Source organism: Choloepus didactylus, chromosome 5 (assembly GCF_015220235.1).
Source record: "Choloepus didactylus isolate mChoDid1 chromosome 5, mChoDid1.pri, whole genome shotgun sequence".
NCBI classification, from domain to species: domain Eukaryota; kingdom Metazoa; phylum Chordata; class Mammalia; order Pilosa; family Megalonychidae; genus Choloepus; species Choloepus didactylus.
In genome coordinates, this window is record NC_051311.1 from 124,152,527 (window position 1) to 124,224,615 (window position 72,089).

The window sequence follows — 72,089 nt, forward strand, 5'->3', positions numbered from 1 at the left end:
ATTTGAAGCACTTCCGTCACACTGGGTTGTCTGGGGCAGCTCTGGGCTATGGGGCTGGCGATGGGCAGGAGTGTTTCCTGTCCACCAGGATGGTGGCTGTGAGCGGACACCCCCCTTTTCTTGGGAAGTTGTGTTGTTTAGTGAATTTTCTCAGCCACTGGATTATTGCCTTTTGTCTCAGAGCTCTCTTAGTTCTGCTCTTGACTTGACGTGCCCAAATTTCAATTCTTTGAAGCTTTCTGTATTGAGCTTCTTAGAGTAATTGTTTTAGAAAAAGCAAAAAGGATTTAAAAAAAAAAAAAAAAAAAAAAAAAAAAACGGCCCTCCTCAGAGATCTAATGGGTTATTGAAATGCTAATAGACAAAGCAACCAGGGCCATTAAGGAAAAGTGCCCAGGGCAGAGAGATCAGCCTTGCTTCGGGATTTGCATATGCGCCTCAAGGCCTGATCTCCGCCTTTCCCCTTTCTGTGTTCACCAGAACTCCAAAAATCCTCTGCTTTTATTTTGGAGTTTTTCGTGTTGTTTTTTTTCTATGCCTGTCTCCTCTCTGCTGGGCTGGCTGCTCTCAGAGTCTCTGGTGTCTGGCCTCAGTCTATCTATGGTTGGAGTTTGAATCAGTAGAATGAGTTTCCGGTAAGAGCAGCCACTGCAATTCTCCCTTCTCCTTCCTGGAGCTGACAGCCCCTCCTTCCCCGGGACTGAGCCTGGCAGGGAGGGGCGCGGGTCCCCTGGCCGCAAAAACTTACAGATTTCGCTGATCTCAGCAGTTCCACGTTTTCATGAGTGTTGTATGAAGTATGCCCAAAGACAGATTGCTCTGTGGTGTCCAGTCCACGCAGTTCCTGGCTTTTTACCTACTTTCCTGGAGGAGTAACTAAAACATACAGCTCACCAGTCTACCATCTTGCCCCGCCTCTGAATAATCATTTTTTATATGTACCAAGGACCTAGAACAGTGCTTGGCACTTGCCCTCAATAATATTTGTGGATAAATAGATGAGTGACTAAGTACTTTTATTCTCATAGAACTTCAAAATACATGATACTCTCTGACATCTTGCTTTATTTGACTCCCATAACATGCCTATCATGTAGGAAGGGCAGATATGATTATCCTCATCCTTAAATGAGCTTTCAGGAAGATAAGTGACATACCTGAAATCTCCTGACTCCTAGTTAGAAGCATATATATATATAAGCATTTAATAATAATAAGGGGACAAGGTTGAGCTTGGCCACTGTGCTTAAAAAACAGAAAATATCTGAATCCTGTTGAACTGGAGAAATAATTCATTTGACCCAGTTTTAAATAGATCTCTGATGTGTTCATTTAGAGCACATAAAAATTGTGACATGAGCAACAGTAAAGTCAGGTAATTTATCATGATAAAGTGGATGTACCGTTTGCTAGAACATTTTTCATACTCACTCAACTTTATAGCTTTTTATTAAATCTGCATCAGAGCCAATCTCATATATTCCTTCAAAGTGTCTTAAATCAGTAACTTATAGAATAACCTGAATGCTTTAAAGAACTTACAGTTTTCTTTTAATTTATTAAGACCCTCCATACAGGTGAACAAGCAAAGACATCACAGGCAATCCTTCATGCATATAGTAAAGGACATTAGAAGGAACGCAGAGCAAAATAAAAAAAAACAAACAAAACACAGGTAAAAGTATCACTTTTTGCTTGCTGGTGGCTGGCCAGCTTTTTCCCTGCCCTGTTTTACTGGAGCCTCTTATCTCAGTGGTAGCCATGGTGTCTCCTTGGTAATGCTCTTTTTGGTATGATCTAATATGTGTGGCCCAGATTGTTTTTCCATAAGCCAATTTGTCTTTCCATTATGACAATATAATTTACCATCAATCCATAGTGCGTTGAGCTAACATGTTCCAGACTACGGGAAGGGCCTAGGCAGAAAGCAATTGACAGTTTTCAGTCCATTGTCATTTAACATGGATCAGATAAATACTTCCCTTGCTTATAAAATATTAATTTCACTGACATGTTCTCCTGATCTTTGGAAGGAAGTTAGAGACAGTATTGCCCTCCTTTCCACCTCTTTAGAATTCAAATTATTTCTTATATATAATTGAACATGGACATTTTCAATAGCTTTGAGCATTTATCAGGTTTTCATTAGATTCAGGGATAATAGCAATTAACCATTTATCAGTATGCTAGGCCAAGTTAGGAGTGCTTATAACTGGATTCAGACCTTCAGTGAATGTTCCTGAGAGTAATACTTCCTACAAAGACTGAAAGCACAGTAGTATTTAAGTCATGAAAGTGAATATAACTGGCTTTACTGCCAGAGAAAACACAGTCTAATGGCTGAGAATGTCACAAATCAATCATGATAATAGGGTTTGATAAATTTTAAAATAAAGTTATGAAGTACTGTGGAAATGTAATAATTGTAAAGGATAAAATTATAATTTTTGGAATGGGATAGCTTCAGAAAATAAATGGCAGTTGAGCTGGGAACCACCTCCTGGGAGTATTTTCATCACACCCGAGACCACCATAATTCCAGACACAAAGTCTTAACAGTTACAATGTATAAAAATAGGATCCTGCATTTCCCATATATTTGAAGACATATTAAAAGCTTCTTCCCTAGTTGAGAAGTTGGGAATGCCACTAGAATCATGGGTTTTTCCCTCAGAGCACAAGGGTTAGAATAGTGTCATCTCCCTATCCTCTCCCCCAGAGCCCCACTCACAGAGGGACAAATGAGGGAAGCAACACTGAGTAGATTTTGCTCTACAGGGTGTGACCAGAAACACAATAGAGGTAGGTTTCTATTCAGCGTCATGCCAACAGCCAGATAACTCATTGCTAAGAAGTGATGGTTTGATCTAGAGACCCATGCAATAAATAAAACTGGGTCCAATATAGACTATTTGCCATAGATCCTTCCCCAGCCCCTTTTTACCTCACCTCTTGGCATTGTCCCTGGAAAGATTTAGCTATTAGTAATCTCTTCCTTTGGCAATGTTTCTTTCTCCGTCTTTTTTAAACATAGTTCCTAATATTTATGCTTACCAGTTGACCTGTGTTTCTCTTCCAGACAAGGAACATACACAATTCACTGCTTAGAGAAATAGGCAGGCTAAATAAACTAACCAACTGGTAGGTCCATGGGAGGCCAATTAAGATTTAAGAAACGAGTTACATAAAAACAAGGTGCTGCTTTAATGCTAAGACAATAAAGAAAATCCTGGAAGAAGCAAGCAGTTAGAAAGATATGGGTGTGAATCCTAGCTCTGTCAACTGTGAAATCTCAGAAAATATATTTTATCTCTCTGTATCTCACCATTTTTGTCTAAAAATATAGATAATATCACCTATCTTATATATAGAATTATTGTAAGCATTAAAGAGAGTATCTGTGAATCACCAAATATGGTAGCTGGTAGTTAATACATACCCCATATTATATTAATATGTAATGAATGTTATGTAAATACTAAAGATTGCTTGTAACTAGGTCCACAGATTCAGCAAAGTTGCATATTCTATAGCCAGAGAGAGCTGGGACACATGTACTACCTCTTAAGGCAAGATCTATGTGGTATAATGCAAATTAGCCTCTGAAATTAGAAGACTTAGGTTCTGATTCAGACATTACCACCTACTAACTGTACATTTTCATAAAAGTATGTTGCCTCTTTGAGTCTAAGTGTTTCCCAGATGTAAAACGCAGCCAATAATGATAAACCTTAGGGCACTTGTAAAGATAAGAAATGTTTATAAAATGGAAGATACACTGTGAAATGCAATCAAAATGTAAGAAATGTAATGATATTCAAATTTATATGAACCACACAGAACGCCTATTGGTTAAGCAGAAGTATTAACTATATTAACTTCTTATAATAGCCCATTATTGTGAGCTATCACTGGTTATAATCATGGGAAATAAAAGAATGTGTATTCCTGCTAGGTACCATATAAAAATAAAATTCAATTGATCAAAAATAAAAGTGAAGGGCAGACACATAAATATATGAATCTAAGATGCATTCTTCCCAAGATACCTTTTTCATAATGTGGTACTGTTATGGCCCTTTTTGCTGAAATGACAAACAATTTCTCAAAATTGGAAACTATTACAACTCATATGTAAATAAATACCCAAGAAACCTATTCTCCAGTATATGCAAAAGTGACTCTAGGGTCTTTTCACAATGAAAAAAGTTGACTCAATTGGTCTAACGTGCACTAATACTGAGAGAACTATGTTCTAAATTAGTGATTGGAAACTACATCTTCTCCTTTCAAAGAATAGATGATGACTAATCCACCTGTGGCATTCTAGAGACAAAAATCCAAATAACTCTAAAACAAAATTTCAAAAGAAAAATCAGGAGAGGACTCAGCTATGCTCCAATTGATGGTTATTTCTATGAGAAAGCTGGAGGCAAATTAACTAGTAGTGGGGCATCTTATGTAATTGGTTTGGGGAGCATATTTTTCTCTGTTCCTGACTGGAAGACACGAAAAGAAGGGAACAGGATAAAGAAGCTGGAAATCTTTGACCAATTCCTAATCATTCTGAGATTGTTGCCACCTATTTGTGGTTTGACTTCTGAGACTGGTTGCTACTGAGGTTGTGGGTCAGAATTTATCTTCTTGTCATTGTACATTTGTGTATACAGTCTATCAGTTCACACAAGGAATCATTTAGTTTCTACAGCATTATTTATCAAATTATTTCCATAAGTATATGTAAGATACGAAGAAATGAGTAAAATACAGAAAGATGATATTATGTGTTTGACATCACATTTACATTTTTTAATCCCCTTTTGTGACAAATGGGGAAAAGTAACTCATTTTGAAAAACCTAAGATTTCGCACTGCAGTGACTTATAATCACTTATATGTTGCTAGTGTTTGAAAAGTAAAGTCTTTACTATTAAAATATCCTTTAAAATGTATTCTTTGGAGATACCAGTCCTCATAGGAATATAAACAAAGTATGAGTGTGTCCAGGTGAAATGTTTTTCTGCAGTAATATAGATTTGCATATCCATCCAATTGCATTATGGGTGGTTTTGCCTTTCTTTAGAAACATCAGGTAGAGGCTCCTTCCCAGACAGGATACTGAACAAGGGTTCTGTTCTGGTGTGACAAAAAATCACAGCCAGGTTCTGCAATTATGTATTTAGTGATAGTTTCTGCTTAACTCAATACAGCCTTGTTGTAGCTTGTCAGGTAAATCAAAGGCACATAGCATATATTGAATGCCTGATATCTAAGTGTACCAGTCATGCCTGAGTATTCCAAAAGATTTAATATGATGAGGGAATTGGAAAAGTTCCATTAGGAGCTAGGGGTCTAGGACATATGTTATAGAAATAGGAAATCATGAAAAGCTACATAAAAATTCTCCCTTCTTTCAGATTTTAATGTTAGTTTATTTAGTGTATGAATTAAACTAGACCTATAATTTTATTTTAAATAGCCCAAAATATAGTTAATTTTTGTCTCTTACCACTTGGGGCTTCCTTAGGGCAACTTTTATTACCAAATTTATTATGACAATTACATTTCAGAAACTCTTCATGTAATATTTTCTTTTCCAGGTTTCAAAATCAGATTGCTTTGATACTAAGAAATTCCCTACCTGTTTTTTCCTGCCTATAGTCAAATCTTTTTTATTATTGTTGTTTTGTTTTGTTCCTGTCTCCTAATACTAAAAATATTTTTCCAGAACAAGGGGACGTTTTCATGAACATTAGTGACATATTTTTGAAATCCCCCTCTTCTTCCCTTCTCCCCCAAAATATTAGACCTGGATATCATAAAAAAATGCTGTAATAAATAAAACAACACAAAACAAAACAAAATAGGTTCTTCACCTTCTATAAGGTGTGGCCAAGGAGACTATAGCACACAAGTGGACAAGGAAAGTAAGAATTGAAAACAAAAGAACAGATTGATCTGTTAACATTCCAATCATGTAATCTAACTAATCATTAGAATTAATTCACTTGGTTATTGGCTTTATGGTAAGGAAGTTTTGTGCTTATTTAAAATATTTCTTAAAGGAATTAAGTGACAAAAATGCAGTTTTCAAAGGGATGATGTCATTTTAATTTCAATGATATGAATAAGACATCTAGCATTTGTGTGTGTTCATGTGGTATGTGTGTGTGTTCTATTGAAATATACATGAACTTCTGAAGAGTAAAAAATGCTTTCCATTCTTATCTTTAGTATCACATCTGCTGTGTTTGTTTAAAACAATTAATATCCTTAACCATAGAACCTTGGTTTATGAAAACTAATTTTAAAAGAGGAAAATGATTGCAACTTCAAAAACTTGTAAACTTCTCAATGCCAATATTTACATCATTCATTTTCGAAGGCAAGGCAACTTCAGAAGTAAGTATCACATGGAGAATGTACCCTCTACAGCCTCCTGCTAGTCTCAGTTTACACAGTTTCCATCATCAAATGGAGACTTGTTTATCTGTAGAAGAATTTTCAAATTGGTAAATAAAGCATAAGTTTAGAAAAGGCAGAAAATTGCCTAATTACTCATCACAATGGAGTTAGAGCTCTGTAATTTAGAGGCTAATGAGGTATAATACTAGTCATTCCATAGGTGCTAGAGCAGAGTTAAGATTATTAATTCATGGACAGTGTATCTACAAGTTACAAGTTGCAATGCTTTTCATGTTTTCCATCCATGCTCACCCTAACCAGGCATAAATAAATGAGTTTACTTGTGTTAGTGATAGGGAAATAATGGTGTGGAACTCTGAAAATTAGCCAAAAATAATTTCTATCACTGAAATATGTGATAGACTATTTGACAGAAATTTGGTTTTCCACACTGAATTTGTATCAGTCAGTGTTCCAGCAAGAAATAAATGGTATTCTCAAAATAGGATAATTCAAAGAAGGTTTAACAAAGGAGCAATTTACAAATCTTAGGGAAGGATGTAGAGAAAACCCAGGGAATAATGCAATACTATGGATTTAGTAACAGCAAAACTGTTATCAGACCTAGACTCAGTGGTACAAAGAATAGGAGTGGTTCTTGGAACCAAAAGAAGAAAGTTGGGTACTATAGATGATTGAATTGTATACTCTAGTTTGGATATGTTCTCGGTCTTGGTCTCAATTCTGGTGTTTGTGGGGAAAATTTTAAATAGTCTCTCTTGAAGTTGTTACTTTAGCTAAGGTGTGGCCCAACTGAATCAAGATGGGTTTTAATATGGATTACTAGAGACCTTTTTAAGCAGAAAGAAATTTAGACATAGAGAGAAAAAAAACAAGGGGGTAAGCTATAAATCAGCGGTACCCAGAGAAGAGAGAAGACATCACCATGGGCATTGCTATGTGACAGAAAAGCCAAGGACCAAAGATCACTGGCAGCAAGCCCCAGGATGCCACAGTCTTTGGGGAGAAAGCATCACCTTACTTCCACTTCAATTTCAGATTTCTCCTAGCCTCAAAACCATGAGCTAATACATTCTTGCTGTTTAAGTCAACCCACTGTATGGTATGTTTTTTTTTTTGTAGCTAGGAAACTAAGACAGGTAGGGAGGGCTGACTTGAAAAGAGCTGCAAATTTGAAGGAGTGAAAGCTTTCCCAGGCAACCCCACAGGGAGAAACCTTGGGGAATAGATATCTTGAGTCCACTCTCCCCTCTCCCTCCAATATCCAGATAGGATCTCCATTGACTGAATTACACTAGAAACCAGAGAGTGAGGGCACCTGTGTGTACACCTGTGCAGGTCTGCTTCCTGAGGCAGAGAGAGGGGAGGACAGGTGCAGAAGGGATCCACACAGTGTCCAGTCTTTGATACTCTGTCAGATATTCAAGTAAAAATTAAAAACAGGCAACACGAGTATTTGCTGTATTAAGCGGAGTAAAAGGATACTATATTAAGCATTCACTATTCATTAATTCATTCAACAAATATTTATTAAATATGTTTATATTCTAGGCACTGCTCCATGACTTAGGATTCAGTTCTTAAGGAGCTCATATTCTAATTTAGGAAGACAAATGCCAAGCAAGTAATATCAGCTAATGATAAGTGCTATAAAGACCATACAACAGAATAATCTGATGAGATTTGGGTTTAGAAGTTTTCTTTTAGATACACTTGTCAAAGAAGATATCTCTGAGGAGATGATATGGAGTTGAAACTTGAAAGATGAGACAGTCAAAGGTAATCTAGCATAGACCATTTACCATAGACTATCCTGGGCTCCTCATATGTATCATCTGTGATGGTTCGAAGCTGTACGTACCCCATAAAGTATGTTCTTAAAGATAATCTATTTTTGTGGGCATGGACCCATTGTAAAAGTAGGATCTTTTGGTGAGTAGGATCTTAAGATGTGACCCACCTTATTCATGGTGGGTCTTAGTCCTTTACTGGAATCCTTTATAAGAGAATGAAATTAAGACAGAAAGAGAGAAAGCCATAGAACCAAGAAGTTGGAAACAATGAAACCTGGAAGAGAAGGGAGAGACCAGATGCTTCCACGTGCCCTGCCATGTGACAGAGGAGCCAAGGATTTCCAGCAGCTGGTGTTCAGGAAGAAGGTATCATCTCAATTCAGACATTTTCACAGCCTCAGAACTGTAAGCTTATAACCTACCAAATTCCCACTGATAAAAGCCAACCCGTTTTATGGTATCTGTTTTCAGAATCCAAACAAACTAGACAGCATCTTCATACTGGCACAGCTCAGTCTTCATCAGGTTCACATAGCTTATATACAACCAGGATTCCAAATGCAGGCCATATTACCACTTCAGAAAAAGGACTGATATACAAACTGACATTCTTTACTCATTTAATAAATAAGTTGTGCTTACTATATAACAGGCAGTGTTTTAAGCTTGGAAAAAAATCATGAAACAAGACACACTTAACAATGTAATAGTTCTTTCAAAGAACTAATATTTTAGCAGGAGGAGGAAGGCAATAAACACCACCATTTGAGGCTGAGCAGAGGAGAAGCAGCCAGTGAGAAAGGCTGAGAAAGAGCTTTGAGGAAAGTAATAAGACACACTGAAGAGTATGATGTAATGAAATCCAAAGAAGAAAATCTTTTATATGGGAATTGTTATTTATAATAAAAGCTGCTACTAGGTCAAGCAGGCCAAGAACTGAGAAGTGATTATGAGATTTGACAATTTCATAGAAATGATGGTGCCTGGGGATTAATCAAGGTGGGCTGAAAATAGGATGTGAAACAAGGCAGTGGAGGCAGTGACAATAATCAATTTTTAAAGAAGAAAAATAAAGACAGATAACTAGCACAGGGGATATGAAGTCAAGGAAGTGTGTTTTTCTGTTTTTCATTTTGTTTTTACGACAAGGGTTTATTACTCATATTCGTCTGTTGATAAGTATAATCCAGTTTAAATTCATATTAACAGTTCCGGAGAAAGAGCTCACAATTGCAGGGTGACCAGTGGGAAAGCAAGGGGTATGTGATCCAGAGCACAGGGGCAGGGGTTTAACTTTGATAGGGCCATTTCACCATCAAAACAGCTGAGAAGACCAAGAAGATGGGTAGAGATATTGGTAAGTGTCTATATCTAGTGAGAAATTGGAGATTCCCATGCAACTGATTCCTTTTGTCTATGAAGTTTGGGGCAAATTAGCTACTTAGATTTTTAAGGAGGTTTGAAGAGGGAATAGTGAACATAAAATAATCCTTTGGGAGAGTGGGAAAGAGACATGCTAGGAAATGATTGACAAGCTGTGTTTTCTAAGCCCATTTAGGAAATTACAGTCATAAATTTAAAACAACAGCAGTCATTCCTGTTGTTTGAGCTTCTGCAACAACTTTCAGTAACTTGGGTGAAGGCAAGGTGAAAACGGTTAATTGGTTTCAACAAGGTTTCTGGTGAAGACAAAAGAGGAAGAAAGGGAAATGAGGTGGAAAATTGGTTTTAATGGGGTTGTTAGCATAAAGACCTTGGAATCTAAGTAAGGAGGGTAGTAGAGACAAGAGAGAGGTGATAGGAAGTGTCAAATAGAGGTCTTAGGGTTGAAGAGGTACTGGGAGGGAATACAAAATAAGTGAGCTTTAGAATGGGAGCTGGTAAACTGAAAGAGAGCTACATGAAATGGACATTCTGTTGGTGGTATAATTATTGGTAATGACATTAGAGTGGTTATTTGTGGTAAGTTGAAGAAAAATATTGAACCTGAAAGGTCAAGAAACAGGATAAATTGTTGGACATTATATATACTAGAATCACGAAGAATGCTGTACTATTTATTATTAATAGTATTAATAATTAATATTAATTAACTATTAATATTACCACAAACTTAACAGCTGAAAACAAAGTACATTTACAATCTCACATTTAATTCTCATGTATCAGGAGTCCAGGCATGGCTTAGCTAGGTCTTCAGCTTGGGGCCTCACAAGGCTGTAATCATAGTGTCACCTCGGATCAGGGTCTCTTCAAGGCTGCTTCCAGGATCCCATGCTTGTTGCAGAATTCAGTTCCTTGTGCTGATAGAACTGATGGTTTCAGGTTCTTGCCGGCTGTTGACTGGAGGCCTCCTTCAGCTACTAAAGACTGCCTTCCATTCCTTGCCATGTGGGCTTCTCCACATGACCATTTGCTTCATCAGACAGCAAGGGAGACAGTGTCCTCAACAAATGGAGGTCACAATTCCATGTAGTATAATTACAGAATTGACATCTCATCACACTTGCTGTATTCTAATGGTTACGAGCAAGTCCCACTAGCTGAGGAAAGGAGGGTGTAAATGCCAGGAGATGATGACCATAGGGCCTACCTTACAGTCTGTCCACCACAGATAGTGAAATGGAAAATGGAGAAAGGGAATCCAATTAGCTGGAGGCTAAAGCCATCAGGGAATAAGAGGGCAAGACCAGGAGGCCAGTCACTGGCATCAAAAAGGACAGGTAATTGATAAATTCTGAAGTCTTATGAGTCAAAGGAACTGGGATTCTTGAGAAGGAGGGGGAGTGACTTTAAAATGGAATTGGGGAGCAATCATAAAACATTTTCTGTAAAACACTCTATCCACATGTATATAATAGAATGCTGATGGTAATGTGATTAAGGAATTAAATCTAACTAAAATCAAGAGTGGAAAATTGTAGTTTACACATGAATGAAGTTCATTTATTTTCAGTGAGTTTATCACTCCACAATCACACTCTTCATTTCAATATTACAGAGATAAAAAACTAAATTCTTATCCCTCCTTATTCTGAGAATAAATTTTCTGTACCTATGAAAATTTTCAATTATCTGAATGGAGAGCAAATATATGGCTAATCAAAATTTATTTAAATTGACTTGCTGTGTGTGTTTTGTGTATACATTTGCCTATCGTTATTTCTGCCAATTTGGTAATTCAGAATTTTTAGCATGGTAATGAAGACTTACTGTGAATATTGAACCCAGAAAATGATCAGCGCTAAACACAATCTTCAAATCCTGCCCTTCTGTTCAAGGTATCCACTCTCTTCCTAAGTTGGTACAACATTGCCTCTCAAATGAGCATCCCAAGAATATTTTCTCTTCCCGACTGAAACATTCTGGAAAGGAAATGAAATAAACGTATTTTGGTGTTATGAGCTACCTTGAATACTTGGAAACAGATAAACCTAGACAATTCATATAAAGGTTATTTTTATAAAGGCTAATATATTTAAATAACATGAAATACTGCTTTTAGCAAGTTATATATTTCTATTACTGTCCAATCACATAATAGCAAATCAAATAATGAAGACCGTAGGATAAAAGTAGTGATTTCTCTCCCCAAGTCCTACTCATCAGGGGATCATTTTTTAACTACTTCTGATTTATTTTCTTCTGGAGTTTGCCTCCATAACTCATGGTAATATGTTTTGCCTCTAGTTCTTAATATATCAACTTTAGGCAAGATATATTAATTTTCCTATATGAAAGACAAGGATGTTTTTATCTTATAATACCTTCCTTCCCTGCTCTCCTTTTTCTAATACATAGTACTCACATTATTATTTTAAATCTCCAGTGTTTTATTTTGTATTTTTAAAACATATAATGAAACATCTATGTCTTTTTTCTCAGCATTTAATAGCATATCTTGACATCCCACATTGTAAAATATGGGTATAAGAAACCCGACCTATTCTAGCTTTTCTCCCTGTTTATACTTCATAAATTCTTCCAGCTGCACCATTCCATTTACATAACCAAGGTGTTTACCCTCACATTCTGTTCTGCAGTCAAGTTATTGCTTTAGCATTGGCTGACTCTAAAACTTGAAATCATAAAGGAACATTTACATTATTAATATGATACAATTATGGAGCAAAGAGTGTGCTGGGATTACTTTTCTTTTTGTTGCATCTGAGATCATAGTCCCAGACCACCTGAAAATGAAAGTCCCACAAATGATGGGCAAAGTATATTCTTATACTTCCTCAACTGCTTGAAACCATGAATATCTATTCAGGCTGTTGTTATTGGTGTTGTGTATATGTTTTTGAAAGTCTATGTTTGTCTTTATTTTCTTCCACTATTTATCTGATTTTTTTTCAAGCTTTTCCCCAGTAGAAACCTCCTGGATATTTGCCTCACAATTGTCACACATGGGTTTTCCTTCCTTGAACATCTTGGTTAGATATACTATTTCTGGGTTCCATGACCTCCATGGTTTAATTCCTTCTTTTTCCAAAGTATATCCTCATACAGTGTCACTAAAAAGATTCCATAGAATGTAAACTTTCCTTGTCCTTTGTGTCTGAGAACATTATATTTAATTATATTTCACACTTGGTTGACAATTTTCTAGGTATAAAATCCCAGATTGAAAATCATTTTCTCCTAAAATTTTAAGGCATTGTTCCATAGTCTTCTAGTATCCAGGGTTAAGAAAATTCTTATTCCTTTTTCAGTGACTTTTATCTCTAGAAAACTTTACAATAGTCTCTTCATCTATTCTGTTTAGAAATTACAAAAAGATGCATAAAGGAGAAATTTTTTTTATTCATTTTAATGGGAAACCAGTGGATCCTTTGATCTATCAACTTAGTTCTTTAGCACTGATGATTATTCTCTTATTTTTAGGTTATTTTTCCCCATCCATAGTCTCAGCTATTGAAGATGCTAATAAGTTAGTGCCATACTTTCTGTATTCTAGAGAGTTTTGAAGAGGAAATCAAACCTAATGTTAATGCTGTGGCACCAGGATTTCAAGAAAAGAAAAGAGTTTTATTGTAAGACAGCTGAACAAGGAGACAAATCTGTCTCCCCAAATCTAAAGAACTTAGGGTTTTTATGGGATTTAAACAAAGGCAGTTGGAGATAGTGACTTAATTTAATTTGTCATATATTAATTGGTTATGTTTTGGTTACAGTTGGTAGGGAATGTGCAGGCATGGGCCCGAGAAGCCCTTGAACATTGACAAAAGCCAGCTGGGGTAAGCACAAGCTGGCTGTAAATGAGGCCAAGTATCTTGCTGCAGCAATGTCATCAATAGCTCAGTTAACATAAGATATAATAACAAGTAAAAGAAATAAGGTAAGATAACTACAATTACAAGTAAAATCATTGTCATCAGCAGTTACACTTAGACATCTGTGGAGAGTTTTGGGGAAAGTAGGGCTTGACCTGTGTCTCGAAACAGGTGGCAAGGGTGTGATATAGTGGTGATGGAGATAGACACTTAAAATCAGAAGTAAACCATCATGCAAGTCAAAGAAGAAGGGGATAGTAGATAGATTTTATGTGAGATAAGTCAACAGTAGCATATTAGGAATTATTGTTCAAAATAATTATCTTGATCATATTGAGGAGGTCCTTGAGTTTGAGCTCCCCAAATAATTTTACCATATGGAAGAAAATTAAGTGAATATTTTTAAGCTGGGATGTGACAAGATTGAAACTGTTTTTAAAAGAGCAATCTGGTAGTGATGTGGATGAAATTATAGGGAGATGAGGTAAAAGACAATGAAACTAGATAGGAGGTTTTCAAGTAAACAGCTGTCCTCTGTGCTTCACTATATTCTGAGAACAAGGGTCTTCTCATCACTTCTAGGCACCCTACACTTTCCTGCCGTTTGCACAAGCCATAGGCTGATCCTCAAAGGCCTTTCTTTATCTTCTTAACCCAACAAGTGATATCTTACATACACTTCAAATGGAGTTCAACTCTCAAGCTCCTTCATTCTCTACCTCCCAGATCCCCAACCAAGTTAGAATTACCCTTTCTGTTTTGTTCACTTTGTCCCTTATCAGTGCATCTATTGGTGTCTTTGTCTTGAATTATTGTTACTTTTTTCTGAGTGTTCCCCTCCATAGTCCAAGATACAGGGCACTTGGTTTTATTTACTCATATGTGTCTCCTGCAAAGCCCAGCTCTACATTAACACACAGTAGATGCTCAGCAAATCTTTCTTTGTGGAACTGGAGTTAGATAGCAGTGGCAAGGTAATGTGGTAGGAGTCTGATACCTTTACTCCATCCTGAATGACTTAAGCGAAGAGTAAAAGACACAGCAGATAATAGATCCCATTACAGTTCCTGGACAAGCTAAATCATAATCATGACGTCCCTAGTAACTCATGCATTTGGAGGCAATAAACTGTTGAATCAGTATTCATCAAGCTTAGTGGTACAAAATGAAGTTCCATTATCTGTGTGACAATTATTCTAAGCAAAATTGCAGAGACATAAATTAACCAGAAGAACATTTAAAACAATCTGGTTGTCTGGAGGATTATTTATAATACACACAACCAAGAGTCAGTTAAGCAGAATAAATTGTTATCCAAGTAACAGCATTTCAATAGTTACCTTTGCACAAATAATTTACAACCCTAGTAATATCTATTAACCATAATGAAGCTGAACAACAAAAAATTAAATCCTCTTTAATAAAGAATCAAACATCTATGGAACCCACAGTTGATAAAGTTGAAGGATTGATTTCATAAATAAAAGTCTTAAAAACTGTAAATTGACTTTTTTATTCAGTTCTTAAAAATGTTATTAGGTAGTATTTGATACATACAGTATTTTCACTTATGTAACTTTTGAAGTTTAATAACAAAATAAACACACACAACACACACATGCTGAACTCATCACCAAAATTAAGATACAGAGCAATCTCAATACACTTGCATCTATCTGTGTCTTTCTCTCTTCTCCTCTGCCTACCCCCACAGAGGGACCATTTTCTGGAAATTTACTTTTTTTTTTTTTTTTTCTAACAAATATTAATATTTATTGTACTGCAGTTATCAAGACATTGAGGTACTAGAGAAGTGGAAGACACATAGATCAAAACAGAGAATCTAAAATCAGACCCACATTAGTATCCTCAACTTGTTTTTTTTTTTTTTTTTATCATCATTTTATTGAGATATATTCACATACCACGCAGTCATACAAAACAAATTGTACTTTCGATTGTTTACAGTACCATTACATAGTTGTACATTCATCACCTAAATCAATCCCTGACACCTTCATTAGCACACACACAAAAATAACAAGAATAATAATTAGAGTGAAAAAGAGCAATTGAAGTTAAAAAGAACACTGGGTACCTTTGTCTGTTTGTTTGCTTCCCCTACTTTTCTACACATCCATCCATAAACTAGACAAAGTGGAGTTTGGTCCTTATGGCATTCCCAATCCCACTGTCACCCCTCATAAGCTACATTTTTATACAACTGTCTTCGAGATTCATGGGTTCTGGGTTGTAGTTTAATAGTTTCAGGTATCCACCACCAGCTACCCCAATTCTTTAGAACCTAAAAAAGGTTGTCTAAAGTGTGCGTAAGAGTGCCCACCAGAGTGATCTCTCGGCTCGTTTTGGAATCTCTCTGCCACTGAAGCTTATTTCATTTCCTTTCACATCCCCCTTTTGGTCAAGAAGATGTTCTCCATCCCACGATGCCGGGTCTACATTCCTCCCCGGGAGTCATATTCCACGTTGCCAGGGAGATTCACTTCCCTGGGTGTCTGATCCCACGTAGGGGGGAAGGCAGTGATTTCACCTTTCAAGTTGGCTTAGCCAGAGAGAGAGGGCCACATCTGAGCAACAAAGAGGCATTCAGGAGGAGACTCTTAGGCACAAATACAGGGAGGCCTAGCCTCTCCTTTGCAGCAACCGTCTTCCCAAGGGCAAAACCCATGGTAGAGGGCTCAACCCACCAAACCACCAGTCCCCCACGTCTGTGGTCATGTCAGCAACCATGAAGGTGGGGCAGGCAAACACCCCTGCACTCTCCACAGGCTCCCCAAGGGGGCACTACATCTTTTTTTTTTTTTCCTTGTTTGTCTTTTTTCTTTTTTTTTTTTTTAACTTTCCCTTCTTTTTTAAATCAACTGTATGAAAAAAAAGTTAAAAAGAAAACAAACATACAATAAAAGAACATTTCAAAGAGACCATAACAAGGGAGTAAGAAAAAGACAACTAACCTAAGATAACTGCTTAACTTCCAACATGTTCCTACTTTACCCCAAGAAAGTTACATAATATAGCAACATTTCAGTGAACTTGTTCCTACTACATCCATCAGAAATTAACAGACCATAGTCATTTCTGGGCATCCCCAGAACGTTAAATAGCTTATCTGTTCTTCTTGGATTATTGTTCCCCCTTCCTTAATTGCTCTCTACTGCTAGTTCCCCTACATTCTACATTATAAACCATTTGTTTTACATTTTTCAAAGTTCACATTAGTGGTAGCATTTAATATTTCTCTTTTTGTGCCTGGCTTATTTCGCTCAGCATTATGTCTTCAAGGTTCATCCATGTTGTCATATGTTTCACGAGATCGTTCCTTCTTACTGCCGCGTAGTATTCCATCGTGTGTATATACCACATTTTATTTATCCACTCATCTGTTGAAGGACATTTGGGTTGTTTCCATCTCTTGGCAATTGTGAATAATGCTGCTATGAACATTGGCGTGCAGATATCTGTTCGTGTCACTGCTTTCCGATCTTCCGGGTATATACCGAGAAGTGCAATCGCTGGATCGAATGGTAGCTCTATATCTAGTTTTCTAAGGAATTGCCAGACTGACTTCCAGAGTGGCTGAACCATTATACAGTCCCACCAACAATGAATAAGAGTTCCAATTTCTCCACATCCCCTCCAGCATTTGTAGTTTCCTGTTTGTTTAATGGCAGCCATTCTAACCGGTGTTAGATGGTATCTCATTGTGGTCTTAATTTGCATCTCTCTAATAGCTAGTGAAGCTGAACATTTTTTCATGTGTTTCTTGGCCATTTGTATTTCCTCTTCAGAGAACTGTCTTTTCATATCTTTTGCCCATTTTATAATTGGGCTGTCTGTACTATTGTCATTGAGTTGTAGGATTTCTTTGTATATGCAAGATATCAGTCTTTTGTCAGATACATGGTTTCCAAAAATTTTTTCCCATTGAGTTGGCTGCCTCTTTACCTTTTGAGAAATTCCTTTGAGGTGCAGAAACTTCTAAGCTTGAGGAGTTCCCATTTATCTATTTTCTCTTTTGTTGCTTGTGCTTTGGGTGTAAAGTCTAGGAAGTAGCCTCCTAATACAAGGTCTTGAAGATGTTTTCCTACATTATCTTCTAGGAGTTTTATGGTACTTTCTTTTATATTGAGATCTTTGGTCCATTTTGAGTTAATTTTTGTGTAGGGGGTGAGGTAGGGGTCCTCTTTCATTCTTTTGGATATGGATATCCAACTCTCCCAGCCCCATTTGTTGAAAAGACCATTATGGCTCAGTTCGGTGACTTTGGGGGCCTTATCAAAGATCAGTCGGCCATAGATCTGAGGGTCTATCTCTGAATTCTCAATTCGATTCCATTGATCTATATGTCTATCTTTGTGCCAGTACCATGCTGTTTTGGCAACTGTGGCTTTATAATAAGCTTCAAAGTCAGGGAGTGTAAGTCCTCCCACTTCGTTTTTCTTTTTTAAAGTGTCTTTAGCAATTCGAGGCATCTTCCCTTTCCAAATAAATTTGATAACTAGCTTTTCCAAGTCTGCAAAGTAGGTTGTTGGAATTTTGATTGGGATTGCATTGAATCTGTAGATGAGTTTGGGTAGAATTGACATCTTAATGACATTTAGCCTTCCTATCCATGAACATGGAATATTTTTCCATCTTTTAAGGTCCCCTTCTATTTCTTTTAGTAGAGTTATGTAGTTTTCTTTGTATAGGTCTTTTACATCTTTGGTTAAGTTTATTCCTAGGTACTTGATTTTTTTAGTTGCTATTGAAAATGGTATCTTTTTCTTGAGTGTCTCTTCAGTTTGTTCATTTCTAGCATATAGAAACATTACTGACTTATGTGCATTAATCTTGTATCCCGCTACTTTGCTAAATTTGTTTATTAGCTCCAGTAGGTGTATCGTCGATTTCTCAGGGTTTTCTAGATATAAGATCATATCATCTGCAAACAATGACAGTTTTACTTCTTCTTTTCCAATTTGGATGCCTTTTATTTCTTTGTCTTGCCGGATTGCCCTGGCTAGCACTTCCAGCACAATGTTGAATAACAGTGGTGACAGCGGGCATCCTTGTCTTGTTCCTGATCTTAGAGGGAAGGCTTTCAGTCTCTCACCATTGAGTACTATGCTGGCTGTGGGTTTTTCATATATGCTCTTTATCATGTTGAGGAAGTTTCCTTCAATTCCTACCTTTTGAAGTGTTTTTATCAAAAAGGGATGTTGGATTTTGTCAAATGCTTTTTCAGCATCTATTGAGATGATCAATTGATTTTTCCCTTTCGAGTTTTTAATGTGTTGTAATACATTGATTGTTTTTCTTATGTTGAACCATCCTTGCATGCCTGGAATGAACCCCACTTGGTCATGGTGTATGATTTTTTTAATGTGTCTTTGGATTCGATTTGCAAGTATTTTGTTGAGGATTTTTGCATCTATATTCATTAGGGAGATTGGCCGGTAGTTTTCCTTTTTTGTAGCATCTTTGCCTGGTTTTGGTATTAGATTGATGTTAGCTTCATAAAATGAGTTAGGTAGTGTTCCATTTTCTTCAATGTTTTGAAAGAGTTTGAGTAAGATTGGTGTCAGTTCTTTCTGGAAAGTTTGGTAGAATTCCCCTGTGAAGCCATCTGGCCCTGGGCATTTATTTGTGGGAAGATTTTTGATGACTGATTGGATCTCTTTGCTTGTGATGGGTTGGTTGAGGTCTTCTATTTCTTCTCTGGTCAGTCTAGGTTGTTCATATGTTTCCAGGAAATTGTCCATTTCTTCTACATTCTCCAGTTTGTTGCCATACAGTTGTTCATAATATCCTCTTATAATTTTTTTAATTTCTTCAGGATCTGCAGTTATGTTACCTTTTTCATTCATTATTTTGTTTATATGGGTCTTCTCTCTTTTTGATTTTGTCAGTCTAGCTAGCGGCTTGTCAATCTTGTTGATCTTCTCAAAGAACCAACTTTTGGTGATATTTATCCTTTCTATTGTTTTTTTGTTCTCTATGTCATTTATTTCTGCTTTAATCCTTGTTATTTCTTTTCTTGTACTTGGTTTAGGATTGGTTTGCTGTTCATTTTCTAGCTTCTTCAGTTGATCCATTAGTTCTTTGATTTTGGCTCTTTCTTCCTTTTTAATATATGCGTTTAGTGCTGTAAATTTCCCCCTTAGCACTGCTTTTGCTGCATCCCATAGGTTTTGGTATGTTGTGTTCTCATTTTCATTCGTCTCTATATATTTAGCAATTTCTCTTGCTATTTCTTCTTTAACCCACTGATTGTTTAGGAGTGTGTTGTTTAACCTCCAGGTATTTGTGAATTTTCTAAGTCTCTGATGGTTATTGACTTCTAATTGTATTCCATTGTGGTCAGAGAATGTGCTTTGAATAATTTCAATCTTTTTAAATTTATTGAGGCTTGTTTTATGTCCCAGCATATGATCTATTCTGGAGAAAGTTCCGTGAGCACTAGAAAAGTATGTGTATCCTGGTGATTTGGGATGTAATGTCCTGTATATGTCTGTTAAATCTAATTCATTTATCAGATTGTTTAGGTTTTCAATTTCCTTATTGGTCTTCTGTCTGGTTGATCTATCTATAGGAGAGAGTGATGTGTTGAAGTCTCCCACAATTATTGTGGAAACATCAATTGCTTTCTTTAGTTTTGCCAATGTTTCTCTCATGTATTTTGTGGCACCTTGATTGGGTGCATAGACATTTACGATTGTTATTTCTTCTTGCTGAATTGCCCCTTTTATTAGTATGTAGTGGCCTTCTTTGTCTCTCAAAACTTCCCTGCATTTGAAGTCTATTTTATCTGAGATTAATATTGCTACACCTGCTTTCTTTTGGCTGTAGCTTGCATGAAATATTTTTTTCCATCCTTTCACTTTCAGTTTCTTTGTGTCCCTGTGTCTAAGATGAGTCTCTTGTATGCAACATATTGATGGTTCATTTTTTTTTGATCCATTCTGCGAATCTATATCTTTTAATTGGGGAGTTTAATCCATTTACATTCAACGTTAAAACCGTGAAGGCATTTCTTGAATCGGCCATCTTATCCTTTGGATTATGTTTGCCATATTTTTCCCTCTCTCTATTAATATCCTTTATTGTACCCATACCGAATCTCTTTAGTACTGAACCTTTCTCCAGGTCTCTCTGTCCTGTCTTTGTTTCTCTGTCTGTAGGGCTCCCTTTAGTATCTCCAGTAGGGCAGGTCTCTTGTTAGCAAATTCTCTCAGCATTTCTTTGTCTGTGAAAAATTTAAGCTCTCCCTCAAATTTGAAGAAGAGCTTTGCTGGATAAAGTATTCTTGGCTGGAAATTCCTCTCACTCAGAATTTTAAATATATCGTGCCACTGCCTTCTTGCCTCCATGGTGGCTGCTGAGTAGTCACTACTTAGTCTTATGCTGTTTCCTTTGTATGTGGTGAATTGCTTTTCTCTTGCTGCTTTCAGAACTTGCTCCTTCTCTTCTATGTTTGACAGTGTGATCAGTATATGTCTCGGAGTGGGTTTTTTTGGATTTATTCTATTTGGAGTTCGCTGAGCATTTATGATTTGTGTATTTATGTTGTTTAGAAGATTTGGGAAGTTTTCCCCAACAATTTCTTTGAATACTCTTCCTAGACCTTTACCCTTTTCTTCCCCTTCTGGGACACCAATGAGTCTTATATTCGGACGTTTCATATTATCTATCATATCCCTGAGGTCCATTTCGAGTTTTTCAATTTTTTTCCCCATTCTTTCTTTTATGCTTTCATTTTCCATTCTGTCATCTTCCAGGTCACTGATTCGTTGTTCAGCTTCCTCTAGTCTTGTACTATGAGTGTCCAGAATCTTTTTAATTTGGTCAACAGTTTCTTTAATTTCCATAAGATCATCCATTTTTTTATTTAGTCTTGCAATGTCTTCTTTATGCTCTTCTAGGGTCTTCTTGATTTCCTTCATATCCCGTACTAGGGTCTCATTGTTCATCTTTAGTTCTTTGAGTAGCTGCTCTAGGTGGTGTGTCTCTTCTGGTCTTTTGATTTGGGTGCTTGGGCTTGGGTTATCCATATCGTCTGGTTTTTTCATATGCTTTATAATTTTCTGTTGTTTTTGGCCTCGTGGCATTTGCTGAACTTGATAGGGTTCTTTTAGGGTTTGTAGACCAGTTGAAGTCCTTATCTCTAATTTATCAGATCTACAGCTTCGTGGAGTACACTTTCTCTAACTAACCAGCAGGTGGCGTCCACGAGCCACCTGTTCTCCACAAGCCAGATCTCCCCTGCTTAGCCTTTTTGGTGAGTGGGGGAGTGAGTCTTGTGGGGCCCAATTGGTGTCCCAAGCTTGCGTGTGTAGTTGGTGTTGCCTGCCCTGTATGTGGGGCGTGTTTCTGGGCAGTCGGGGAGGGGGGGTGGCCCTAACAATCAAATCTCCCTGATAATCCTAGAGTTTTAAAGCTGCTGCAATAGTCTAATCCTTCAGTTCAGTCCTGCCACAGTTTGTCTCTGCCACTGACCCACAAGTCTTTGGTATTGGCGTATGGCTCCTGAGACTTGCAAGTGGGCCCCTCTTCCAGGCTGTGCACCCCGGGTCCTCTGTTGAGGGATGACTGTGCTATGTCACAGGTGAGTGCCGTCCCCCCAGGGCAGTTCTGGGCTGCTGGGCTGTGTTGGGAGGCTCCCAGTCTGCTCAAATGATGGCTGAATGGGGCTCTGTTAATTCACACTGCTCCCCCTTCCCAGCTCTGGGACATTCAGCTGAGGTTGCAGGGAAGGCTAATGTCCACGCCCAGTTTTGTGGTGTGTGCCTGTTATTTGAAGCACTTCCGTCACACTGGGTTGTCTGGGGCAGCTCTGGGCTATGGGGCTGGCGATGGGCAGGAGTGTTTCCTGTCCACCAGGATGGTGGCTGTGAGCGGACACCCCCCTTTTCTTGGGAAGTTGTGTTGTTTAGTGAATTTTCTCAGCCACTGGAATATTGCCTTTTGTCTCAGAGCTCTCTTAGTTCTGCTCTTGACTTGACGTGCCCAAATTTCAATTCTTTGAAGCTTTCTGTATTGAGCTTCTTAGAGTAATTGTTTTAGAAAAAGCAAAAAGGATTTAAAAAAAAAAAAAACAAAAAAAAAAACGGCCCTCCTCAGAGATCTAATGGATTATTGAAATGCTAATAGACAAAGCAACCAGGGCCATTAAGGAAAGGTGCACAGGGCAGAGAGATCAGCTTTGCTTCGGGATTTGCATATGAGCCTCAAGGCCTGATCTCCGCCCTTCCCCTTTCTGTGTTCACCAGAACTCGAAAAATCCTCTGCTTTTATTTTGGAGTTTTTCGTGTTGTTTTTTTTCTATGTCTGTCTCCTCTGTGCTGGGCTGGCTGCTCTCAGAGTCTCTGGTGTCTGGTCTCAGTCTATCTATGGTTGGAGTTTGAATCAGTAGAATGTGTTTCCGATAAGAGCAGCCACTGCAATTCTCCCTTCTCCTTCCCGGAGCTGACAGCCCCTCCTCCCCCGGGACTGAGCCTGGCAGGGAGGGGCGCGGGTCCCCTGGCCGCAAAAACTTACAGATTTCGCTGATCTCAGCAGTTCCACGTTTTCATGAGTGTTGTATGAAGTATGCCCAAAGACAGATTGCTCTGTGGTGTCCAGTCCACGCAGTTCCTGGCTTTTTACCTACTTTCCTGGAGGAGTAACTAAAACATACAGCTCACCAGTCTGCCATCTTACCCCACCAATCGAAATTTACTTTTATAACCCCTTGCCATGTCTTCATTATTTTTATGAGATATAATGTGTATCTCTAAGTAATATGTATTTTTTATTTTGTTTGTTTCTGTGTTCTCTCAAAAGGGTTTTATAATGATTATTGTTAACTTTGTTTCTTCTACTCAAAAATGTTTCTGACATTCAACCAACATTGTTATGTATAGTTCTTGTTCATTCATTTTCACTGCTTGTAATATTCATTCTCCTGAAAATGGGCATTTGAGTTGCTTCCAGTTTGTTATCATTGATATTGTTGCTATAAATATTCCCGTCTCCTAGTGGACATGTATGAGTCTTTTGGTTGAGGGCAGGGAGTCAATGGAGATTAGTAACAGAAAACCTGCATTATTTAGTATGTGAATATTACTCTTAAAAGATTGTGCTAAATTGATTTCCAATATATTCCTTCAGAGTATGAACTGCTCTTGATTCACATCCTTGCCAACAGTTAGCATTTTACCAAAACACATTTAAATACAGGGTGATATGCATTAAATACAATAGACCCTTGTCAATGACAGGGAATGGAATAAAAGGAGGCAATCAGGCTAAAATGAAGCAAAAATAAACAAATAAATCAAAAGAGAGGAGACTTGTATGGACCAAAAATAAAAACATGCTCTGAAATGTGAAGAAGGATTCACTCAGCTCTTGAAACTGAGCTCCAAGTAATTGAAACAATAATGAATAAAAATTAATTTGGCTAACTACACAGCACTTGGTTTATATTTATTTTCTCTTAGCACTTTGGAGATGTTATTCTAGTAACTATAGCATTCATTATTGCTGCTGGCAAACAACTGTCAGTCTAATTGACATTCCTTTGAGGAGATTTGTCTTTTCTCTCTAGCATTTTTTTTTACCATTTTGTTCTTTTCTGAAATTTCCCTGCAATAGTCTTGTGTAGATTGCTTTTTACTTTATCATTCAGTGGAAACAAAAAAATATATACAATGGTCATGTCCTGTAATATTTCCCTGCTTTATTTCATTTATTTTGTCTTTCTGGATTTGAATTAGACATATGTCATGACTTCTATTCTTAAAATAATTTGATCATGTTTTTGTTTTTTAATCTTCTTACTTCTTTGTGCCATATTGTAAGCAATTTCTTCTTTCTATTTTCTAGTTCACCAGTTCTCTCCTCAGTTTTTTCTAGTCTATAGTTCAACATATATATTGGGTTTTTTTTTTAAAAATATCCCAATAATTATATTTTTCTTTCTTAAAGTTTATTTTGGTTCTTCTAAGTAATCTTGACCATTTTCAATAGTCTCTAGTCAGTTTTTCCTTCTAATGATTTTATATTTTTCATCTAAAAAACATTTCACACGTAGTTATTTCATATACTATATAGGATAATTCCAATACCTGAAGTCCTTGGGGCTCTAAAACTAATATTTTTTCCTGCTGACTCTCATTCGTAGTGGTTTGCTTTATTGTATATTTGGTGCTCTATGATTAAAGGCTTATATTTCATTGACCTTACCCAGTGATTTTCCAAAGTAGATTTGCATTTCCGCTGCCAGGAATCAGGGGAGCTACCAACTGGGACTAATTTATCCCCCTTCCAAGGCCATGCACTTAATTAGAGAGCTAAGGACTTCCATCTTGCCATGGCTCATGGCCCAGTCACCTGACTCCAGCACGGGTACTATTTGCCCTGAGAACAACCTGCCCCTTGGGAATGTTTATAGGTCAGGCTCTAATTCCAGTTTCAACCTCCTTTTCTGTGTTTCTTGTTGTTGTTGCCTCTTTGGAAACCTTCTCTGCTGCCTTTTAATTCAGCAATGCAATGAAACTTTGTGTTATGCAGGATCTAGTTTGGTTTGGTTTAATTGGCTTGGTTTGATTCTCCTCAAGGCCACTCAAAGCAACTGCTGGGAACAGATATTCTGCAAATTTGACTTACACAGAGGTTAAAACACTTGACATATACCTCCAAGTAAAAATGGCAATTATGTCATTGGGTTAATTTCAATATCAATGACTAACATACAAAATCAACTTTGGATATTAAACCGATATTATTGTCAAATAACATTTAATTTTTTTTGTAAATATCTAGGAATAAGCTAGGGCTCTCACTCCACCAGGTAATGGAGCAATGTAAAGCATATGTTAAAAGCTGTTAGGAATACTGGTTCAGCTAGCACTTTTTTTTCTCCCAGAAGATTGGCCAGTGGGTCTTTGCTTGTGAGCATAGCCTTATGCTAATTCCTAGGTTAAAATCTTGCTTGATCCATGAGATATTCATTCTACTCCAGCTCTATATATGGGATATAGTGTCATGGTTCAGGGCTCTCACAAATATTTCCAGTTTCCAAATCTTTACTCATATTCATGTGCTAATACTTATAATAATGTAGAGCATATAAATCTCTGTCCAAAAGCTCAAGTACACAAGAAATATCCATTTTTAATTTTTTTTTTTTTAATCAAGTTTAAGTTGATTCCAAGCCTCTATCCTAAATGATTGGTGGGAAATTCAAATTCAGTCTTATTAGGGCCCTGTGATCTCCCAGAGTCTCAGCAGAATATGGCCTTAAAAGGTTCATAAGATCTAGAAACACAGTTTTCTTGGCATATGAAAATGGCCTGAACATTGGAATTCTGATGTTTAACTTCAGAGTCCAAACTCTCTCTTTACAAACTTCACCTTTAGAGTGTTGGCACCTTTTTTAGATAAAAGGAGATTCTTTTTTCTTAAGCTTTCAAACTCTTCTTCTCTCTTCTATTTATCCTTAAGGGCATTTTACATAATTTTCTCATCCTGAGGCTCTCAGGCATCAAATGGCAAGAAAGGATGTGTCTAGGAAGTGACTTCTATTTTTGGTCCAGTGACACAACTTCTCCTGAGACTGGAGTATAAAAGAGAGTGACCACCTCAGTGAAATAGGGAAGAGGAATTGCAGAGAGGAAAGACTGAAGTGATTTTCCTGCCACAATAATCATTGCTAATATTTATTTAGTTGTATTGTTTACTATGTGCCAGGGATGAAGCTAAGCAATCTGATTTACACTCATTATCTCACTTAGTCTGCATGAAAACCTTATGAAAAAGGTGCTATTGGGGAACTGAGACAAAAAGTTCAAATCACAAGCCTCTGATCTCAGAGTTACCGGGATTTAAATATCAACAGTCTGCCTATAAATTATACTGCCTTTGCTCATCGATTAGCAAAGTATGACTAATCAAACATGAAGACTATAGTACACAGAGAGGTACTTTAACAGTAAAAGCCATTTCAGCTAATGAGTAAATATTTACACTCTGTAAGTGTTTGGTTTTTAGTGCCATATGTATAAGCAGTCATATGGCCTCAGTCAAGGAAGACTTACAGAGGGAGTTGCTATTTGTTTCCTAGTTACTCATTTATTAATCTATCAATATTAATTGTTAGTTATTAATCTAGGAATACAGGCCAACATTAAATATATCTACAAAAAGATACGTATATATTTGTGTTTTTTTTCATTTTATTCCCACACCATACAATCCGTTTCGCATGTATAATCCATGACCCTCAGTTTGATCACAGAGTTGTGCATTTATCACCACAATCAATTTTAGAACATTTTCATTGCTCCAGAAAGAAAAACCCCATACCCCTTATTCTCCGCTATTACTGACACTTAGCATGGGTGTGGAACCTTTGTTACAGTTGATGGAAAATATTATAACATAACTGTTAACTATAAAGTTCTATATTTTTAATGCTAGTTTTCTCCCTTGATTTGGAGTTCTGCTTCTGAATCTTAGAATAGTGAATGACATCTCACTTTAGTTGACGGATTTCCCTAAGGCCAATTTCCAAGCATAGCACTATCACTCCATAGAATTCCCTGAAGTCATGCTCTGTACCTCTGCTGTAACAACTTGCAGCTATTGCTCTAAGCCCATATGTGATGTGTTAAAGTATTAGCACTTGCTCCTCAATTTGTCTACACCATCAGTATCACTAGGTTCTGTCCCTGTCTTCCCTCCTTCTTTCCTTTACTGAAAACCTGACATGACCTACTGGATCCCAAAGTATGACCCCTTGAACATGAAGCCTATAGTACACAGAGAGGTACTTTAACAGTAAAAGTCATTTCAGTTAATGAATAAATATTCACACTCTGTAAGTGTTTGGTTTTTAGTGCCATATGTATAAGCAGTCATATGGCCTCAGTCAAGGAAGGCTTACAGAGGGAGTTGACATTGAATTTTTTTCCTTGACAATTATAAACTTATACAATATGGTTTATGACATTATAGAAAACCTTACTTATTAAAACATCACGTTTTTCTTAGAGTGAATAGAATGAAGGGAATATTTTAATAAGGACTTTAATTATCTTGGGGAGCACTATCCAGGATTGATCATGTTGTTAGTGTTCAAAAGGGTAGATTATGCAGCAATTATAATGCCAGACCATTTTATATTTAAGGAATTGATAAGTTCCATACATTGTAAATTAAACATTTCAATCAGAAAGTTTATGGTATAAACAAATTACAGTAAAATATGTATTTGCTGTAGCATTGACCTATTGAAACACCTTAAATTTTTACTACTTGGCCTGTTTAAAAAGATAAGTCTCAGTGTTAAATTTGAATGCCATATTTATACAAATATTTCTTTTTCAAATGAATAAACTGTTGTCAGAACCAGAAAGGCAATTGTATATTGATTTTATTAAAGTCTAGAAATTTGGGCAAAGTTTGTGTTATTTGAAAGGTGCCACAAATATGCAAATATTTTATGTGCTAGTCCAAAGGAATTCATGTTCCTTTGAATGTTTCAATAGTATTATATACAGTATCTTTGATTCATAAGGAACAATTATGTTTTAACTACCCATGTGGTACTAAAATACTTTCCCCAAATCTGCTTCACACAGCAGCAACTAAAGGTTGAAAAAATAACAAAAAATAACTTAAATACCTCGGAAGGTTATCTGTTACCTAGAAAAGCGTAAGAAAATGCAAGAAGAAAAACAAGTGCATGTTTTTACAAATCTCAAACATTTTCAGTGCTGTGAATGTTTTTGAGGGTGATAACTTATGTGTTTGCATGCATATTTTTAGTAAGGAGTAATAAGTGTCTTCACAGTACATCTTCTTTACCTCCAGTAGCACTTTCTTAATTGTATTGATGTGTTCACATACCTATCTGTCCCTGCTCCTTTAGGACAGGCTACAAGGTTTTGAGTATCATCACAATTCAAGTCACGAGATGTTTTGCAAAATCACTGGTGTTTGGAGTCATTTCTCTGTCTTGTTTCTAAGGGAAGATATAGAAATGACTGTGGTGTCTTGGAGTTATGTACCCCAGAAAAACATGTTCTTAATTTTAAGCCATTCTTGTGGTTATGAATTTATTGTATATGGGACCTTTTGATGCGTTTACTTCAGTTAAGGTGTAGCCCAACTGAATCAGGGTGGGTCTTAATCCTGTTACTGGAAGCCTTACAGAGAAGGCTACAGAGAGAGAAGCCATGGGGAGTTGCTAGAAGCTAGAAGTAGAAGATGCTGCCATGTGCACTGCCATGTGATGGAAAAGCCAAGGAATCCCAAAGATTTCCAGACAGCCAGGTGATATCAATTCCTGTAGGAAGCAAGCCTTCTAGCCTCTGACACCATGAGCCAATAAATTCCTGTGATAAGCCAATCCATTTTATGGCATTTGTTTCAGGCAGCTAGGAAACTAAAATAGTGGTGTAAGTTTATTTTCATGAATAGGGTCAAAATATCACATGCCTGCTACCCTATACTTTTGAAAAAAAGATAAAGTAAAAGAAAGAGTAGAAAAATTGTATCTCACTTAAGTCTTCATCTTGCTTCCAATTAATACTATTTGATAAGACAATTGCTTCCTGAATGTCTCCAAAATGAAGAATGATTACAAAAGTCCTATGAAATAAAATAGAGCACAGTTATTAAAAAGCATATTTAAATTATAGGAAAGTGCTCAGTTTATCATAGTACGAATACAAGTAAACTTACTATCAAAATAAAGTTATATGTGTAGGGTTATGTAAGTTTACTTGTGAAGAATAAACAATAGAATAGAAACACATCAGAATGTCCAAGGCAGCCGTCTAGATAGTGACATTATTGGTAATTTTCTTTAATGAATTTTCTATATATTTAAGCTATTAAACATACAGTGTTCAAACTGGAGTGTTTAAAAAGAATGCTTAATACCGTTTTTTATGCCTTAAAAATCACCATATTTTGGATTAATGTATTTCCTGCTTCTCACATTTTTCCATATACTTCACAGTGTCAATCTCCACTGTTCACACAATACAAGGTGCTAGAATTATCACCCTATGGTTCTTTAGATTATTCCATAAAAAATAAATTGAATGATAATTCTAGGATTACACTATAGATTAAATGCTATGACCAGTATCTGCTTTCTTCCAAAGCTGTGTAAATTGGAAAACTTTGATTTCACCTTCTATTCTAAGAATATAAGCTTTAAAATTTTGTTCATAAATAATTATTTTAATGAAAAAGTTATGCTAGTGACGAAGCAGAACTGATCTTCTCAATTAAAATTTTTGTGCAGTTACACTTTACTGAAAATTGAGATATTGGAAAATTTATGTACTTGGAATAAAAACAGTTGGTTTATTAAGTTCATTTTATAGTATTAAAAATTAATATAAAACACAGGTCTAAGCTGGCACTCCAAGCATAATTAACAAATAAAAGCTTAACATAACATGGTTAATCTATAACCATGTGATTAATTCTGATACATTTTATAAATTTGGAAATATAAACATTTAATCTTGTGAAGTTAATGATACAAAAATAAGAATTTACAGATTTTTTGTAAATTGATTCTTTAAATCAAGTGACCCTAATATTACAATCCCATCTGAATTACTAAAAGAAGGAAAGATGTGATGGAATTATTGAGTTTCATGAAAACTAAGCTTAAATATTAAATAGTTTAACCATTTCCTAATTTTTTTTTAAAAGCTTAGCTCTATGCAAAGTGATCTTGCATAGACAAAGGAAACAATAAACTCTTTTTATCAGAGTTCTTTTTATTAAAATGAAATGGTCATATATATGGGATGTCTTGGCTCTGAGACTCCATTGTAGTTTTATTAAAATATAAGTAGCCAAAAAACCCTCCAGCATTCTCTATTATTCTTGCTATTATTTAAAATTATCTATACATTTTGACGATAAACAAAAATTTAACTTCTAAAGGCATATATTTTTTTCTGAAGGATATGTGCTTTACAGATGAAAGTATTCTATAAAAACTTGTCTATAGATTTCTCTAGTGCATTCATGATCATGGCATTCTCATATATTCATGTCACTGAAATATTGACAGCATAAGAAATAATTAATGTTGTTTTCAGTGGAGTGGAAGGATTCAAAGCAGAGTTCTTGATAGAGAATTTCAATGTGCCTATAAATTTACATATGTATTTTTTAACATACTCTTTTAGATTATAGATCCAGTTAATTTTAAGAGATACAAAGTAACAATGGCTTAAATAAGTCATAAAAATGGCAGGAATAGATGCTCCAGGGCTCAGTTTTTAGGAATTTTTAATGAACAAACAAGAACTGGCAGAACCTTCTTTCTCAAAGCACTGGAAAATAGTTACAGGGCTGCAGTAATAGGGTGAGTGCTGAATGGAGAAAAACACAACTTAAAGATGGGAGGATCTCCTGGTATCCTTGCTGACCCTTCCCCGCTCCCACACAGGCTCAGCGTGGAACCAGCCCATGCTCTCAGTTCAGGTCCCTGGTCCCAGCTCTGGGAGGAGCAAAGTAATCCCTGTGCAAATACTAGAGTGTATGCATGTCTATGCCAGTATGTCTGGTGGCAGAATGCGGTAGGAAACAGTCAAATTGCAGCTGCCTACGGTTCTCCTGGCTGTAGGATATACAGTGTAGTGCCTGGGACCAGGAGGAAACACTGTTTCCCAGGACAATGGGACATTCACAGCCATGTAAATGGGGGAAATTCCTAGGGCCATGAGTGCATGCCCAAGACAAGACCCCTGTGCAGAAAAGACTGGGGAGGACCTTACACTTTTGCCTCAGGATATTCTCTAGATGTAGTTTAAGGACAGCTAAGGTTTGAAGGAGTCATTCACACAGGCCAATCTGCAAAGCCTGGAAAAGTTGTTTTCTTTTTCTTTTCTTTTCTTTCTTTCTTTCTTTCTTTTTATCTGTTTCTTTTTTTGGTTTGTTTTTCAGTGTTAGCTCCCGGTATTCAAGGAAATCTCTATCATAATACTTGTTGGATACTAGTTCAAAGAACAGACACCTCAGTGTCTAAATTCCAGACATAGCATATCAAAATATCAAAATGTCCAGGCTGCAACAAAATATTACAAAACATACAAAGAAACAAGAATTGATGACTCATGCAAAAGAGAAGGACAAATCATTAGAAACTATCAGTGAAGAAGACCAGAACTTGGACATACCTGACAAAGTCTTTTAAAAAATGGTCCTAAATATGCTCAAAGAGACAAATGAAAACATAAACAGAAACCTAAAGGAAATTAGGAAAATGATAGATGAACATAAAGGGAATATCAATAAAGATATAGAAATTGTGCAAAGGAACCAAACAAAGCTGAAGACCTCAGTAACAGAAATGAAATATTTCCTAGAGGGGTTCAACTGCAAATTGGAGCTGGCAGAAGAAAGAATCATGAACTTAAGATAAGACAATAGAAGTTACTCAGTCTAAGAATCAGAAAGAAAAAACAATGAAGAAAAGAGAGCCATGGGAAACCATCAATTGTACCATTATATACATTAAGAGAGTCCCAGAAGAAGCAGAAAGGGGCAGAAAGAATAGTTGAAGAAATAATGACTGAAAACCTCCCATATTTAATGAAAGTCACTAATATACATATCCAGAAGCTTTATAAACTCCAAACAAAATAAACCCAAATAGACCCACCTGAGACATATAATCAAACTGTCAAATGCCAACAATGGCTTACATAAGAGTAAGAGTCCAGGCTGGTGAGAGGCTCTGCAGTGTCCGAGACTCAGACCCCTTCTGTCTTGTTTCTTTTCCCATTCCCATTCTTGTTTCTTTGTTCCTCCTCCTCAGGGTCTGTTTTAGTTTCTTTGGCTGCTCAAGGAAATACCATGAAATTGTTCAGCTTAAGCAGTGGGAGTTTATTACCTCATGGTTTTGAGGCAAGGAAAGTGTCCAAATCAAGGCATCATCAAAGCCATGCTTTCTCCCCAAAGACTGTCATATTCTGGGGATGGTTGCCAGTATCCTTGGTTCTTCTGTCACACAGCAAATCACGTTGCAGCATCTCCTAGTCTTTTCTTCCTATTCCAAGTTCCATTTCAGCTTTTTTCCTTCCTGTGGCCTTTTTCCTTTGTGCCTGAATTTCATTCTCTTATATAGGACTCCAGTTACAGAATTCAGACCCATCCTGATTGAGGTGGGCCACACCTTAACTGAAATAAACTCATCAAAAGGTCCTACTTACAATGGGTTTGCACCCACAGGAATGGATTAAGTTTAAGAACATGTTTTTCTGGTGTACATACAGTTATAAAACACAACAGGGTTCAAGATGCGTTGCTACCACATTCACAGTCCAGCCTTGGAAAGGTATGCAGGGCAGTGGACAGCGCAACTCCTCTAATGGACACAGCATAAACTGTATCCAACAGATTTTAATGTATCTCATTGGTCAAAACTTAGTCTCAGAGCTACTACTAGCTACCAGGGTGACTAGAAAGTGTAGTCCTTATTCTGGGTGGCATGGGCCTAGTTAAAAATAAGGGACTCATTCTCTATCGAAGAAAGAAAGGATGTATACTGGGAGATACATCCTAGCAGTCTCTCTATAGTCAATTTTGCTTAAGTGTTAAAAGTCAACCCCTGAAAAACTGCAATGGTTAAAATAATATTTTCTTGATTTAGATACTAGACCTGGTATTCTTATTGTGACTTGCATTCAATATAGAATATGCTTTTCATAGCATCAAATTCAGGCATCGACTTGGGAATCTTTTCCAACCATAAAATGGGGAAGTCTCCAAATAAACAAGGCAACTACATTTTTTATGCTTGCTACAGCAAACACTCTCAAAACAACCCCACAGAATCCCTGGTGAGTCTTGTTTAGTGGTACAGTGTATCACAGAAAATCAATTATTAATGACATTAATATTGTTTTTAATCTAGTTAGTGTTTATTTAGGTTTAGTCACATTTTACATCTTTGCTTACATTTCAGTCCTGCTATCTGGGGTTATTTTTCTTCTGCCTGGAACACAATCTTCAGAACTTCCATTAGGAAAGGTTTTTGGTGGTAAATCTCTTATGTGTGAAAATGTATTTTGCCCTCATTCTTGAAAGATAGTTTGTGGGTATAGTGTTCTAGGTTAACATTTAGCTTCCATCAGCATATTGAAGAAATTATTCCCTCATTTTCTATAGACTCAAAGGGACTATGATGCTTCAGCTATCTTAATTATTGTTCCTTTGAAAGTATGCTAATTTCTCTGGCTATTAAATTCTTAAAGTGGAAAATAGCACTGTAATTTGATACAGATTTATAACTATTTCCATAGTTATATCACAGTCACCCACTTAAATTGTGATCTATTTCATTGATAATAATAAGAATATCTAACATTTATGTAATAACACTTTTCATGCTATTTATTTACTAGCACTTACGCACACCTGAGACTTTGCTGAAACACTCTAACTTTTCTATTTCATTGATTCTCATAGTAATACTTCAGGGTAGGTATTTTTATTATCTCCACTTTCTTATGAGGAATATGAGGCTCAAGAAGAGTTAGATAACCTTACCCAGATCATATGGCTAGTAAGTGATCTGGTGGGAGAGATAAGAGTGGAGGCATAAAGAGTAACGCAGTCCTGGCTCAGCCTGTGGGCTGGATTAACAGGTGAATAGTATTATCTGCATGTCAGAGGGCACAGTGATTTGTACTGTGTCAACTTGGCTAAGCTGCAACTACATTTTTTAGAATCCCTTCTCCTGGACAATCCCTGGTGATTGTTGGCAGAAAGAGAAATCTGTGGGAGATTTGAAAGGCAGAAGTATAGGAGCCGTCAGACACAGAGGCGCCTGTTCATTCAAGCTTGTCTTGCTCTTCCCTGTGCTATCTAAGTACCTTCCCTATATCTCCACTGCCCCTGTGGATGCAGAGGTAACGGCCTTCTAGAAATTTCTCCCCAGCTCATCTTCTCTGTCCTTCCACTTCAGCTGAATAAACCTGGCTTCCCAAATTCCCTTGCCAGCTCCCACTTTTCCATCCATACCTGTACTCCAGGAAAGCTGGCTGTGACTTTTCTCAGATCCTCCAAATCCCCTATCTGTACCTGACTTCACCATTCCACACTCAAATGGGTGAGGTCTAGCTCCTCTAATGGACCCCTTATTCTTTCATACTCACAATGATTCTCTATCCCTGACTGAACCCTCATTGATGCAGTGTGGAAATAGTTTTAAAATAGTGCTCAAGAGCAGTGTTTCGGAAACTTACTTGGGTGTCCTCATTAAAATGTAGGTTCTGAATCCCCTTGTATTTTCTGGTTTCTGGGCAGGGCCACATTTGACTTTCTGGGACCCAGCCACTTTTGCTTTTTGTGGACCTTTTATCCACACACACACACACACACACACACACACACACACACACACACACACACAAACCCACGCAGACAAAATATGTATACAAAGACAAATGTAATCCAACCTGAATTACATTCATTTTTTTCTTCTGATTTTAAAAGAAATTAAAACATTTCTGCAGGTCCCTAAAAATGTCTATACCTACTATGCCCAATGGAGAAATTGGCCCTATTATTTGCTTTGGATTGGGACCCAAGTCTATTCATTTTAAGACCTCCACTTGGTGGCTCTCCTCATTGGGTGAGTTTGAGAAGCATGCTAGAGGATATGGAGAACTCAGCACTTCACAGTTAAAGGAGAAAGTATAAAATCCACTTCCACGTGGAGGGAAATGGCATTTGTGCAAAAAACACTTTTTGAAAAACATAGTGTCAAAAATAACAACAAAAACCCAGACCTGAAAAATAGCAACAGATGTTCCACCCTACAGCTTATGCTCATAACACATTTTGATTTTTCAAGCTTTGTTTTATTCTCATGCATTGGTCTTAAAATAGAATCACAATAGCAGTATTGCTGTAGGAAATTTGCCATACCAATGGATCGGTCTTGTAGCCCCCCCCTGAGAATTGAGGTCCAAAACAAAGAGAACTTACTTACAATAAACTAGGTCTGTTCTTAAGGCAAAATGGCCCAGACTGCTGCACTTATAAAGTTTGAGCATATAATTGATTTGCCTTTATTTGTTTCCTGTCCCTGAATTAAATTTTAATCTCCTTCCTGGAGGGAAAGAAATTGTATAATATATCACAGGATTTAGGACACTGCTTTAATCAACATGGACTCCCTAAGAAATACTAAAGTTAAAAATCAAGCATACAAGTAAATAGATAGCTTGATTTGGCCCTGAAAATAAATACAAAATGCTGAGCAAAGGCAAATATTATTCACAATTATGCTTTGCTATTTTTTGGAAAGAGGTCTGAAACTATATTCTCTTGAGTAACTTACCCATATATTGGTTTTATTTCTCATATTAGAGTGTTTCTTGACTACACATTTTCTTTGTATTTGATTCCCAAATAGCACACATCATAGTACCATAATAGTAGAGGGTCCTCAATAATGACTTGTACTTAATGACTTTTGAGGTATATTTTAAAAATGTATTTCTGGTTATTTGTAGTGGGGGTTGGGAAATACAATAGACTTATTTAGGATAAGACAAAGTTTGCATACTTTAGCTGAAATAAACTTTTCAAAATACCTTAAGGTTTAACTCTGAAGACATTCTTAAAGCTTTGAAGAAAGGCTAGAAGACAAGGCAGAGGTTCATTGCTTTGTTTTCAGTTCTGTGGAGATTTTGCTTCTCTATCTTTTCACTACATGCTTCCAGGGCATTCTTCTAGGACTTGAAAAGGACAGTGGGTTAGTTCGGTCTCCCCATGCTCAGCTTCAGCTGGAATGCACATTTAAAAAACAACATTTTTGTCTTTCCTATGGAAAATGGGAGCCAGTTAGAAGGAAAACTTTAAGGAAGAGAGCACAATGCCAATAATATTTGTATATGATATCAATCTGAGAGGTGATGCTTTTCATCCCTCCTAAAAAGTACTGAACATTGAAATGCTACAAAACGGGTCAGGATAATGTTTTCAGAGATTTCTCAGTTCCCTCAACCTTAGGCTTTTCATGATGCAAGTATATTACTTTGTTAAGTTTGTGAATTCTGAGAAAAAGTATTTCAAAACAAAATATAAATTGGACTTTCTGTATAGTATATTCAGAATAAAAAAAGGAAGCATGTATCAGAAAAGGGAATGCATGTTCAAATACTGTTTAGTTGTTTTTCCTGGTGTGATAATGCAGAAAACATTCTAGATGGAAAAAACAACTATGGATGATTTGTTAGCTGCCTTGCATTAAAGACAGCCCTTACATGACAATATTTGAGCTCCACTTTTCTCTTAGAATGTGTTTATATGTTCTAATAAGGGTGGTAGAAATATTAGCAATACATTATGTACTTTCAGGCACATTATTCAATTTGTATGATGAGTAAGCCCTCATTTACAATTTAATTTCTATAAACATTTTAGTACCCATTGCTTCACAAATATTTCCATTCTCTGTTTAATCTATCCAAGGATACCAAATTGAATTTTTTCACAGCGATGAGTAACAGACCGCATGTTCACACATATTCTAGTGATTTTCTGATCATGTTTCCTGCTTGCATTTCCAAATTAACAATCAAATAGAATATTTATAATCAAACATTAACCAAGTGCATTTATTTTTCAAGATATTTCACATGGTGCAATGCAGGATGCAAAGAGAAATGAATGCAATCCACATTCAAACACATCATTTAAATAACAGGCTATTTCTGATATGTTGAAAGTAATGATCCAGTCAGTATTTTTTTTTTTTTTTAATCAGGAGGGAGATGGCTTCAAAGATACAAATAGCTCTCTCCCTTCTAAGAGCTTATGAGCTTGAAGACTTGTGGGAAACAGTCATTTTATCTGAAGTGCCCATGAGCTATATGGTGGTCATAATTTGTGATTAAGAAGAAAAGCCAAACAAATACTCCCAGGAACCCAGGAGCATCAGTAGGAGCAAGTACAAGGATGGACATATTCATATGAAAGAACATAGCAAGATGCTCCTCTGGAGGTCTCTATCAGACTCCCAAAATGAGCAGTGAAGGAAAGCACACAGTACCTTAAGCTACCCTAGATATTCTTAATGCTTTCAGACAACTGCATTTCCTTTCTTCTCCCACTCATGATTATGCTAATGTTGATTGTTTTCATTTATATTCTCCTTAAATTTTATACTATATGCAAAAGGGGTGAACTAGGATGTCTACGAGTCTGCGTTTTTTCTGTGATGGGAAAGGTTTCAGCCCAAGAGACAAGTGGTCACAGAATTCCCCATTTTCATTTCCACTCACTTGTTCCCTTACCCACTCCCTGAGCTAGACATACAAGGGGACCAGGGGCCCTTCGGCCCAGCAAAAGCATCATCAGAAGGGTCACATATATAAGATGCCATGGATGTGAATTATTTTCACATTATTTCCTGGTTTCTGTAATGTTTTATTCCTGATTCTTATAAAAGTATATAGAGCAATGGAAATAATCAGAAATACATCAGGAGATATACTGGAAGACAGTGTGACTTCATAGACCAACTAATAAAAGGGAGTTTAAGGATTTAATCTTGAATCATGTCTGTGCTGTGACTCATTATATGACTAGAGATGCATTGAATTATCTCAGCCTCTGTGACACATCCTAGAAATAGAAAGCCATTTTCTGTTATAGGGAGATGATATATAATAATAGTTGTAGAAAATACTCTGTAGTTTTAAAAGTAGTTGAGAGAAAGAGAAAGGAAGGGAAGCAGTTTTAAAATTGGAAAAAAATGTCTCATTTATTTTCTACAATAGATCTACTTGTATTCATAAATCTCTTCCTTAAAGCATGTTGTGCTTAAAAAGCTGCAGAAATGTGGGGAGAGTGATATATGCATGTTTGACGGAGCAGGGTGAGGTGGGGTGAGGGCCTTCTACCATGAGCCACAAAATTTTTACTTTTTAATAGTCTCTGTGAGTAAATAAGTCTTTTTCAGAAAAATGCTCAGCCTTTTTGGACTTTCTTTTCCTCCTTAAAATGGCACCAAGGTGTTTTGTGGTGGCAGGGGCAAAGGAGCCTTAGATTCATTTGGCATCTGCAAATTGACTTTGATTCCTAGTTTCACACCTAAGAGGAAATTTATCCTGTCTATCCTTGCAGAACATATTCTGGCACCCACTGCTAAGGTCTATGGTATCCATCCATTTGCTTCTATTGACTAAGAGCCCATATATTGCGTGGTCTCTTCTTCTGGTCTGTAAGTCTATATTAGTCCTTCTACCTTCTCAGAACTTACACATTTCTTGACCATGACATGCATGAACTTTTTGTCTCCTGCCTGCTATGCACAGAATGTGATGGGTGCTGATTCACTCAGAATTATCTGAATTATGACACCACCACTGGTAAATATTAGGATATCACTCTAGCACCATAGTGTATATGGAGCTAAGTCAAATTCCAAGGTTTCTCTAGAGACTTGCAGCTACTCCTGTGCCAAATGAAGAGGGCTTCTCATGTATATGGATATTTCCATAGCTCCCTCCCACTTCAATGGGATTAATATAGGAATGGAGAGGATTAGGAATTTTAACATTAGCATTTGACCTCTTGGAGCTACTGCTTCTTTCTCTTTCACATACCACATATGGATCAGAAGTATTTCTCTTTTTCTTATTGGCAGGGATTTCTTTTATATCATATTCTTAGCTCTTTCCATCCATGGCTTATATTAATCCTGGTGATAAAGTTTGTCAGGCCTGTTTCTAATACATTCAGTGAAGAATTAAAAAATTTCAGAGTAAATCCATAAAGGTTTAATATCCCCAAAATACTGTTAACTAGACCTGTATGGAAACATTAGCTGGATATCTATTGACTATCTTTCATTCCTCTATCTAATCTTCTATCTATAAATCTAATCTACCTAAAGATATATCATGTTTATAAAAATAAACAAGAGTTTACAGTAATGCAACTTTATTCATAATTATGTAGCACGGTTCATTCAAAAATATTTATCAATCACTTATATGTGCCAGGAACCCTTCTCAGTAGAAGGGATACATAGATGAACAAGACATTCTCAGAAGGCAGATTCCAAATAGGTTCAATTTGGTGCACATCTTTTAATAACTTACATGCAGTTTACAACTCAAGCTAGGTTTCTGTGTGATGAAATCTCATCAAGGGGTTGCCATGCCAATTTAGGGTGTGATGAATAGGAATAATGAAAGGTAATCAAGAGTCCTTTTCAGTTACCACAAATATCAACATAGAAGTGTCTGAATGATAATTATTACTATTAGAGTTTTGAGGGTACCTTAAAATGGTAAAACTTTACATTTGAATAGTGATTTATAGTTTTTAAAATAAATGCCTCTAATTTATCTTATTTAACCCTTTCAACCAATTGACACAGGTGAAAGACAAAATGTGCATCATCCTATAGAGAGGGAAAAAGATACTCAAGAAGTTTAAGTAACTGATGGTGAATTATAGTAATAGCAGATCTGGAAATTTTTCTTATCCTAGTCTAGCAATTTTCTTACATATTATTTTACTTAAATCAATATGCCATATACTTGGATTTTTTAAAACCTGGATATAATACTAGATTCATGGAGATATTTAAAAATTACCAGAGGTAATTTTTCTGTAAATAGGCAAGTACAAAATATTTATATGCACTCTTGGTCATTAAATATTGTAATAGTAAAAATTGAAAATTGCTATAAAGTTCTATGATATGAAATTGGTTCAATAATGACTATGCAATAATTCAAGTTAATTTTGAGCATATATTTAAAATTATTCAGAGTGGCATGCATATGTGTGTGTGTGTGTAAATTCACATGGAAGAGAATAACATTCATTAATTCTGTAATTGGGTATGCTACCATGTGCCAGACACTGTTCTAGGTGCTTAGAATATATTAGTGAACAAAACAAAGATGCTAGAACTTGTATACTTTACTTTCTTTAAAAAGTGATAGATATTAAATAATAAACATAGTTAATAAGTATTATATTGATGCTAAAAATATGATAAGAAAACAAAGCATATAATGTATAGCAGAATAAGGAGGATCAGTACTGCTGCAGAAGGTGGGAAGAGCAGGTTGCCATATTAAAAGGCACTGGGTAGACCTCAATGAGAAGAATGTTAGAGCACAGACTTGTGAGAATTGAGAGCGTTAGCCATACAGCCATGTGAGAAAAGACCACACCATGCAGATGGAATAGCTAGTGCAAAAGTCCTAAGCCGGAAGGAATAGCTAGTGCAAAAGTCCTAAGCCGGAAGGGTATCTGGTATGTTCAAGGTATGGCAAGGAGGCTGGTATGTGTGGAGCAGAATAAATGAGGGGGAGAGTAATGGGAAATGAAGTCAGAGAAGAATGGAACACAGATCATACAGAACACTTTGGCCATTCTATGAACTTTGGCTTTTATTCTGAGTGAAATAGGAGGACACTTTTTAGGTTTTGAGCAGAGGAGGAACATAATCTGACTTGGGTTTTAAAAGGCTCGATGACTCTGGCTGCTGCATTAAGAAGAGATTGTAGGGGAAAGAGGAAAGCCAGAGAGATCAGTTACAAGGGTGCTACAGTAATCTAGTAAAAATAGGATGATGGCTTGGTAAGGGTGGACTCAGTGGAGGTGATAATTAGTCACATTCTCAATATTATGCCCCAAGAGGATTTCCTGATGGCTTCAATGTGGGGATAGCTGGAAGGAGAAGAGTAAAAGATGATCCAAGGTTTTGGCATGAAAACTAGAAGTTTGTATTTCCAACAACTGAGATGGAGAAGGCTACAGAAAGAGCAAAATGGGGACAGGGAATCAGGAGCTCACTTTGAGATGGCTCTTAGTCATTTAATTATAATGTCCAGAAGAGAGAGAGAAGAGAGTGGGAAAAAAGATTCTATTTTATTTTTTCCACATGGGGAGATTTTTGATAATTTAAATTGACATCCTAAATTTTGTCTCTAAGTCCTTAGTAAATGTCTTAATTTGATACAAATCTATAGGTTCTTTATAAGAGAACACAAAATCATTATAATTTGTAGCAATTCAGTGTTTCATAAAGATTTAGACAATGTACAAAAATTTAAAAAGCTACATCACTAAAATACATGAAGGAATTTTCTGGGGAGAGTTGAAAGCACTATTTACAAACAGTGATAAGTTTTAGTTACATTCAGTATTGAAGATAAATAATTAATATACAATATTCTTTTCAAAAATATTGCTTTGCTAATTAAGCTAGTTATCAAATATGTTTCTAAAATTAAGGAATAAACTGTTCCTTCAGATTTGTTTTATTCAACAGAATTATCAATGAAAAGCTTTGTGTCTGATATTAATAAGCAGGCACATTGCAAGTGACATTCTGCAGGAGAAGCTAATGAGTAGGCTATGACAAAAGAAATTGGAAAACTGCATTACACTGCTTTATAAAAGCTGTGCTTTTTTTTTTTTACAAGTAGTTAAATGCAGACTAAATGCTTTAAAATTTGTCTTTAGAAAATGATTGCAACTTCCAAACATTAACAAAGAAATAAAAATGTAACACAAAGCATATATATCTTTAACAGTTGTAATACACTTCAGCCATTTACTGGGTCCTTAGATCAGAGAAATGAACCTTTTTATCATTTTATCTAGATTTGTTTGGCTAACATCACTATGCTGACAGTTTTTCAACCGCGTTAGCAGCTTTATCCAGATTGTCTCAAGGTATTTAAGTCTACCATCCATTATCAGTGTCTTGGCATCAGCAATCAGTGTATCTTTTAACCATATGACAATGAGAATTCAAATTTCTAAGTCCTTTGCCTCTATCAGTATGCTTTCTGCAATAGTATCACACTACATGATTCCCCCAAAAATGTTTGCCAGAATATCCAGTACCGATTATTTGAAGTCAATGTGCTCACGTACTTCTGTTACTTGTTACTCTTTGGTACCACAACTAACACCATGAAGTTTTATTATATCCACTGTGGGCATAGGTAGGCAGCACCATTTACTTGACAGACTATTTTCATCTAGACCTGTGTGGTTGAAATCCGCCTTCTCTGCATCATTGAGCTACATCTCAGAAAGTGGTGGTACTGCATGAAAATTATTCCTGCAGGAGAATCCAAAAGATTTGTGGAAATCCCGCTTTCTGAGCAAGCGTACAGCATGTTTCTTTTTGAGTCTTCCTACAATGTCAACAGATTAAAAAAAAAAAGTCATCTCAGGAGTCTCAGAAGCAACACCTTTAATTCTGATATCATCTTGAGAACTTTAAATTAATACTAGTTGAAATTGTATTTTCCCCATTATTGTGAAGTCTTGATTGAACATTCTTCCCTTTTCTCCCTTTTCCAAGTAAACACATTTTTCATAATCATTTGGGAAGAAACAACTTATGCTTTGGAGATAAAAATAAAAACACTATCTTCCTTTGAGGCCATTTCAAATGTTCCTGTTCCATTGTATTTCCAGTGCATGTTGTGATGAACCAGTGTGTTTATCACAACTTTTGAACTTACTTTTTGGGTACAGATGCCCAGTCTGGTGAACTTGCTCATTGTCCTGTGGGTTTGGAGAACAGAAATCTTTATTCTTTCTTCATCAAGTAGCTTTGACTCTCACACTTTAACTGTAGAAACATAGCTTCATGGCCCCAAATAAGCCTCTACAACCCCCCGTGATTATATTGTCTTGGACATGTGCCACCAATCACTCCATATGTAAACTTTTTGATGACAAAAGTCCATCCCTTTCTTTCATCCCTCATTTCTTTGGTTACATTGTGTCATATTCCAAAAGTTTCTTGAATTTAAATTGCTACATCTCACATCTCCCTAAACATGCTTGAGGCAAGGCCAATCTTTGGAAGACTTGTAACCGTGAGGAGTAAAGGAGATAAATGGAAAAGAAAGACATTGGGATAGCTAGAAACCCTTCCCTAACAAGGAGAAGTGATTGAGGGATGGAGACAAGCCATAAAATGTGACTCTATTGGATGTTTCTTCACATGTCAATCTAGGTGGGGAGCAGTGGAGTTTGGGCTTAGATGGTTGAAGAGACAGAGAGAATAGGTATACAGTGATAGCTCATTGTGGTTTTGCTTTGCACTTCCCTAATGGCTACTGATGTTGAGTATCTTGTCATGTGCTTATTTGTTATCTGTATACCCTCTTCAGTGGAATGTCTTTTCATAGCTCTTGTCCATTTTCTAATCAGTCTGCTAGGTTTTTATTACTGTTGAGTTTTGAGAGTTTTTGTTTGTTTGTTTGTTTGTTTGTTTTTTAATGTATTCTAGACCCTTGTTCTTTCTACAGCTTGTCTTTTCATTTTCTTAACAAGAACTAACAGAACAAAAGTTTTAAAATTTTGACAAAGCCAAATTTATCAATGTTACCTTTTATGTATCAAGCCTTTGGTATCAACTCTAAGAAATCCTTGTCTAGCCCTAGATCTCAGAGTTTCTCTCTTACCTTTTCTTGTAAACATTTACAGTTTTACATTTTCATTTAAGTCTGTGATTCATTCTGATTAAGTTGTGAGACTTAAGTTGAGGTTTATTTTTTTGCCTGTGGATGTCCACTTGCTCAGAAGGTATTTGTTGAAAAGCCTGTGCATATTTTGGGATTCTCTATTCTGTTCCATTTATTTAGGTGCCATTCCTAGATGGTTGAAAATACTACACAATCTTAACTACTGTGGCTATGTAATAAGGCTTAAACTTATGAAGAATGATTCCTCCCATTTTATTCTTATTTTTAAAAATTGTTTTAGCTGTTGTGTCTCCTTTGCTCCTCCATATAAATTTTATAAAATTCTTGTCCATACCTACAAAGAAAAACTTTGCCAGTATTTTGATAGGAATTGTATTAAATATGCATTTTGGTTACTTGTTGAATTTTCCAATCAATGAACATGGCCCCTCTCTGTTTAAGTCTTCTTTGACTTCTTGCATCAATATCTTCTAGCTTTCACCATGTTAGTTCTGTATTGGTCTGGTTAGATTTATACTTATTTCTTCTTTTTGTGAGACTGTAAATTGTATTATATTTTTAACTTCAGTGTCTATGTGTTTCTTTCTAGAATATAGAAATACAATTGATTTTTGGAAGTTTATTTCATACTCCATAACTTTACGGGACTAAATTATTAGTTGTAGATGTGTTTTTTTTTATTATTATTTTTATTTTGTAAATACCTGAGATTTTTCCATGTAGACAATTACATTGTCTACAAATAGGGACAGTTTTATTTCTCACTTTTCAGTTTGTATGCATTTTCTTGTCCTATTGCACTGGATAGAATTTCTACTACTTTGGATTTATTTTGCTATCTCTGCCTGTTTTCTTGAGGTGAGAACTTAGACCATTGATTTGAGACATTTCCTCTTTTCTAATGTATGTTTTTAATGCTTTAAATTTCCGTCATTGCACTACTTTAGCTGTTTTCCACAAATTTTGATGTTTTATTTTCATGTTTATTCAGATGAATATATTTTTATTTCCCTTGAGACCTCTCATTGACTCATGAGTTATCTGGAACTATAGGGTTTAATTTCTGTTTGTTTTGGAGATTTTCTGTTATCTTTCTGTTATTGATTTATAGTTTGGTTCCACTGTTGTTGGTGGACAAACTTTGTATGATTTCAATTTTTTTAAACTTATTGAAGTGTGTTATATGGCCCAGAAAGTGATTATTCTGGTATATATTCTATGGACATTTGAAAATGTGTGTTCTATGTTGAGTAGAATGCTCTTAAATGTCAAATCCTGCTGATCAATGGTACCGTTGAGTTCTTTGATAGCCTTGCTGATGTCATCTAATTAGTCTATTGCTTTTTGAGAAAGAGGTGTTGAAGGCTCCAAATATAATTGAGAATCTATTTCTTTTCTCAGTTCTTCCACTTTTTGCTTCATCTAGTTTTCAGCCCTGTTATTTGGTTATACACATTTAGGGTTGCTATGTATTTTGGTGGACTGACCCTTTTATCGTTACACAATGTTTAATTTCTGTTTGTTTTGGAGGGGCTTGAATCATGCCACACACAAAAGACATACTCAAGTCTTAGTCTGTATTCCTGTGGTGTGAACACATCTGTAGATAGGACTTTTGAAGATGTTATTAATTAAGGTGCGGCCAAATTGAATCTGGGTGGGTGTTAATTTTTATGGCTGGGGGCCTTATAAAAAGACAGAATGTGGATGCAGTCAGTTGGTAGAAATCTTTAGTCACAAGAAGCCAGACAGGAGAAAGAGATCATGGAGGAGATGATGGAGGACTGCCATCATCAGAATGTACCAGCTCCAGGAGAAAGCATGGCCTTGCCTGCATCTTGATTTTGGATCTAGCTTCCAAAGTCTGAGGCAATAAATTCTTGTTGTATAAGCCAATCCATTGTATGGAATTTGCCATAGCAGCCCTGGCAAACTAGGACATGTAACAACTCCCTCTGTTTATGATAATTTTCTTTGCTCTGAAGTTTGTTTTAACTGATCTTAATATGTCCACTCCTACTTGATTTCAGTTATTTTTTGCAAGATATATCTTTTTCTATTATTTTCCTTTAAATATACCTTTATTATTATATTTGAGGTTTATTTCTTTTAGATAGCAAAATAGTTGGGTCATGTTTAATCCACTATGGCATTCTTTGTCTTTTAATTAATGTACTCAAACCATTGCATTTAATGTAATTATTGGTGTGTTAGGGCATTAGTCTGCCATTTTTTTCTTTTGTTGTTTTCTGATTGGTTTGTTTAGCATATCATTCCTCTGGTGTCTTTATTCTGGCCTTCCTGTGTGATACTTGAACATTTTTTTTTTTCAGAATTCCATTTGGATTTGCGTAAAGCCCTTTTGAGTGTATCTCTGTGTATAGTTGTTTTTTAAATTCAATTTTATTGAGATTGTTCACATACCATAGAATTATCCAGAGATCCAAAGTGCACACTCAATTGCCTATGGTACCATCATATAGCTGTGCATCCATCACCACAATTTTTTTTTAATGTTTAGAACATTTTCATTACTCCAGAAAAGAAATAAAGACAAAAAAAAAAAAAAAAAAAAAGAAAACTCAAATCCTCCCATACCCCTAACCACCCCCTTCCATTATTGATTTATAGTATTGGTATAGTACATTTGTTACTATTGATGAAAGAATCTTAAAATACTACTAACTGTAGTACATGGTTTGCAATAAGTATATATTTTTCCCCTATATGCCCCTCTACTATTAACTTCTAGTTAAAGTGTCATACATTGGTTCTACTTCATGAAAGAGACCTCTAATATTTGTACAGTTAATCACAGAGATTGTCCACAAGATTCACTGTTTTATACATTTCCATCTTTTAACCTCCAGCTTTCCTTCTGGTGACATACATGACTCTAAGCTTCCCCTTTCCAAACATTCACATACCATTCAGCACTGTTATTCTCACAATAACATACTACCATCACCTTTCTGTCCATTTCCACACTTAAGTTCAACTTAGTTGAACATTCTGCTCATAATAAGCACCCACTCCCCATTCTTTAACCTTATTCTTTATCCTGGTAACTTATATTTCATGTCTATGAGTTTACATATTATAATTCATTCATATCAGTGAGACCCTGCAATATTTGTCCTTATGTGTCTGACTTATTTCACTCAATGTAGTGCCCTCAAGGTTTCTTCATCAGCCCATTTTTTTTAAAGACAGTTGTGCTCACACACATACATTCCATACTAAGTAAATAATTGATGGTTCCCTGTATAGTCATGTATTTATGTATTCACCACCATCACCACTGTCTATGTAAGGACATTCATTTCTTCCATGAAGGAGGAGGAAAAGTCAAAAAAAGGTAGAGTGGCAAAAGGAAAAAAAAAGAAAGAGAAAAAAGAAGACAAACAAACATGACAGTTAGGAAGTGACAGAAGGAAAGATAGCATTAAACCAAAGTAGAATAGAGTCAGACAACATCACCAATGCTGAGTCCCATACCTCCACTCATGCCCTTCCCCCTTTATGCTTTTGGCTTTGGTTTATTTCTTTTATAACATTAAAGGAAGAACAATGCAATGTTTCTGTTAATTATAGTCTCTAGTTTGCATTGACTGTTTTTCCTCCAATCCCATCCTATTTTTAACACCTTGCAATGTTGATATTCATTTATTCTGCCTCATGTAAAAACATATTTGTATCTTTTATCACAATCGTTGAACACTCTAGGTTTCACTGAGTCAAACAGTCCCAGTCTTTATCTTTCCTCTTTTCTTCTGGTGTCCCATATGCTCCTAACCTTCCTCTTTCAACCATACTCACAGTCATCTTTGTTCAGTGTACTTCCATTGCTGTGCTGCTATCTCCCAAAATTGTTTTTCAAACCTCTCACTCCTGTCTTTTCCTATCTGTCTGTATGCTCCCTTTAGTGTTTCCTGTAGAGCAGGTGTCTTGTTCACAAACTCTGTCATTGTCTGTCAGAGAATATTTTAAGCTCTCTCTCATATTTGAAGGACAGTTTTGCTGGATATAGGATTCTTGGTTGGTGATTTTTCTCTTTCAGTATCTTAAATATATCACCCTACTTCCTTCTTGCCTCCATAGTTTCTATGGAGAAATCTGCACATAGTCTTATCCAGCTTCCTTTGTATGTGATGGATCACTTTTCTCTTGCTGCTTTCAGGATTCTCTCTTTGTCTTTGTCATTTGATAATCTGGTTATTAAGCATCTTGGCATAGGCCTTTTCAGATCTATTCTGTTTGGGGTACACTGCGCTTCTTGGATCTGTAATTTTGTGTCTTTGATAAGAGATGGGAAATTTTCATTGATTATTTCCTCTATTATTGCTTCTGCCCCTTTTCCCTTCTCTTCTCCTTCTGGGACACCAGTGACACATACAGTCATGTACTTCATGTTGTCATTCAATTCCCTGAGATGTTGCTCATATTTTTCCATTCTTTTCCCATGTGTTCTTTTGTGTGTAGGATTTCAGGTGTCTTGTTCTCCAGTTCCTGATTGTTTTTTTCTGCCTCTTGAGATCTTCTGTTGTATGTCTCCATTGTGTCTTTCATCTCTTGTATTGTGCCTTTCATTTCTATAGATTCTGCCAGTTGTTTCAAACTTTCGATTTCTGTCTTAGGTTCATCCAGTGTTCTCTTTATAGCCTTCATCTCTTTCGTTATATCTTCCCTGAACTCATTGATTTAATTTTTGATTTGATTTAGCATATTTCTTTGAAAATCTTTATTAGATTGTTTCATTAAAGTGAAACAATATCTCAACTGTATCTTGATTGAGGTGTAAGTTTGTTCCTTTGACTGGGCCATATCTTTGTTTTTCTTAGTGTAGATTGTAGTTTTCTCTTGTCTAGGCATTTGGTTTCCTTGGTTACCCCAGGTAGATTTTCCCAGACCAGAACGGGTTCAGGTCTTAGAATGGGGTTATACTCAGGGTGTATCTTGGAAGAATGACAGACTTTCCTGTGAGATCTCCAGTTGCTGTGCTTTTCCTAACCTTCTCCCCAGGTGGTACCTGTCAGCCTGTCTCTTCTGACTGGTGTAAGGAGTTGCAGCCCCTTCAGTTTCTATTTTGGCTGTTTTCAACCAGGGGTCTGTTTCTGAAGGGAAAGCTGGGCCCCACCTCCTTACTCTTAGGGAAGATACACCACCTAGGGAGTTATCATCTGCATTTGAATAGTCTCTCTGCCGCTGTTATCGCCACCCCTGTCTGAGTCAGAGCACTGAGGACTGAAAATGGCTGTGTCTCTCTCTTCTGAGCCCTCAGGTTGAGAGAAAGAAAAAGTGACAGAACATCCCCTTTTAGAACCAGTACATGGCCCCCTGGTTTCACTCATTGGCCAGAGGTAACACCTGGTCTTCTGGGCTCCCCCTCCTGGGACAGATGAGTCTTCTGGTTCTTTAAGGTCAGTTGTTACTAAAAGCCTCTGTCTGCTTTTTGGGGGCTTGGAGCTTGTATTCAGCAGTCCACATTTGTTAATGAAAACCCCAGTTTGAGCTGGACTAAACAATAATTGCTCACTCCGGGAATGCTACTTTCTACCACAGTGAGGTTTTGCAGCAAAGCCTGCCATGTGGGGAGGGGGCTCTCAGCACAGTTCCACAGTTTTTACTTACGGATTCTATGCTGCAATCTGGGGCATCCCAATCCAGGTTGGTGTATGATGTGTGTGGACAGTCATGTACCCAGCAGTTATTCCAAATTATTTACTAGTTGTTCCTCGTTGTTCACTTGTTGTTCCAGGAGACTAACTAAATTCCACTCTTCTCTATGCCACCATCTTGCCCCCTCTCCTCTGTGTATAGTTTTTTGAGTCGTTATTGTAGGTATTACATTATATATGCCTAACTTATTATAGTCTACAGGTATCATAGTAACAGTCTGAGTGAAGTGTAGAAAACTAAATTCTGATTATTTCCCTTTACCATTCTTTGTTTACAGTATAAGTGTCTTAAATTTTTCCTCTGCATACATTTCAAATCAGATCAATATTATTTTGTTTCCACCATAAACATAATTTAGAAAACTAAGGAAGAGAAGGAAAGTCTATTGTATTTACTCATGTTTTTGCTACCATATTTTACCTTTCTTCCTGATTTCCAAGGTTCCTTCTTTTATCACTTCCTTTCTCTTTGGAGAACTTCCTTTAGCCATTCATTTAGGGTAATTACACTGATGACAAATTCTTTTTTATTTTCTTCATTTGAGAATGTCTTGATTTCCCCTTCATTCCTGAAGGTTGAGTTTGTTGGATATAGGAATCTGATTAACAGTTATTTTCTTTTAGCACTGTATGTATGCTGTGCAACTTCCTTCTGGCTTCCACAATTATGGGGGAGGCATGCAGTGTCATTAGAATAGTATTTCTTTTATAGGTATGGTGTCATTTTTTTCCCCACTGATTTCAAGGTTTTCTTCTTTCTTTACATTTCAGAACTTTGTCTATGATGTGCCTTGGTGTACATTTCTTCTGGTTTATACTATTTGGGGCTTGTTCTACTTCTTGAATCCTGTTTTATGACTTTGACAAATCTGATAAGCTTTCAGCCATTATTTCTTCAAGAAAATTTTTAAGCTTTTTCCTTTTTCTCCTTTCCTTCTAGGATACCTGTGAAATAAATGTTAGATCTTTTCATATAGTCAACACAGATTCCTGAGGTGCTTTCATTTTTTTTTCAGTCTATTTTCTCTGTATTGTTCAGGTTGAGTAATTTTTGTTATTCTAGCCTCCACTTCACTGATTCTTTCCTCTGTCTCCTCCTTTCTGCTGTTGAGTCACTTCATTTTTCAAAAACTTGATAATTGTAATTTGTTAATGCCAAAATTTCTATTAGGTTCTTTATATCTTTTACTTCTCTGCTGAGAATTTTTCTTTCATTTGCTTCAAACATGTTTATAAATGCTCTTTGAAGCATTTCTATGATGGCTGTTTTAAAAATCTTTGTTACATTTACATTTATGTTTATAATTTTAAATTCTCTGTCATCTTGATTCTGGCATCTATTGACTATCACTTTTCATTTAGTTTGAGCCTTCCTGGTTCTTGGTGTGTTGAGTGATTTTGGCTTGAAACCTGGACATTTTGGTGGTTTTGTTATAAGACTCTGGATTTTATTTAAACTATCCATTTTAGCCGGTTTCCTCTGTTATCATTTCAGCAGGGAAAGGGTGGGATTGTTACCTTATTACTGCCAGGAGGGGAGTAAAGGTACAGAATCCCTATTCAGTTTCCACTGACACCCAGTGAGACAGGAGGCACCTCATTATAGCTGGTCAGGGAGGGGGAGGTTTTTCCTTGTTACTTCTGGGTGGTGGTGAATGACCTGACTCTCCTTTAGCTTGTTCCAACACCACCGTTCTGGGGAGTGGCACCCTGTTACTGCAGGCTTGCTGCAGGATGGGGATGGAATCGAGGATCCCCAAGTGATCTACACTTTTTGGCCCCCAAGTAGAGGGCAACAAGAAGTTGTTGGGGAAGATGAGGTCTCATTATTCCTGATGAGGATGTAAGTCCTTGCTGCCTACTCAAATGTCTCTCACACCACCTGAAAGGGGTAAGAACACCTCTTTTTAGCCTGACAAGGGTGAAAGTGTAGGCTCTCTACCTTGCCTTTGCTGGTGTGGTTGGAAGAGACCACAATGTATTCTGTTGTATTGGCTAGAACAGAGAAGTCATTATCTGAATGTTTTCTGTGTTGCTAAGCTGCCCCTTTCCTGGCGCTATGGCTAGAGAGAACAGGCATTTGTTTGGGCTATTTTTTCCTGCATCTACTGGCATTTCCAGATTTCAGGCTTCTACAGTGTTAAGTCCCAGATATATGAGGCAAATAAAAAGCCCTTGGAACTCACCACTATGGGTCTCAAGGTTCCTGGACAATTTTCCTTCTCTCTTCCTTTCAGAGTTTTCTTGGGTTTGTTTCATATGCAAAGTCCAGGGTATTAGTTTTACTTAGTGGGAGGAATAAGGAATGTATGCCTATTCCATCCTCCTGGAAATAGAAGGCAGTTGATTTTTAAATATTGTGTCCTAGGTGAACAGTTCTAAACCTTAACATATATGGGATCTAGATATCATCAGGTCACTGCCGCACATGGTGACCTTGTCCAATGGCAAATGGCTGCTTCTTTGGAAATACTACATCTCAGTGAGGACACAGGGTCAGAGCATGTCCAAGCAATGGTACAGGGGCCAAGCATATCTCAGCAGACATACAGGCCCACAGGACCTAAGCCACCTTCTGGCTGTACAGTTAGCCATTGCAGATTCAGGTTGTGCAGGGAGGGCAAGCTAATTTCAGCTGCACTAGCCGCAGTGCAAGTCATCAGGCAGCACAGGCAGCCTCAGGATACAGATGCCCAGTTTGCCTTTGGCTTCAAACCATGCTTATTATATCTGTAGTAGGGGGAGGGGATGATTAGCTTTTGCTGGCAGGTTTCAGAGATCCTAATAAGCAGGTTCAACAGAGGTAGGGATTCAAGAAAATATGGCAAAAAATAAAGCCTTCATAGGCCTTTAGACATTAATGGCTAATTTAATGTTTACTGCTTTTATACTGCAAAAATTTATGAGTTTCTTAGCTCAAATTTGTTAGGGCACCACCTGGTTAGCCAGCATTTGCTGCCCCAAATGTTATTATGCATACAGAGTCAAGGAGGGAATGATGGAGAGGCTAACCTTGGATTCATGTGCTTGTCCACAAGCTTGAGCACCACCCCACCAGATGGTCTCCATTTGGCTCTGCAATGATTAATTATATAAGAGGAAGAGTCCTTCTCTAGGAGGCAGACCATTTTTAAACCCAAGCCTTTCTGTAGTTCAAGGCAGTAGGAAAAGTTTCTAAGACAAGGACTAAAAGCACTTACAAGAGAGTATGCATGCTCTGTCACTAGATGGAGCCCACATTCAACTGAGTTCTGGGGTATAAGAAACATGACTCAAGAGCAACAGGAAAATTATGTTGTTTGGAATATGTTGAATGTGAAAAAAAGCACCTAAAATAAACCTGGAGATTGGAGATGCCTTCATTGCAAATTTCTAGTTTTGGCAAGAAGGCAACTATACCTTTAAAGCCACCCTCATTGCAGAAATTCTAATAAAACAGCATTGTTGGAAATAATTTGGAATGGAAGATGGAAAAGAAGATACTTTCAGCTTTGGAGTTGGACTAACATATAATATTCTGATATATTTCAGAGCCTTCTGGGAGAGTTGTTCTAGGGGCAAAATCCATTTGTCCATTAGTGGATCCAGGAAGATAACCATAGGAACAGGGTTTGGTTTGGGGGAGGGATCTCATGAAGGTGGATGGAGGACTGGCCCTCTACAATGGAGATAGCATAGTTCCTGATTAATTCTAGGTCAAGTGCGGCAAACCTTTTATGTAAAAGGCCAGATAGTAAATATTCTTACCTTTGCAGGCCAGCAGGTCTCTATCACAGCTATGCAACTCTGCCATCATGTGTTGCAAATGCAGCCATAGACCATCCATAAACAAATGGCCTGTTTTTGTTTCATTAACTTTATTTATTGACCCTGAAATTTTAAAATCATATACTTTACATGTGTCACATAATATTATTCTTCTTTTGACTATTTATTTAACCATTTAAAATTATGAGACACCTTCTTATCTACTGGGCTGTACAGCAACAGGTGGTGGGCTGGATTTGGCCCCTAGTTTTCTGACCCCAATGCTAGGTTAAAAGTCAAGGTCAATGTATTGAGATAGAAATACTTTGCACCGTCTCTGGTGTTTCTCTTCTTCATGAGGGACATCTTTCAATGTTTCACTTTTGTCTTGCTCCACCTCTCATATCTCTCCATGAATGTAGATATACCTGATTGGGGACTGCAACCATTTGTTCATATTTCTCAACTGGGTGGAACTAACTTACTGAAGGTCCTAATTGCAGATGGGTTAAAGATATTTGGTCTCTATTTTTCCTCCTTCACCTGGACCAATGAGAGTCAAGAACTTGGGCAGATATGTCCCATTTGCAGATGTAACCTTTTCCTCAAGAGAGCTGCAACCAAATTTGTTCCCCTCTGGGCAGCCCAAGTAATGTGGGGAAGCTGATTCCATTCCCAGTTCCATGTGGGTGCTGATTAGACCTAACCAGTCATTCCCATCTCCCTTCAGAAACTCTGGTTTAAGTCCATGAACATTTGTAATACATGATGGCAATTGTTCCTGAGTGGGACTGGGCACAGTGACTGAAGTTTAGGCAGTAATTCTTCCAAGGTTGGGGGAGAAGCCTTCCCTCATTTCCATTGGATACAAGCAAGAAAACATGTTGCTGTGTCACAAATGCTGGCATCTATTTTGTTACCACGAGGAAAGCAAGCCCAAGGACCAGGCTGGCATGCTGGGACACAGAGCTAAAAAGAGAGTGAAATGCTGCCAGAGCTGACATACCTGAAGAGAACACACCTCACCTCTGGTCCCTCATATGTGAGAAAATACAGTTCCTTATTGTGTAAGATTTCTGCTGCTTGTGGTTAAAATAGTGATACAAAAAGGGACAGCAGGGTGGTTTTATATTTGTTTATTCTATATTTTTGATTATACAAGTAATAAATGATTAATGTAGAAAAACACACACACACACACACATACACAAATCCACAATCAAGAAATATCAAGCTTAACACATTATCAGGTAATTCCAGATACCTCAAGGTGTATACAAGCAAAAATGAGTATGTATTTTATATTAATAAAATATACTCTGCTTAATGTTGATTTTTGTATTTAAATAAACTTTTATTTAAGAGTAGTTTTATATTTACAAATGATGTGTGGCGATAGTACAGAGTGTTCCAAGATATCCCATGACCGGTTTCTTACATAGTATGGTAGGTATATTTGTCAAAATTAACAAACCATTATTGATATATTATTATTAACTAAAGTCACATTATATTCAGATTTCCTTAGTTTTTCCTTAATGTCTTTTTTCTGTTCCAGGATTCCATCTAGGATATCACTTGCAGTATAGTTGTCATGTCTCCTTAGGCTTCTCCAGGCTGTCACCATTTCTCGGACTTTCCTTGTTTTTGATGACCTTGACGGTTTTGAAGCACACTAGTGAAGGATTATGTAGAATGTCACTAAATTTGGGTTTGACTTTTTATTTCCTAATGGTTAAACTGTGGTTATATTTTTCTTGACCCATAGGTAAAATGCCATTTCATCACATCATATCAAGTGCATATATATTATCAGTGACCTAACACTGATGATGGCCTTGCTCACCAGGCTGAGGTACTACTGCTGATCAGGTTTCTCTTCTGCAAAGTTACTGTTTTTTCGCCTTCTTTTGCACACACTACTCTCTGCAAGGAAGTCACTTTAAGCAGCCTATGCTCTTCCTCCTTGAGGGCAGAGTAGCTACATAAATTGTTTGGAGTTCTTCTGCACAGGAAATTTATGTTTTCCACATTTATTTATGCGTAATGTAATTAACCAGCACTTTTTTTCACTCGGCAATATACTATGTATTTCCATGTCAATAATTACAATGTTGGCGTCCTCATTAATTGGCTACCTAGTATTCCACCATATATGTATCATTATTTTTAACCAATCTCTTATTGATTAACATTTAAATAATATTTCCTTTCATTATTATAAATAACACTGCTGAAAAATTCGTGGGGAGTGTCATGCCACAGATGTGACTTGAGATTTGAGACTGTTTCAGAAATGGCAAAATACACAGAGATCTCAGTAACTGTCTGTACAACCCACTACTAAGTTATTTACTAAGCAAGTGTTAAGTGCTTGTGATATATATCTCAAATTCATAACCATGTAAAAGTGTTTTTCCTTTGAGTTCCCATGGAAAGATATAGCAGAAAGTTCTATTCACCACAGCAAGGCATAGAAGCACAGAAGCTCCAGATTAAATCTGAAAGTTTATTGTCTGTAGTCAAGACATCCTATACAATATTAGTCTTCATTGCAACCTTAGGGCACCAGGAATAAGGAGGAAAGTGGTAAGCATGGCTCTCCTTTGGGCACAAGAGTGCTGGTATTCCTAGCAGAGGTAGAGAACTGTCCATATCAGATATGCCCCATTGTCTTGAAGTAGAACACCAATACATGCATTTCAGGAAGTGAGTTTCAGTGGGTAGGGATATGGAGATTAAACCTTTCCAATCCAGGTTTCTCCCAGATCCAGGTCTCAGATTAAAAATGGTACTCATATTTTGCTCTGTATACCCTACTTCCATTGATACAAAAGTCATATACAGCTTTTGTAATAAATGTCTACTTTTTTACAGTAATATAGTTATTTTTTTAAATGCACTTTTTCTGTCTCATCCTTAATTTTCTTTCATTAGTAAAAACTCAAAGAATAATGATGGGATCTTTCGTAATGTCTCCAACCTAGCAAAATGTAGTGAAACTATGTACGTCGCCGGCTGTTTGACTAAACAGGCATCCTTCTTCTGAGTTGTGTGCTCTGTGACTCCATAGAGTTGGCTGGGCATTCATTTAGACATGAAACATCCACACAGAGGCCTAGTACACCCAGATCTACATAATTTGAAGAGAGGTTAAGTAGAAGTAACATAGTAAGTGTCTTAGTGTTGCTAGGCTGCTATTGCAAATACCACATAATGAGTTGGCTTGAACAGTAGGATGGTTGGTAGAGACAGTTCTTGGGTTCCTTGTCTTTCCCATGCCATGGTGATGTACTTCCCTTTCTGTTCCGAGTCCCTTGACTTCCTGCTTCCGGCTCCTCCCCATGACTTTCTCCTTATAAGGCCTTCATAATCTGATTAAGACCCATCCTGAGTTAGCAGACACACCTTAGTCAAAATAACATCTTTAAAAAGCCCTATTTTCAATGGGTTCATACCCACAGAAATGGGATTAAATTAAGGACATGCATTTTCTTGGGTACATAAATTCAACCTACTATGGTAAGCATACATGCTTTATTGGTCATACATGTTTTACCCAAGTGGCAAATAGATTTGGAGAAACCCAGCTGAAACCTTCCCAAGATATTTTAATAAATTGCATTATTTCAGAAATTTTTTCTTTTCTTTATGTGTTATCAGTATAAATGGTAGAAAGAAAAATCTTCAGATGACCTTTGTGGCAACTTTGAATTTAAGCCGAACTTTACACTTTTCTTTTACCATTTAATATAAAGCTGTTCATTTGAATCATGAGAACATTATCTAGGGTGCATGAGTTGTAAAAGATATATAATCATATTTGCAATAATAGCTTCTAACTTAAAGAGACATAAAAAATTGAATTTTTGGATTGTGTTTTTAGGGAATTGGAGGAATTGGAGAATGGTGTCATTGAAATAGTTTCTTTGATATACTGTTAATTTTTCATTTAAACTGGGGTTTTAAGTTTAATACATTAGCTCTTATTTGCCTTCAAATGATAAACATAGAAACATATTCTTCTGCTTTCCAATAGATGTCAGTATCAAAAAAGGAAAGAGAGCTAGCCGATTAATGTAACTATATTTTTCTCCCTTCTTCCTAGTTTCCTGTACTCAGAATTGTTATAGCCAATCTAAGCAGGCCAAAACTGGACAGAAGTTTTAAATTAAACAATGTTTATTACTTGAGGCAGAAAATTCATTTAAGTTTGAAGGCAAGGATTATAGGGATTGAAGTGGAAGAAAAAATAAGGAAACATTTGACTGTTCTCTGGATAATCCCTATTTCCTTTATTTCTATCTGGCTCTTTACTCTTTTTCTCCTCTTTATATTTAGTTTCTATTTCCCAATAGTTTCTATTTCCCAATGTTAATTCACCAATTGAATTCGCAAAAGGAGTTTATATATTTTCACATGGCATTTTAATCTTAGAAACACAAACTGTCTTATGAAAATAATCTGACTAGTACTATCATCCCATTCCATTTCCACGATCATAGAACTTTAATTTACCTTAATTTACCAGAGTTTTCAACTTAATTTTTGAACAACATACTGAATTCAAGGCTGGAAAGAATTGAGAATTGAGATATTTTTCTTAGAAATGGAAATTATATTTCCTAAAAATTATAATTAACCATAAATCATCAGCATGCATTGATTCCTAACAAATTGTAATATGGAATGCAGGCCATGGAGCAGATCCATTACTGATTCTTGCCTCCAATGATGTCTTGAGGTACAACTAGTAGTACCGTGCTGGTGTTGGGAGGAATAGCTTACAGAACTATGACATGCCTGTTATTTCCTTTCATTATTATTACACTAATCTAAATTTACCTTCTACTTTTATGCTTCAGCACATACACTTATCTAATTGATAAAAAGAGATTAAAAAAAAACACTCATACAGTCACTATTTACATTTCCTTTTACTGTGGTTTTAACATGAAAAAAAGTTAATTATTTTTTTTCCTCAAGCTTTGCCCCTCTTCCTTTCTCTGCATGATGATGATGATGATGACTGAAATAGACATGGACTGAGAGACAAACCATGTGCAAGTTTCTAATCTGCAACAGATTCAGTTTTGCCCTTGAGCATGTAAACATGAGTTTTTCTGGATCAGAACAGATGTGTGAAGGAATGTTACTTGATTGTGATCAGAAATGTGGGGTGTAGAGAATAAGTGTTCTCATTCTTGTGTAAAAGAGAAAACCCAACATGAGAGCAGTTTCAATGTTGCTGAAATTAACCTGCTCCTGATAGGATCTGCAGGATGCTATACATTCATAAACGAAAGTGTAGGCAAATATAATGTTTTTTATAATCGGGGGTAAAAAAAATACATGATTTACAAACATTTTTGTTGGTTCTACAATACTTTCGCAGATGAGACAATCTTTCTGCGCTCTCCAAAATCTTAAGGAACTAAAGAGCATAATGGCATTGCTTTTAATGAAGTTTGGTCTCTGTATTTATAACATGCAAAAAATAAAATCCTAGTTAATAGAAAGAAAGTGCTGTTCCTTTAATTTGTTTGTTTACCCAAAACCTCTTAATCCTCATCTTTACTTTCCTTTAAATTAAGTGTTTTAATTTTATCAAAAATATGTGTATTGTTTTAAAAATTAAAGGGCACAGGCCAGATTATTAAGCGAATACAGTGTACCCTCCCAGGCCACCCCAAATCCTATTCCTTTAGAAGCAAATTCTTATAATATTTTTCACTTCCTTTGGTATTTACTACTATCTCTAAATTTTGCCTTTAAAACACTGTTTCTTGATTCATCAAACATAGACATTGTCTATTGATTTCTTTTTATGAGGTGAAGGAAATTAGCTCATACTGTCCCATGCCACCAGCTTTCTCCTTCCTCTAGCTCAGAATACTTCCGTAAACCTTCATTTCTTAATCCCTCTTCCATAAGTAACATCTCTCAACTACTGTTTCTGAAAGAGAAGACAATAGAGCTTCCACCTTTCTCTCCATCTTTCTTTAGCCCCTTCCACACCCCACTTGTCATCTGAACCTCCAGTTTTATAACTTGAAGGTTAATGATCCATAAATTCTGCTCAATAGCCGTCATTATATTGGCCACTTTTTCTATTGGGAGATGGGCTTCTGAGAATTGAATGCAGCAATAGATATTATTCTTATGTATCTTTCTTTATGGATCCAATGTTCACTCCTATATCTCTCAATAGAAAATATTTTGTGCACAAATTAAAATTCATTTTCATTTTATATAAAAACACTCAGTTATTCCCAAATTCTTTATCTAATATCCACTCTATACCTTCTGCTCCTCCCACTCCTTCTCACTCTGCAGACCTCCTTCCTACTCTAATCTCTGCTAGTGGTGCTTAGCTTATCCTGGGACATCCTTTCACTGCCCTCTTAGTGGAGCTGAGTTGACTGTTTTGTAGATCACCTTTTCCTCTTTCTTGTTTTATTCATTGTTTTGTTGGAGTACTTCCTCAAGTAACTCTCTATAAAGGAATTTTCCAAGGAATGATACACTAGGCCATCACATGACTGAAATCTTTATTCTATCTACTTGCTTTACTGATAAATTGGTTAACAGAATTCCAGGTTAAACTTCATTTTCCCTCAGACCTTTGAAGACATTGCCACACTGCCTTCCATTAGACTATTGCAGTTAAGAAATCTGAAACTCCTTCAATTGATAACCTGTTTTTCTCTCTTTAAACCCATATGTTTTGGTTTGCTAAAGCTGCCAGAATGCAGTATACCAGAAATGGGTTGCTTTTTCAATGGGAATTTATTAGGTTACAAATTTACAGTTCTAAGGCCATGATAATGTTCAAATTAAGGCATCAAGAGGAAGAAACCTTCTCTAAAGAAAGGCGATGGCATTTGGGGTTCCTCTGTCACATGGGAAGGCATATGGCTGGCATCTTCTGGTCTTTTGCTCCAGGGATCTGGTTTCAAAATTACACTCTCTCTCTTTCCAAAATGTCTCTGGGCATTTATCTCTTAGCTTCTCTGAGTTCCCTGAGTTTCATCTGTCTTTTATCTTCTCATAGAGGACTCCAGCAAGGGGTTTAAGATGCACTCTGAATGGGCTGGGTCACATCTCCATGGAAACAACCCAATCAAAAGATCCTGCACACAGTATGTCCATCCCCACAAGAATGTGTTAAAAAAAAAAATGGCTTCTCTGGGGTACATAACAGCTCAAACCAGCACACCATGTGATCCTTAGTGTGGAGAAATTTCATTGTGATAGGTTTGCAGTTTTTTTCATTTGTTTTACTGTTCCTTGTTGATGTTTCTTTTGTGTTTTGCTGACTTTGCTCATATATCTGGTGATTTTTGGTGCCTTTTCCTACCTGAGAAAGAGAAACTAGTAAAACAGACTATGTACACTTTTGTGCTTTTTGACATTCATACTTAGTTTTCAGGGGGACAAGCAAGAAGCCTTATGCCGTGCTTTTGAACCAGTAGATGCCAGAAAAAAGGAGGCATTATTCTGGGGTGTCAGCTCCCAAATTATTCAGAGTTCATTACATAAGAATTCTCATTTTTTCTTTGAAAGGAATTATCACCTGGCTCTTGGGCATTTCATGCCTAGTGTAGAGAAGTCTTCAACATAAAATTTTAATTAATTCTCATTTTAACTCCCACATATCATTCCTACTTTCCAATTCTATCTGCTCAGGTTCTTCAGGGACAAATCTACTCTCACCATAGATGGAGCTCCCTCTAGTCATATTCCTCACTATGACCACATCATATAAATTTACATCTCTAAGCCTCCACATATTGTGTCTTAATTTGCCAGGACTGCTATAACAGATACCACATGAGGTGGCTTAAACAACAGGAATTTATAGTCTCACTCTTTTGGAGGCTAGAAGCCCAAAATTGAAGTGCTGGCAAGGCCATGCTATCTCCAAAGTCTGTAGCATTCTGGTGATGGCTTTGCAGCAAACCTGTGTCATGTGGTGATCTCTTTCTCTCTCTGTTTCCTCTGGTTCCTTGCTTCTGTGTCCAATTTCTTTGTCCAAAAAGACTTCAGCCATATTGGATTAAAGCCCACCCTCACTCAATTTGGCGACTCCTTAACTAATAACAAATAACAATTCATATTGGCTCATATGTGGGTTCACTTGTGGGTTCACAACCAAAGGACTGGGAGTTCAGATTTGAACATGTCTTTACGGGGACATGAATGTCTCAATACCCAACACACTGGCTCTCTAGCTGCAAAAAATGGGTCAAAATATTCCAAAAACTAAGTTATACTAATCCTATTCTCTACTTTGTTGTGAAAACATACTTTTTATTCCATTACTCTCAATGTTATAGGGTTTCAAGAGGGAGAAGAGATAGACTTGTGAATTCAACATATCATCTGAACAAGGAACCCTCCCTTGTTTTTTTTTTAATTTTAATATTTACTATAATATAAAATTACAAGAGATTTAGACATCTGTTTTTTGTTAGTGATGATTTCATTTTGTTTTGTTTTAGTAGCTGTGGCTCCTGAGAAAGTAAATACACATTTTTTATTGCATTAATAGCAGATGACATATAACCTCAAGGGCTTCCAAAGCTTCTAAAGGTGTTGTTGATAAAAGCTATAATCATTGCTCTAGATAAAAACATTCTGGAGAATACACCTCTTGTTCAAATAAGTTTCTTTTTTTAAAATCATGACTGAATATATTAGCAATCAAGGAGAGTTCTGCCTTTATATTTTTACTCTATCCTCTTTATATATTTTCTTGCTCCTTCCTAACTCTTAAGAAAATAAAATTTTCTTATTTCCAAACAAATACCGAACAATTGGATGAAGAGCCAAGTAAATGGATCCTAACACTCGTATTGTTCATCCATTCTGAAGAGTAAATGAGAAGAGACCAGGTGCTTGAAATTTGCAAGTAATAATTTTATTTTTCTTCATTACCTTGTCATAATATTCTGACGTTTCAATTTCAAACATGTAAAATGTTAATTCATGCTTTATATGAATCACTTTTCTTGAAAAAACAGATGATTTTATCAACACCAACTTTACTTAAGCTCCTTTATTTACCTAGACAAATGCTCTTGGCTTTTGGTTCAGTGAGAGATGAAGCAATATGCCAAATTTTAAATTCCAACACTCCTGGGTTCTCATCCATTAAGCACCCAGATAACTTAGAACAGGTTGCTTATCTTCTCTAAGCCTCAGTATCCTAAACTATAAAATACTGATAATAACCACTTAATAGGGTCAGTATGAGGATTAAAGGAGTTAATGCACTTGGCAAGAAGTCAATAATCTATAGGATCTACTGGCTATTTTGGGGCCAAATTAAAGTTTGATTAGAGCAAATTAGGTCTTTTTGCATCAAGTATTCGTATTCAAAGGAAAACTAGAATAAAATCACTTCTCTTTGCTGCCATGAGGGGCTTAACAAATATGACATAGGGCTTTTAAATTATTTCAGTTTATTAAACTCATAATATTAGGTAACTGCCCTCTTTGAAAGCATAGTTTTGTATAATTTGATTGTTATTGCTAAGCATATTTTAATTAGACATAAAAACTGGGCATGTTTTAATAAATTGCTTAAAAACATTGTCAAAAATGATATCTCCTGGGGAAACAGTCTTTTACTTAATTTAACCTCCCCATCTCCACCAATTGGAATAATTTTGACAAATATTCTAAATTTAGTCCATATTATATGGTTTCTAAACTAATTCTCAGTCACCACAATGTCCATTTAAATTTGAACTTCTAAAGCATTAAAATAACATCTCTATTTGGAAAAAAGCAAATGAATAAATAAATAAATAAATAAATAAATAAGTAAATGTAACAAAAGAAAACAGAAAAGAAAAACCTTGTTTAAGAGGATCATGAGAGCTACAAATGAACTCTTTTATTGAGTGTGTGTACATTTTCTACTTCATGATTGCTGGCATTAGTAATAAAATAAAAGTCTATTTCTTCAAACTTCCTCCAAATTAAGAAGGAAAAATTATTTCTAGAAGATTTAAAGTCATGAAAGTATTTACTTTTGTATTCACGTTATAATACAACTTGCTTTATTATCTTCAGAAATGCCTCCAAAGGGGTTATCACCTTATTTACAGCTATTCTTCAACATTCCTTTTGGTTGAATCTTGATTTTAACTACATTTATCAGACTCTCTTTCAGGGGGGTGGAAAAAAGCTAAAGGAAGATACATTTGAATGGGATATCTATTGTTTTGCAGGCCTTTCAGTTTGCTTGTTTGTTTTTCAGAGAGAAACACATCTCAAGTTCATTCTAACTTTACGGTATTTTGTTGAAAAAGCCACTTATGAAAATACTTTTGTTTCTGGTGGGTGAATGAGTGAGGACTAGGGTTCCCGAGTGTGCCTGACATCTCCAAAACCACACATTTTGGCTGCAGATGATGTATGGCCCCAGGATAAGCAGTTCAGAGGTCAGAAGACAGCAAGGCCTCTGTCTTATGACTTTGAATCTGCATTCTAAGGAATTTACCCTGCTCATGTATGACAGGTGTGAACTGTAAGGGCTGAAGGCATATGATTTGACTGAAACTTAATCATAGTCAGGGTTCAACTTGCTTTTTGAGGATTAGAGCCCAGAAGGCTTGCTCACAATGGCTCTGAACCAAAGGTTAATAGTGAAACCACAATCCATAAAGAGTATGTGTCTTGTTTTCTAAGAGAATAAGGTAACAGAATTTCAGTACTACTGTACTTAAGAGATTTATTAAATTGGCCCAGATTCCAAATTAATCAAGCAGGTTCCAACAGTTAGTTGTATACTTTTCTCGTTTCCAATTTTCTCAGCCCTATGTGATTTTCCAAACTCTATATACTGAATTTTAATTCCTCACACGTAAGTTATTTGGTTGGCAAAATGTCCAGTCACATATGCTGTAGACATGTCATAAAGCTCATCTGTGAGCATTTAACAGGTATATCAATATTCTTGTCACCATCAATACCTTGGCCATTATAGTTGGAGGGTTTTCCTTCGATGGGAAAAATCAACTCCAAGGCCAGTTATTGTCTCGCTAATTTTCTGCTGGTAATGTACCACTTTGGGAAACTTGCTTCATGAGTTCCAGAAGGCATTTGGCTTCCAACAAGACAAAGGACCACTGCAAGCATTTTGGGTCAGTTTTGATTAAACACAGATTGCAGGATTGTTTTGCTAGACCACATTATTCTTTCAAATGTTTCTTCAGTAGTCGCATATTACTACTAACGATAATCGTTTGCATTTTCAGCGCTTCCTTTGCCCCTGATGGTTTACAAAGAATTTATTTGGAATTCATCCCTTCCTCACTGTGCTTCCCTCTGGGTTGAGAGGAGTCCTAGAGCTCCTGGACTTTCACATGGCCGTCTTAATAAAGGGCTGCTAAGGATGAGTGGGAAGGAAACCATGAAAGCCACCTAGCTTAGGTGCCACAGGGGGTGATGTGCTAAGCAGAATGCTGACTTTTCCTGTACTCCTGGGGAAGAAAAAACATCTAAGGGAATGCTATGAACTCTGTTTCATCACTGATCTTAAACAACTTTTAAAATATGAATGTTATTGCTCTTAGACCTCTTATATAATGCAAAGGTAAACTGGAGGTTAGGCAATTCAGTTGGCTGTTTGGGCCTAACCTACTCCCAGTTTTTCTTTTATTGTCTGCCACCTCCACCCCCACATGCTTCTTTCTCACTCCACTTTTGGTGGTCCACAGCACACTCTGCAGATGTTTCTCCCACACAGTGGAAACATTCCCTAATGTGTCTGTGAACTTCCAGGCTCCACTCATATGGGAAAAGGAAAAATTGGAGAGAAAGAATGAATATCTGGATTGGTCTTATTTCCTTTTCTGCTTTTCTAAACTGCTGAAACAGAGAAGAAAATTAACTTAGACCTATTCACCCTTCCCACACTGCCAGCCATAGAAATGGTTTTGTAAGTGATTTTTTTTTTAAATTTTAGAAAAGTAAATGAATAAAAACTTGATCAAGCCACCTAGCAGAAGTCTCAAAATAGCTGATCTATGTTAGAAAGCTTTATATAATTATGCTTAAATCTTATGGTTTTAAAATAAGCTATTATAAATACTTCATTTACTTGGAAAGTTACAGGATTTGTGGTTTATTCTACAGAAAGCTTATAGATTGCATCCTGTAATTTTCAAATAATTTTCATAGAGACATATTGTCTCCTGGTTACACAGTGGAATGTGGTATGCTGAACAGGCAGGACTCAGAAATTACAATAGAAAACAACTGTTTTCTTTTTCTCCACTTCTCTTCATCCTTCCTGTGAGGCTGACTCTGCCTTTGGATGAACTCTTGGGAAGTATCCATATACTGAGTATACTTCAAGAAATAAAATTAATAAAATCCATAATTAACTTTAATGGAGAACTATTCTCAGTTCAGACATTAATATGCCAAATTCTATGTTTGAAAAACAACTCTCAACATCATTTAACGTTTTAATTTCTCCCCCTGACCTCTGCCCACTCTACCCCCATCCATTTGGTCTGCTGCAGGTGGGAAATATGCCAAGCGTTGTTTATGTGTAGTGTGTGTGTGTGTGTGTGTGTGTGTGTGTGTATGTGTTCTGTGGGAAGGAGTACTGGGGCTTCATCTTAGTTTACTCTGTCACATCTCTTATGTCTCCTAAGTCCAGAATTCAGTCATGGATGAAGCTGTGGGGAGGAGAAGAGACAGATGGAAGGAAAAGGTTTTTCTGACCACCACTAGTTTTTCCCTTGCCCTGGAGGTGCTTTGGGGTCCACACCACCCCAGCATCTAGCTGTCTACCTCCAGCATCTCACCAATGGCATCTTGATCTCCAGGTATTGTTTGCCAGCTCTCTCACTCTTACTGCCCCTTTCAGTCCACAGGAAAGCTGGCAGATTAGACCCACTGCCACGGGTTCGGTGACTTCGCAAATATAGCCATTGCCCATGTGGCTAAATAGGCATGATCAGACAGAAGGTCACTGAGGTGTGTCACCAACCCCAGAGATTTTTTAGTTGGACTCTTTTAAGCCCGTCTTCCAAGGTTTGAAGGAAGGAGAAAGAAGCACCTATTATTTTTCCCCCATGGAGAGAGGAGCAGAAGGAAACATCACATCCATCAAGCACTCTACAGACACCCCCTGGTCCATCCTTATCTCCTAAATTCATAAATCTATGACTGGTGCAGAAAGAACCAAGGGTCTTAATACTAATTTTAGACAAATTCCATCTGGGTTCCTCATGGTTATCAAGATTCTCACTTCGGAATTTAGGATTAGTAGGCAACTATTCTCTTGGGTAACTAGTGAGTTTATTCATTTATTGATATAACAAATGTTTATTGAGCACCTCCTTATGCTAGTCATTATTTGAAGATCTGGAGAAACAGCACTGCTAAGACAAAAACGACAAATTCCTGCCTGCGTAAACTTTTTGTGGAGAGAACACATACAAAAAAAAAAAAAAAAAGGAAAGAAAAAAAACACTGAAATGTATTAGATAGATAATGGGGAGAAAAAATAAAGAGAGGAGAAAACGTTTTTGGCATGTTTGTGTGCATGAAATGTTAGGAAAGAAAATCTCATTGAAAAGGTGGTGTTTGATCAAAGACTTGCTAAGGAAAGGGATCTAGCCATGCAAATGTCTGGGGGAACACCATTCCAGGCAAAGGAAACAGTGAGTCAAAGAGCAAGTGCAGTTTCAGGGAGATTTAAAAGGTGAGGAGTCCAATGTGGCTAGAGAGAGTGGACAAAGGGTGGTGGTGGGAGGAGATAAATTCAGAAAAGTAATATGTAGAGACCAGATTATAGAGGGTCTGATATGTCACAGTGAGAGTATTGTTTTTTCTTCTGAAATGAGAAGCCATTGGAGGGGTTTAAGCAGAGGAATGAAACTGTCTGACGTATTTTAACAGAATCATTCCAGTTATTTGATTGTCTGGTCTCTGTGCTAAGAAGAGACAAAAAAAGAAGCAAAGTCAGAATCAGTGAGATAAATTAGGAGGGTATTGCATTATTCAGAAGAAATGATCATGGCTTGAGCCAGAGTAATAGCAGGTGAAAAGTATATGATAAATGATATCCTCCTGAGTATATTTTGTGGGTTGAGCCAACACAATTTGCTGGAGTTATGTGGGGTAGGGTATAAGAGAAAGAGGATCCCAGGATGATTCTAAACTTTCTGGCTTGAGCAGCTTGATAAGCCAGAGGTCCCTTTACCACGATGAGGATGACTGGAAAAGAAGCTGGTTGGGGGGCATAATGGAGACTCAGTTTTCAACACTTGAAAGATGTCATTTAAGCGTTTAATTTGAGAGGCATTTTAGCACAACTACAGGGCATAAAAATGTAGCTTCTTAAACAAGAATGCCCAGTTTCATATCCTGACGGTGCCTTTACAGTTTGGATGTATGACCTTGAACAAACTGTTTAATCTCTCTCATTCAGTTTCTCTAGATGAAAAATCAAAGTAACGTTATCTGCGTCATAGGGTTGTTGTGAGAATTAACTGAGTTAATACATGTAAAATACTAAAAACAGGGCCTGGCATATAGTAAGTGTTATGTAAAGCAGTTTTTATTGTTTTTGTTTTTGTTTTGTTCTGTTTGTTTTTCTTGTATTATAATGATTGAGATGAACTGAAGAAAGATGTGAGTTTGTAATTAAGGGGAGAGCTGTGGGCCAGAGATTTACACATTTGGAGGTTTTTAGCCTATAAATGGCATTCATACTATAAGATGGGGTGATGACACTTAGGGACTGGGTGCAGAAAATTAAGAAAAAAAATAGTTCAAGGATTGAGTCCTAAATTCTAAGGAAAGAACTTATTTAAAGAAGGATAGAGTGATAGTGTCAAACACTGCCGAGAGGTCAGCTAAAGTCTGTGAACTGGCCATAGGACTTCACAACATGGAGTAGGTGCTGACCTTGATAAGAGCGATTTCAGTGGTGAATTGAAGGGGAAAAGCCCCACAAGGGAGAATGGGGTGGGAGAAGTGAGAAACAATGGGTCTAGACAACTTCTTGAAGGAATTTTGATGTAAACAAGGGAGATTAAATAAGGCTCGCAGGAAGTACAGTTGGGATGAAGAAACAGCTTTCTCAAATTGGGGAAAAATAGGAACATATTTAGGTATGCTGACAGGAATATTACAGTAGACAAAGTAAAATTGAGAATTACTTGAGCTTTATCTGAGTCGGCTAGAGGAGATAGGGAAGCTGGGATTCAAGGACAGAGGTTGGCCTTATTTAAGAACATGAGTATTTCATTCAAAGGAACAATGCTAGTTGGTGGTGCTAGGTGGGTGGAATACTCTTTTGATGGCTTCTATTTTATTTTTCAGTGAAATAGGGAGTAAGGTCATCAAATGAGGCTGAGAATAGTTGAGGTTGTATATGTTTGAGCCATTTGAGTCTGGGGAGTAAATAGGACTGGGGAAGTATAGTATGATTGCTATGACAGCATTTCAGAAATGTGATTTGTATTGAGGTACATAATCATGAATAGAAGGTGAAACCAGTCATGTGGCTGTGTGGTTTTTCTCTATCCACATTCAGCTAAAAAAGCATAGACAAGAGTATACTTGGTGTTCTATTTAATCAGAATTGTGGTTTAATGAGAGCCAGAAAGTGATTATAATGGTTGACTATGAAATAACTGCCTAAGTAAGTAAGTAAATAAATGAGGATAAAAGAAACAATGTAAAGGTGGTAAGCGTGCTTCAGTGGGGCAAATGTTGGAGGTGGAGTACCAAAGAGAGTGAGCTGGAAAGATTGGATGCCATGTAAGAGAGCGGCATGTTTGAAGTTGAGACTGACAGGATTGTAAATTCTTCTTCAACAGGCTGAGGTAAAGGGAACACAACAATCATGGGGACATGAAGGTGAGGTACTGATATGAAAGTGTATAGAAAGAGCATCTGTGTGGATGTGGATATGGAATTACTGAGAGTTATGACAGGAGTGGTGTTGGTGGGAATGTCAATGAACCACAAACTAATGTCTTCAGGGGGAGGAGACAAGACAATGTCTTCATGGAGGGGTAGGATCTGGCAGAGTAAACTGACCTGATTATTAATAGGATTTACAAATAGGAGTTTGAAAGGCTTCCTATAAAGAAAGAAGGTGCCAACTGATTTTGATACCTCATTAGGATTATTTTTTTTCCCAATGACCTATGAAAAGCAGAGCTCGTTTCATTTTCAAAGCCTCTATTGCATCAGACAACTAGAAGGAAACTCAACTGTTGGCTACAATCACTGATGGCTGAATTTGTCAGCCAATAAAGTGTTAAGGCCAACATTCTCTCTCCTATCAACAACATCCACCACACTTCCCTACCTCCCCCACCGCTACAGATTCTCATGAGGACACAGAATGTTGGCAGAGAATTTAGATTATCAAGATATCCAAAGAAAGCTAATTTTTTATTTGATCTTTGCTTCTCGTATGTATCAGTACAGAAATGTAACAATAGGAAAAGCTATATTTTGTTGTCTTTTTAAGCTGATATAATTACATTTCTGAAATGCTGTCATAGGACCTTAAATAAATGTTGTTTGCCATTGGCATTTGATAAAAAATTAGAACCGGAATGTTTTCCTCATACTTAGAGTAAGCAATTTCCTCTTGTGTTCCGGGACTTTCCCTGTGCTCCACAGGGCTGCCCACACCCACATGTGTCAGGTGACCTGAATTTCCTGAGGTGTTTGTGTAGCATGTACTCAAGGTTCCCAAGGGCTATATATGGAGAACAGGTTTGGTTTATTTTTCCCTCAGAGGAAATGTTCATTAAGTGGCTAAGATTCTTCACTCCTTCTAGCTCAAATAATTTATCAACTACTAAATCAAAATGCAGTAGCCAAACAAAGAACACAGAAGTATAAAACATCTTCAACTTAGCAGTAGTGGAATGGATAAAGAAGGACTGAGACATTGACATAACAAAATAAAATACAGGGAATAGATAAAATAGAGTAGATATTAGAAGTGGAAGCATGCCTTGAAAAATAAGAATTAGAATTTGTAAATTATTCTAAATTTCTTAAATGGAAGAAGAACATTTTCTTCATTATATTTTATATAGTTCCCTTATCTTCCAAAGCTTACCCCGTGAACTCAAGTGTAATAAACATCCAATTAAATAAAACCTCACTAATTCAGATTAAGCAAGTAGGCATGCCAATATAAATTACTTAAAAATCCAAATTGGATCATAACTTTAAAATAAATGTAGTTTTATTGCTCTGAAGTATAGAAGTAATTTGAATTAGCTACTTACTAGAAAATCAAAGTTGCAGGCAACCATAGACATGGTCTGTTCCAATCTTTGCATGTTTTTAGACAAAAACCTGAGTTAACACATGACCAGACTTCAATACGAGGCCTGTGCTCTGAAGACCACTCTGACACTTTCTGTCTCTATTCAGGGTCTCACAGCTAGTAAGTGGCTAAACTGGCCTGAGAATCCAAATATGGGTCCTACTCTAGTTTTCTGCAACCATGCAGATTCCCCTTCAAAAGACTCGGTTCATCAGTTATTGACAGCATGCATTAACTATCTGCATTTTTTATGGGGAAAGTTATTTTTCAATAGCTTACATGTAGCCCCGGGTATTATGTTGCTAATGATATAGAACATCCATATTTTAAAGAAATAGAGAACAGAAAAGTTCTTTTATAGAGAGTGGAAAAGAAAGTTTCAGACCAGTCAAGTTTCAGTGATCACAAATTCCAAATAAAGCTGTGATTAACCAGAAATTCGACCAGGGGACCAGATTGCTTGCTGTATATTAGAGGAGGTACAAACCTTCTCTCTCTCTAGAACAGAGATTTTTGCATTTTAAAGTGCAAAGAAGCTTCTTGGGGAGCTATTTATTTATATATGCAGATACCAGAATATGTCTCCTGATGTCCAGATTCCTTAGGTCTGAGGTGGGGCCCTGGAAGCAGGTGTTTTGATACAGATAAGCCTCAGCCAACACATTGACAAATACTGCCCTACATAGATACCACAGCTGAGACTATAAGTCAAACCACTCAACATGAGCTTTTGTCAGGTATCTTTCCATGTACAAATATTTACATCTCTTATAATTAAAAATTGGAAAATAAGTCTTCATTGAAATGAAGTCAGTCAATGATCAAAAGCACTATCCTTCAGGGATCTCAATATGTTAGATCAAATTTTTATCATTTAGTAAGTGATTTTAATGCAAGTCATTAGTTTGTGTATGTACTAAGCTAACAGCAGTTTTGATTTAAAATATCAAAAGTGTTTAACTCTGCTGCAGTTCAACACAGGGCACATCACATTAGTTAAAGTACATGGGAGAATTTTTCCTGTCTTTAGGATATTTGTGAATGTTCTACATAGCGTTTATTGTTAGAGTAACTGTATAAAGTATTGGCCAAATAGGAGTGCATGCTCTCTCTCTCTCTCTCATATACACACAAACACACCTGAATTTATTAAGCAAAAATAAATTTTATTATATTGGCAAACTTATGCAATAGTTATATTGAAAACTGTTTCCAAAAATAAAATTTTTTCAAAATTAAAAATACCATATGATCAGGACAAATTAAAAAATAAAACAAATTTATATTAATTATCTAGATTCTAGAATATTTAAAAA